We start from the raw sequence: 72089 nt of genomic DNA, 5'->3' as shown, positions 1-72089 counted from the left end.
GACCTGTGAAGAATGACGTAAAGAAGTGTGCTGCTGAGCCTAGAGCAAAGCAAAGCAAAACAGGGAGACTATGGCAGTCTTAAATACCTGCAAAGAAGACTGCTGGGAATATATAAGATAGAGAATAACTTTTTCTCTGTGTCCATTTTGAATTAGACAAAAAGAATATGCCAATTTCTGGAAAGGGAGATTTAGGTTAAACATTAGAATGACTTTGTAATTGGAAGAATAGTGGAGCTTTAGAGAAAATCGTGTGAGGATGTAATGAAACCCTACCATGAAGTCTTAAAAATAGGCTAGACAAATGTCTGACAGGTATGGTTAGTCACACTGTGGGAAAAGGTGATGGACAAGACAACCTTTGAAGTTGCTGTCATCCTGTCTGACATAAGTTCAGAAGGGCTTCATTTTTATAAGGGCAAGTGACTTGGTACCCACTGAGATTTCTGAGGTCATAGAGAATTAGGAAATGGATATTGAATGGATAAAATGTTACCATTACTGTGATAAATCTTTAGGAACTGCCTTTACTTGTGATGAAGTCAGTGGGAGGCTTACCTGTTAATGAGAACAAGAAGGGCCCTTTGATTCAGTAAGAGTTTATATGTGCAAATGATCAAAAACTGATGAAACTGGCAAGTCCTAAAAGCAGTGATTGAAAAAGGAGAGGTACAAATGTTACTGTCCATCCACATGTTATTCTGGGGAAGTGAGAAGCTAAAGGCAACGCTCCTGACAACCCAAAGGAGTACATGGCAGGGTTTGGTGTGTTCATTCTGCCAGATTATGCTACGTTTCCACTTTCCAGTTTTAATTTTTTCTGATGCCTTCCTGTTATATAACTGCACTTTATGCATCCAAGACCTGAAGTTAATAATTCTTAAACAATCTCCACATGAACATTGCTGGGTATTTATTTATTTATAGTGTTGCTAGTCCCCTGTAGAGGCACAAACAGGAGAGAATATGTCAAGTAGGAGGTGGTGGAAGCAGAAGAAGAAGGATGCATTTATGAGTGAATTAAGCACTCTAAATTATTTACTTCAATATATGACCTGAATTCCTTTATCATGCTATTCATGACTGTCTGTAATTGTTGCCGTGGTGGTTGCGACTGGTGGTCTGAATCTTTGAAGGTGAAAACGTGAACTTAGCAACTTAAGCAGAAGACAAAGCCTGAAACCAACGTGTAAGGACAAGCAATTTCCATGGATAAGGCACAGAATGCATAACTGCATAACTGATGTGTATCTGGAACTGAGAAAATGATGGATGCCTCAGTGACTCAAACAAAAAGCCAGAAGGATGTTACACTAATATTAGAAGAATGAAATCTTGCCTAAAATGTACAGGAATTGCCTTTTTTTTTTTTTTTTTTTTTTAAATCTGAAACAGAATGTTTTGGTTTGTTTTAGATGTTCAATTATCTATTTTTTTATTTAATACGACATTTGTTAGTTGTAGCATGCTGTTTTAAAATGAAGGAATAAGTTTAATTGTGAAAATATCAGAATGACACAAACCAAACTGAAATTGTTTACTATTTCCATAGTACTTCACTGATATTACTCAGGAGAAAATAATTTATGGTCTAATTTTAAAACAGAAACAGATGATGTGCCTGAACAATAATTCTTCTTTTCCCTCCTGAAATTAAGTATTTTTAAAAGAATTGCTACAATTCTATGAGTTAAACATACTGGTTTATCTTATCAGGCTATACAGTGATTCAAACCATAATATCTAACATATAATTGCTCATCATTTATCACTGCCTAAAATGACTCATCATCTACTTATTTCATTCTTCACTCCACTGAATCTTTAATGTTGCATATTTTATTATTTATTGATGCTTATTTATTTTATGTCTCAGAGAAGCAGGGTGAAAGAGCCAGAGTCAGGTTGTCTCTAGTCCTTACAGAAGAACATTATATCATTCGGTGTAGGCGACATCACACGCAGTCTTAGCCTGCCTAAATCACTCAAAGATGGTCAGATCAGTAGAAAATAAGCTCAACACACTCTGGACTTTCCTCACAGTGAGCATGTAGCAAGAACTAAAAATGAGCCAGAGGAAAGTAAAACAGTCTGGAGGAGCTTTGAAAGTATTCCAGATAGCCAGACATCAGAGGAGCACAGAGCATGATAGCAGGAGAGTTGTACATTGTGTTTTCAGCAACTCTACTTTCTCTGCGTGCGTCCTGTGAACTGTATTCAGTGATGCTGTTCTGGTTGGGCAGTAGAGTGTTTCTCCTGTTTCTGTGACTGAGACTCATTACTGCAACTACTTCCATGTAGACTTTTTTTCCCCTATTTCTTTCCCAACAGTAACTGGCAGTTTGAGTATCCAAACTGAGTAACCGTAAGAACAGAAGAGCAACACCAAAGATCCACATTTTCTAACAATAGAACCACTCAATAGGGAAGTTATGAGGAGCGGAAAACAGAAAATTAGTCTGGTATGCCTGGAAAAGCTTGTTTAGCTATTAGATACTGTGATCACTGGCTTCTGGGTCAGGGTTTGAGGTTTGTGATGAAGCTCCACTCATGGTCCTTTGACGGGAAGCAAATACACAATCCTAATCTTATCTCGAAAGATCTGTAAGTATTAATACAGAATAACAGTTCTTAATAGCAGTTTTCCCTGGTTTTCTATATATTTCAGTGCACTTTGGAGTGCTAGCTACTCCAAAGAGAGATGAGAATTCAATTTAGTACATATGTGCATAAGAAAGTGCTCACTTGCAGATCAAGCAAAACAAAAGTTATACATATTTATGCCAGAAATAATTGGATAATAGACTTCAGAAATATGTGCCATTCAAGAAACATAGGGAAATTGCAAGTATTATAGAAATTGTAGCTATTACAGAGTTATACTAGCGCTGATAAAATTGTTAGGACTTATCAAGAGACAATGGAAGAATACATAGTCACATTATAAGAAAGGTTAGTGTCTACATTAAAATTGCTTATCTCTGTGTGTATTTGGATTGCAAATACAAGGAGAATAAAAACCTTTAAAATTTTTTATTGTTAAGTGAGAAGGCAGGCAAAAATAAAACATTTTTTTTCAGAAGATATTAGAATAATCTTCAAAATAAAGCAGCCAAATAGGCTAGTTCTGCCTGTGCAGTGTTAACTGGTGACTTGCAAATATATATTTAGAATTACTCAGGGGTTTGTCCTGAGGGTACAGTGCAGGCCACAGATTCACTGGGAGGTGATGAGTCACTTCAGAGCTTTGAATCCTGTAAGAAAATGAACAGAAACATAAAGTGCACATGTGTAGGAGCTACTGCCAATGCTACGCTGTCCACCAGGCACTGTGTGGGCCACCTGGCACCTTTCACATCTAGGTGTGAATATCTACCTTCCTAAATGACTCAAAGAATGAATGCCATTCCTGTGGGGCCAGCCATGCCAGGCTCCTACTGATCACTTCAGTGGTCTTGGGAAGGTGACTTATGGTGCTAAATTCACAACAGAGCATTGATCTCCAGGTAAATGTGAGCTCAATTTTCTCAGAAGAGCCAGAAGGGTTATCAGGTGGGCTCAGGCAGGTGGGAGAAAAATGCTTCTTCCAGAGCTCTGGTCTGCAACTAATTGGCTTTCTTACAATCATCAAGACCTTCTTGGCATGACAAATCAATAACCATCAGAAAATTATCCACCTTTTTGGCTGCACATACATATATTTGTATGTACAAATACACAAGTATTTGCATATCTAGAGAGAGATCTATACTTATGTATAATGTATGCAGCTTTTGAGAAGTTTCATCCATCACATGCAGGGCCCAGCTTAACAAAGCACAGGATGCAGTGTCAGAGGTGTGCAGCTTGCATTGATCCCACTGAGAAGGTTATCATGTAAGAGCAAATATATTTTCCTACAGTGCCAAGGCAGCCAATACCCCTGGGTAGGACTCTCACATGCTCTTTCTCATCGAGTGCATCTTACAGACCTCATTTATAGACTTGGGACTTTTCTCACCTTGTTTATTGAAGTGAAGTATCAATCCATATCAACAGTTTGTTGTTTTTTTTTTTTTTTCAGGGCACATGAATATAACATGTCCTGCTGAGAGAAGGAAAGTTGTATTTCAAAGTCTGGTCTGAAACTCCTGATTAGTGCTAAAGAAATCAATTTAACACAAGGAAACTTCATGAAAGTCTATTCACTCTGCAGAAAATAAGTCTGTTATTCCATGGGGAGGCAAATGAAAGAAGAAAGCATCTATCCAGGCAGCTTCTACAAGATTTTTCTTCCCTGAAGGGTCCTTCTGTGTGTAAATTAAACCACTGTGCTTGAAAATGGTTGGCTCGAAGAGAGAGTTCTTTGTTTTAAAAGGTGAATCTCTATTGTATGTATACCTCTGGGTCCTATGCTTTATAGGTTTATTTTATATAAGATGTATATAATATTTATTTAATTTATTACTTGAAAAGACAGGGAACCTACTGTAACATTACTGTTTGATTTTAAAAAAAGTTATGGATCTCTTGGAGAAAGTTTGAAAAACTCTAAATGGAAAAAATCAAAGAAATGGCAAGTCTTGAAAGAGCATAAAAACCTCATATATAATAAACAAACAAACAATTTATATATATATTATTTTTAAGGAAATACTTTGTTAACATCTAAACACCTGAGCACAGGTGTTTTTTTGTTTTGTTTTCAGCTTTTTTCCTTGGGTGATTTCATTTTTATATTTCATCATTTTTTACTTCTATCTTGGAAAATCTGCTGATTTGCCCCAGGGAAAATATAGATGCCTCATGCAATCATATATCCACCTTTCCTTGATTTTCAGGTGTTTTGTAAAACATAAGCAATCAAGAACAGCTTTGTTGCTGCCAGCAAGTTTTTCTTGGTGTCACCCTACACGGTATCATTCACTCAGCCACGTTTGTGTATTTGTTCTGCAGAGAAAGTGGTCAAATATTTGACACATGTTGGGCCAAGGAAGCAATATTAGAATCCACATTTGCACAGTCCAGATCTGAAAATCATTATATAATGAAATTTAGACTTTGATGTTAAGGTCTCTATTTTTCAAAATATCTATCCCTGTGTGCAGAATTAAGGCTGTGGCTTTGTCTTAAGCACCCACTTTCTTAAGCTGGTCTGACCCTAAATCTCATCCTCACACCCTTAAGTCAACAATTAGAAGGATTTCTAGATGGATATGACCCTGAGAACCAGAATCCAGCTTCAAAGTTGAATCTTACTTCAAAGCTGGCCCTCCTGCTCGAGGAGTTCTGGACCTGAAGGTCTCCAGGATTTCCTTCTGGACAACCATTCCAGAATTTCCCAGGGCATGTGGAGTGTAAAAAGGAGGCAAGAAAGGTGACCCTGTTGGCTTCAACCTACTATATAAAGACGTCCACCCCCAAGGGAAGTCTTTTAGGGTTGCATCCTGGAACTGATAGGATACTTAGAGGTGACTAATTGTAAAAAGACAAAAAAGCTAATGAAGTCCATGTCTAGTAGTTCCCAGACTGGCAGAGTGAAAGTTTGTGTGACTGTAATGATTAGCACTCCCAAGCTGTTGATGGATAAATAACTTCTTCCTTAGACTTTTCTGCCCATCCCTCTCATCACTTATCAGTCTCTTGTCCTGTCAGTTCTGGGTTTTGCTACAGAGGATTATGGAAATTCATGTCAATTAAAGCTACTTTTGCTTGAAATTAAACATTATTTATAATGCACACAAACTGCTAATTATGCAGTTAATTTTCAGATCAGTTGTTTACTAAACAAATTGTTTGACCTCTAGCAAAGAAATTTTCTGCAGGACCTGTCAAATAAAAACATTTTATTTAGCTAAGATATATAGTATGTGGTTTTCAACTTTGTGAGTTAAATTCTGCCATGATTTCTGACCAAATGTTCACTGTAGTCAGTGAATTTGAGTTCGCTATGGAATAGAGTTCAGTTTTGTGACATAGTTTGTAAATGAAAATTAAAATGAAAAGCCCAGCTCCAAACTCCAGGATTATTTGTAGCCTCACAACAATCAAACAGTAAAACTGACAACACAGAAACCAGTAGCATCTGATATCATAAAATCAGTGCTAAGTTTTTATTTTTACATTATCATTCCCATTTGATTTGAAAGCAAAACAGAAATAAACATCACAAAAGGGATCTACAGCAAACCAGTAGGGAAGGACGTTAAAATGCTCCTCATCAATCTGCCAGAGGGGCAAGACTGGACTGGAACAGTTACAACTCAACATTTTATTAAAAAATGAATTGCTGGAATTTTTCTCGAGAGAAGAGGAGAAACAGAAGCAGTTTACACATGCTACATGTACAATGACAGTGACTTAAAATTATATTTTTAGGAAAGGTAATCTTGAGGGTTAGTCCACCACTGACTCACCAGTGCAGTGACTGCCTTTTTCTGAGACATGGCCCTTCATGTAAATGAAAATTCAATTCCACATAGGTCAGTTCTCTGCAATACTTTAAAGGAATCATATTCATGCAAGCTCATTTCTTCTTACCTCTTCCAGTGGATTATAATCAAGCCTATTTTTTGGCTGTGTGAACAGTCATTAGCTGAAGCTTATTCTTTCTTCTACATCTGACAATCATCTTTTTGAAAGTACACAATGGGAAAGTTCCCAGGATGGCACTGTAATAAACAAAAGTCCTAAATGTGAAGTTCCTGTAATGAGTTACACCTCCAATGCTGAATGCACAGGGCTTACATTTTGTGTTTTCTTAGCAAAACGTAACAATGACAGATGCAGAAATAACAATCTTCTCTTCTTCTGATTGACACATGTTCATTTACAGCACAAAATGCATCAGGGTAACCATGCTACAATACCTTTTATCTCTTTATTCCTTGACTTTGTGCCTATTAACTCAGCATTTCAGTTTTGGAATTCAGCAGCGTGAGAAGAGACGGGTAGAAAACCAAAGTCAAATTAACTGCAAGCGAACAAGAAACACATCCCATAACCTCCTTTTTAGAGGCTTTTTTTTTCTTGCTTGTTTCCTTTTTAGAGCATATGCTATTTTACATCATAATAAAGATTCCGTGAGAATCAGGAAGGCCTTAAAAGGTGGACTCCTGGGCTGGGCACAGGTTTCATTTACCAAGTTTTTGCTGTGCAACTGTGTGGTAACAACTATTCTGAGCTACATGGCCTCACTGGTCACTGCTCGTGGAGTTTGCAGGGCATGTCTGCTGAAAGGGTAAGGAGTGACAAGAGCCATTTCCCACCATTCTTCCCCTCACTCCCTTGAAACGTTGCATTATGTAGTCCTTTTGCTTTTGTGGATTTTTGTCAGGCTGTGCTAGACTACTTGAGTACTGCTAAACTGTTGGCTAGCTGAAGGCAACTCAAGATGTGCCTGAGGCAAGATGTGCGTTGTCAGCCCTTCAGCAGGCAGGGTATGCGAAAGACACACACACTTCAAAGACAGAAACACTTCAGAAGATACCTACAAGCCCTTCAGTAAAATTAAAGATGGAATTTGCACACCAGTTTACACATATAGATATATTTTTAATAGGAAGCACTAGGCTTTCCTTTTTGTGTGTGCTTTCAGCTGTGCTAATTGTCCTGCTATTTCCTCTCTCAGTGAGCTGTATGAAGGATAGTGGTATTGTAATTTTCTGTCACAATTTCAAAATCACTGGTTTGGTTACAGTGGGTCTGGCTGACGGGAAAGGATTGTTTTTCAGAGATTATTGAGAAAAATAAAAGCATGAATGTAAATTCAGCATAAGTGTAAATTGAATGTAAAGCATACTTTGAGATTTACATTGAATATTTAAATACATACAAGGCCACATTGTGCCTTACAGAGGATGTGAGGAACAACTGAAAGGATTCAGTCTGACTGCAGAAATGTTAATGCTCTCAAGAAACAAGGTCCAAAGATCCTTGCTCAAAGATCTCAACATAGAAGCAGAATGAAATGAAGATAATAATGTAATTTAAAATAGCACCTATGGATTAATATTAAGGCCTCTCTTGGGCTCTGTATGCATGAACAAGACAGAAAAGGTGTCAAGTCTATGTTAACATTACATCTGAGGAGGACAGCTGTCCTCCAAAGCAATTTGAATACCTAGCATACGCTGGGTACCTGCCACCTCATGTCCATATTGACTGTATTAGCAATCACTGCACAGTTGGAATTTCAAAAGAATACAGATCCCAGCTATCTTTTCAGCCCTCACCACCATTTTTTTCTAGCAGGAAGGCACGAAAGACTGTCTTGTCCACCTGGAGTTGGTTACAGTACATCAGTACACAGATAGAGAGTATAGATAGAGGCTATTGGGCCAGACATAGAGTAAAAAACCTTTTTGGGTGTTTTCTACATGAAGAGTGTTTTCATGTGGACCAAAGGATGCTACTGAGTTAGATAAAGTGGATGAAGAACTTGGCCTTGATCTTGATAGTTTCCTAATCCAGAGATGTAGAAGTAGGTAGTGAGTCTTAGCCTAAGCTGAGGTCAAACTCTGAGACCTTCATATTTTTACCTGGAGGAGTAAGGGAGATAGCGAAGAGAGGAAAAACTGTTTTTCAAAACAGTTTTAAAAGAGTGGAAGTTCTTTATTTGGAGATAAAACTATTATCCTGAGCATCTAAAATTAGAGAAGCCAGATATTTCTAGCTGGTCTAGACTCATGAGTCTATATTGTATAATATTTATAAAAAGTATAAACTTCCTGGATGACTGTATCCCTGCCACTATTTAGCATTTGTCCTTGGCTTTTCATGATCCACCTTGCTGGTCTAGCCTTTGTGATGTTTCTTGATGACACCTGAGCAGTCAGCCATTCAGTTGACCTCCATCCCTACTCACTTGCAAAGTGGTTGTTAAATGCTGTGGGAAGTCTTCACACTGGTGGATGCAACTTGATGTGGGCAGATCAAATACTATATCTGTTGGTGTAAATATTCCCTTCTACATCCATGGCCTTTGTACAATTGTATAGAATGGACATACCAACAATGTTTATTAATGATTTCTCATTTCTTTCCTTTTCCAGAAGATTATGTTGCTCAACTGTATTTATACACATATTTAGAAGACCACATATGTAGCTTTATAAGCTGTAAATGTTCTTTCATTTTTTCTGGGGTTTTGTTTGTTTGTTTTTTTTACCTACTTAGAAATTGCAAACACACTGCAAGCAGACAGACCAAGGCATGAAAGATGAGGAAGGAAAAGATGTTTGCTCTGATGCAGCTGACAGTCGTGCAATTAAACTGCCAGGCTAAAAAAAAACAACATACTTTACTTGTCTAAAGAATGATTTCAAGCCAAGCACATTTTGTACTGCACATTCAAGGAAGTAATTAGCATATCTGGCATTGTAATAGCCTAGGTGATGGGCAACAAGATATTAGTCACTGCAAATAGCTGCAGTTTGTGACTAAAGTAAATTACATGGATGGTTGTTTGACACCATTTATTTGATGAGAAAGAGCACATAAATGCATCTAAATAAATTAGAATGTAAAATTCTGTTTCTCCCTTCCTTTTGAGAACAGGATTAAATTTATTGAAACAATTTTTTCATGCTTGCCTCACACTGGCTTGTGTATTTTTTTTAGACTAAATGGGCCAGGGACAGTGGGCAATCACAGATCTCTTAGCCCGTGCATTAACCCGTTGGCTCTAGGAGCAGCAGGGATGGGGATTGCTCTATCTGAGTCCATGCTTTGCAGTGATGATATAGACAAGTCCACTAATGTCTCATATAATTTTCTTCTTGTAGGACTCTATGTTCCTCAGGTGAATTAAGAAACAATTCATCTGAATCAGTTAACCATGAAGATATAGGTATAATACAAAATCCAGTGCACAGAAATGGCAGGGTAAGGAAATTGTTGCAAGGAACTGCATTTAGGTCTAAAATCTCAGTATCAGACAAGAGGCAAGTCAGCCATGGCACTCACACTGGATAGCCTGAGATCAAGGATAACCGCACAATATTTTTTTTTTTATAGAAACTAAACAAAAGTCAAACTGTAGAGAGGAAATTCTTGCTTGAGGTTCATACTTCTTTCCAAGTATTGCCTTCCATAAGATTTCCACTGAGTGTAGTTGTTTGAGTCTTCAAAAAGTCTGTTTGTCCCTGCATACTCCAGCATAGCACATGCTCACTGACACAGTGTGACTGGCAGATCTGATACGTACCAATAAGCATATGTCAGCTCAGACGTGACAGCAAGTTCAGAATTATCCAACAACACTCACTAGATGAGTCTTTATAAAAGTAAGGTCACAATTCTATAGCAGATCTCTGTGCCTTGGGGATACTAACAAAAGCTTATTGCCAAATTACACTGTTGATACAGATGCCTCGACATTGGTCCATGGCTGTAACACATGCATATCATCTTTAACAAGAGGCTTATCTTAGATAAAACTTGCTGTAGACTAAGTGACAGAAGAGACATAGCTAACAATTTCACATCTGGGAATGCAGAGGTTATTTGTTTCACCTAAAAAAAAAAAAAAGGTGATCTGATTTTAGGTTCCTAGTGAATGTCAGCTGTGATTATCAAGATTGCTACTGTAGGTAGGTACCTATAGGCAGGTATCCATAGGCTAATTGTAGAAAACAGATAAAGCAGCATATTACCTGCATCTACTATTGATTGCATGAGAAACTCTGGGTATATAAGAGACTCTGAAGAAGGGATCCAAGAGGAATATGTTTACTTTCCTTAAATATTTCAAAAGGCATCAAATCAGCTTAGCTGTTTGTCAGAGGGCTCATTTTCCTTTTATTGACCAAATCAAATTGAATGTCAGTAGTCTTAGATATAGTGTTCTTGGAGTAGTCATCTATTGGGAATCTGTCTGTATAGTACTTGTTGGCACAAATGTTAATATCTTTTGTGGAGAAACACAGATATAGAACTGAAGACTTACAGGTGGAATTACAGTCTATACATAAGGAGGAAGCACAGGGGAAATTTAATTCTCTTCAGGGGAAATATTCTCTTCAGAAGAGATTACATTCTCTTTTATTTCTCAAGAACTTCTTTCCTCCTGCTGCTTTTATTTTGATTCTTTCCTGGCTCTCTGCTGCAGTTTATGCTTTATAAATTGGCAGCGGGAGTACTGCATGCTTCCAAATTCTCACTGCTGCAAATGTTCTCCTTGTTCATTCAAGAATTAATCCTGCACCTGGAATACAGTTATACTCCTATTCCTAGCCCAGGTAGCCACTGTAAACTGAACTATTCAGCTTTTTATTATTGACATGGACAAAAGTAACATTATTACCTGATCTGAACATTAGGACATGTACAGCTATATACAGTCCTTGTGTTCAAGGTCTCTCCTGGAAGAGCATGACATGACTGGGAGATACACCAGATTGGGGTTGTTCAACAGAAATAATTGATTTGGGTGCTGTTAATGGAGTCTGTTCATATTCAAGCTGATTGCTCCACTGCTTTGTTCCAGTCCAGGGACATCATCCCTGGGCTGGTAGAAAATCTTTCCTTCTGCAGTCGGAGATGTGTGGGCATTTTGTACATTCACATGTCTGTACAAACTGCAATACCAGAGTGAGGCAAGCTGGAGGGGTTTTTTTGCTTTCTCAATTTTTTTAGCCTGTAGAATTGCTTTTAAACCTTTTCAAGTAATAAATGTGTAAATCTGAAAAAAATTTATTTGTCCTTTTGATGCCACATTGCCAAAATATATGTTATCTATGGCTAGTATTAAATTGTGCTGGTTTATTATTTTTTTTGTTTCTTCTGGGCCTTTTTTCTGGTTGAGCTGCCTAAGGAGATGATCTCATAATTTGTAATCTGCACTACTTCTACATGTAGTTCTTCTGGTAGAACTCAGCAAGTGAAATCGGACACCGCTGTTTGAATTGGTGGAGGCATCAGCAGGTATATTAGTCAGCAACTAGTTCCATAGTATGTATTGTTCACAGGATATCATATTTAAGCTAAACTTGAATTAAATATTTTTATTCTTTCTTTTCAGAATACTTGGGCAGTGAAAAATCTAGTGAAAACCAAAAAACTGGAAGAAGAAAAGTAGCAAGAGAAAGTGTTCAGAATGTGCTGAATGACTGGAGAATGCACATGAATATAGGAGTTAGCTTAAAATAAGCCTAGTTGACAACAATGTCAGTGTAAGTAGATGAGGTTTAATTAGAATCAGGTAGTAATTAGATGTAAGAATAGAATAACTTAGTCATAAAGAATCTTCTTCACTCAGAATGCCAAGGTGACAAGCAGATCATGAGCATCAATGGTGGCAGCCAGTTGTGGGGTGACAAGTCTGAGTCATCTAAGAATGAGGTGTCCTGCATCCCATCCTGTAGCACTCAATGCTTGGAGTCACTGTGGAAGAGACTGGTAGAAAGGCAGAAGAAAGGCCATGTCTGTAATATCCAGGTCTGCAATTTTCATGTCCAATCTCCTGAGATTTACTCTATAGGAAGCTCCAAAATCATTTTAATGCAAACAGATTGTTCTAAGCACGTATGTGTGAAATGAAGAAAAAAGTGATTGTTTATTAGCAATAAGCAGTTTGACAGTATGTTAAATGAGACAGTAAAAGAAGGAGTTTGAAAGAGTTTCTTCAGCTGTGGCATTTGTTCAAATTCAACAAAGTAAACAATCTTTTGAACTGCAAGAGGGCACAAAGAACACGAAATATAAATATCACAGGTTTAAAAATCAACATGTTATCAGGGTATAAGTACATGCAGAGGAAAACCCAATTGCTAGTTATGGTAATGATTTGATTTTACACAAATAGTCTCATAAAGAGCAGGAATGATTTCTTCATAATTACAGCATGACACAAGTTACCTTAATCTTCATATGCCTGTTCAGGGGACTTCAGTGCATGAAGAGACGTACCAGCCAGCCAGCCTTGTCATTGTAGTGTTTGGATACAAGGTAAGATGGAGCAAAGGGAAAGGGATATTTTTCCATTTTCTGTGACAAAAGAGAAAAATTCTACCTTTGTATTTATTAAATGAGTGCTCAGCAACTTGAGGAATATGAAGTTGATGCAGCTGAGGGAGGCAGAGGGAAACTGAGGGTGTTTGGAGGCTACCATTATAAGAAACAGTTTCACATTCTCAGGGATGAGCAGAACAGGAACTATTTGTCCATGCAGATGGGTAGGGCAGGGAATTAGTAAGTTAGCTTTGGCTCTGCTCACACTCTCTACAGCTCAGGAATGTTAATTGTGCCTTTCATAGAGAAGGAGCTAACCTGTAAGTTCTTGCACATAATCTCTTCAGTAATCCATCCAAAGAATCCTTAGCTTTAGTTGCCGTATTACTTCAGAAGTGATGGAAACTACAGACTTTTCATGAGTGTAAATGTAATGCTCCCAATCCCAATAGTCACAAATTCATAGGACTATTTAAAAATGCATGTGGTAGTGAATGTCAACATTTACATATTACCTGAATATGTAATCTTCCAGGTATGCTTCAGCTGCACATTCAAATTTATGGCACAATTATAATTTACTTTAATAAAGGCTTAAAACCTGAAAGCTTCATGTGGGGCCAAATGATGAAGTTTTGGGAAACAAAAAAATCCAAAACCCTCAGAACAAACACTGCAGTTGAGATACCTGGCAAATCCCTGTTCAAAAGGACTGGGTCTGTATTTTCATTTCCTTGTATTTTCATGTTCCTTGTACAGACAAAAGCCCTGTTCCAAGGTTAAAACAAAGGCTGTGGTAGTTTTGAAAGATAATAGTTAAATCTGCTTCTTTGAAAACCATTTACGGATTGTATACAGCAGTCAGTACACCAGTGTTCCTCAGAAACAAGAACTGAACCATGTTACCTTGGCCTTAATCATCATGGAGAGCAATGGGATTGTTCCGGAAGCAGGACTGTCAACTGCAATGAATCCACCTGTATATTCAGAAACTCTCCTTTGGACGCAGGGAGCAAGAACACTCTTTCTCCTGGGAAAAATATACCTCTGTATGCAGAGAGATGATATATCTCTCTGTATATCTCATTTGTTTCTCTGGAATGCACAGTTATATTTGAAACAAAATGCTTGCAATTTGAATGTACGTTCCAAAGTAAGATGTTTTATTGGTGTATTAAATCTAAATAATACAAAGTGACACTGAACACTCAAAGTAATTTGTCTGACTGCTGTCGCCAAGCATTGCTTCTGAAGATAGATGATAAAACTCCTTGAGTTTTTCTGTTTCCTAGGTAAACAGCTACAGGAAATGTATCTGTGTTCCTCTATTCTTGCCCTAGGGCATTTTGATTAATATTGACATCGTCAAGGCCTGTGCCAGCAGACCAAAAGAAAAATAACATATTCTGGTGACTAATCCAATAGGGACAGCAGCAAGCAGCCTGAATTCAACATAGAAAAATATTTTTAGTGGATTTCTCATGAGTCTAGGACTGAAGCCAGCACTTGGCAAGTGTCATCACTCTCCAGACAATCAGCTGGAACTTTGAAAGCTTTTGAAGATATGAAACAATATATTCTTACTCTTTAGCACCTCACCTTGCACAATCAGTTTAAAGATAGTTCTATTTTTAAATTCAACTTCTTCGGGCAAACCACTTATTTAGACATATCTGCCAGTCTGCACTCTTGAGCACACGAAGTTGTATAAACAAAACGAAGCAACACCAGCTGTGGTAACAGTTATAGAATCAAAATCACATGACTTTCACTAGAATTTAGTATGTTCCATTTCCTTCACTTTTCCTTCCTTTCCCCTCTCTTTTTCCCCCAACTCTGCATCTATCTAGTTGGGTTGGAAGTGTTTAACGAGAGCAGATACTGAAGTGCTAGGCAGACAGTAACCCTTGCAACTGAGAATTATATTGATAGGAAATGACGTGCTGATGGGACTCCACTTTTGCTGGGCATAGAGGAGTTGAGTGCAACTGGTTGCTTTGAGGACAGGACATACTCATTCAGAGGAGAGTGGAGTCAAGTTCTTCTTCTTCATACAGGTAGGGAAGTAGAGAAGATAGAAAAAGGGCTAAGCTCAACTTTTTCAAAGTATCATTTCAAACGGAAATTACCTCAACTGGTCAGATAATACCTTCTGCTTTCCTTCCCAAAGCAAAAAGAGAAGCCACAAAGACAGTGAAACGTCATTGAATACACTTTCCCAGGCTGATCCTGGATTTAGGAAGTTCTTCCTCTGGGGAGGGAAGTGAGGCTCAATCCAGTCACCTAAATATCAGCCGTGAAGCACGAAGGAAAGGAAACAGTTGAGGGGTGCAGAAGGCTTTTGGGTGACATGCCTGAAAGGTGACAAGACAATAGTTCCCTCCAGTACAATCCCACAGCTTGCTGTGGTAGGGTCTCTAGATGGAACAAAATGGGAGTTTATATTCATTGGTAAATGGGAAAGAATGCAGATGCGAGTGCCTTAGCCACATATACTGCTCTTGAGGTAGGAGGAAAAAAAAATAGACGCTTTAGAAGATTTTAATTTCGTAATATGCTTACACAGTCATTCATACAGCATGGACATTTAAAGCATTACTTGCAGATGTTCAATTAGTTTTCTGAAAGCTATGCTTGGTATCATTTTACTTGAGTATGCAGCCTGTGTTTGTCTGCCTAATAGACCTTAAATATCCAAATTCAATAAGAATTCAATGTAAATATTTAAATCTAATTATTACCAACAGGTAAGAGCACAGATAAATATTACCAGACAACAGTGTCAGTCAAAATTACACATAATTCAGTGCACTTGGAAGATAATCAGAGTTCATATTAGCTTGTGAGTTCTTTATGCAATAAAATGAATACCAAAATTAGCTTGTATTACCATGCTGTAGGCAGGTTATCACAATCCCCTAGCTAAGACCCCATGTGTCACCATGAATGGGTAGCATCAGACAGCTTTACTTCTCTCATTTGAAAGAATTATAAAACAAGCTCTACTTCTACTCAAATAGTTCTATATGCCTTACTGATATTTGCTTTTCTGCTTGAGATATTTATGTAAAGTCACTTTAAAATCAGGGCAAGGGAACTAATGAGAGTCAGCTGAGAGCAACCAAACATTGTGCAGTTTGACAATACATTTTTGTTTTCTTTTTCTTATCTCTCCTGGATTTCTTCCTTCTGTCTCACTCCAAAGGCTGCTTCTCTGAAACATCATGAATAGTGGTTGAATTTATGGTTATGCTGATCTCATTAAGAGCCTTTGTGCCACAGCTAAAGCATGAGAGCCAGTTTCTGCTGCCAATGAAAATATTTGTGAGACAACAAGAATGATCCCCTTTGTTATTGCAGTGGGTGGTTATTTTAAATATATAAGTAATTTCATGAAACTTGTGAAGAAGATAAGGAAATATTTTTTTCTAATGTTTGCCACTATTTTGTGGTTGTGTGACGGTTTCAGTTCCCAACCTTTAACCTCAGTGGATTGATTTCATCAAGCTTCAAGAACTGATCAACAGTTAAGAAATAAAATTTTATAAATAAAAAACAGGTATACATTTCCAGAAACACCTACTTTCAGTTTTTAGCGAACAGCCACAACTACAAAACAAAGCTTTGCTCCAACTCCCTCCTGCAAAACACAACTCCTTCTGATTGTACGCCCAGGAAAAAGTGACTGCCAATTCCCTGTGCCAGTGAGCTGCCTGAGGTGATGCTCTCCAGCCAGGAGAGCTTGCCCACCTTAGCTGTTAGAAGACTTGACATTGTCTAAATCACAGCACATTTAAGTGAGAAGCACAAGGTACAAAGGAAAATCAGCAAGGAATTGCTTGATGTTGTCTCTCTGGATACCTTCCAGGTCTGTGAGATTGGCTGCTGTGCTGCTCAGGGCTCTGGCCTTAAGGACCCGGGTACAGGTGCTTTTTTGTTTGGCTGTAATCTGTTAATGATGAGGAAGGTGGTGGGTGACTAAGATGCTTAACTACCTCATTTCAGACTGACTTGGTATCACAGGGATTTTAGCAGGACGCTTCCTTAAAAAAAGTTATTTAATGATCTTATACTTCAGGGATGTCCAAAACTAATAGCTGTGGCTTGGTTTTAACCAGTTAGATTTAACAAATATATCCTAAAGAACAAGGCTAAAGGACAGACAAACTTATTAGGGAGGTTTCTTTGTGGACTTAACGGACACAGAGCTCAGAAATGAAGAGCTGAAATGTCAAGAATTTCCAAATGTAAATTCTAAGTTAGGTTAAAACTAAGTATAAATGGGTCATACTTCCATATTTTGTTTCATCTATATTTAAATAAAAATCCATATTTTATATTTCAATACTTTATATCTCAATATTTTTAGGGATTTTTTTTCTGTGTTACTGAAAAAAATAATATTCAATGAGTGAAACACTATCAACTTTGCATAAAAGATGTCTACCCAATCACACTATTGCACAGATTTTACAAATAATTTTTTTTATATATAACATCACATATGGTATTTAATACATAAAGTCTTAGACATTGACTTGATTCCTGAATCTTGGTGAGTACTTCATAGCATTCAACCTTACAGAAAGTCTTCTTCAGTCAATCAAAAGAAAATTTTTAACCTGAAATGCTTCTCTGTGTTTGAAATTATATTAGAGCTGAGACAGACAACAATCTCTTGTCAATCTCACTCACTCTTTGGAACAAAGCAATTGTCTTCAACATTTTCCTTGAGAAACAGCATTAGACAAAAGAGAATTTATGTTGAAAAGCTATGAAAAAAATTAAAATGGGAAACTATGACTGGTCACCTTAACTGGAAATACACTATTCCATGGGGTGTATGACACAGACACAAAGAGAATTGTTATTTTATGAAGATGTGGAGTGTGAAGGCTGAGGGCATAAATATCTATGCTGGAGAAGGTAAAAAAGCACCTTAATGTGAGTCAGTATGCTCATCACTTCAGAAGAAGAGCTTAGGCTGTGATTGCTCTATTTTAAAATTCCAAAGGGGAGAGAAATAGACCAATTTAAGCACAGTGGGCATGTTAAGCAAAATCAATGCATTTGCAAATCAGAGCACTTGTACTGCTTCTAAAATGCCACCTTCGGAATGTGACAAATGATAAAGATTTTTGTCTTTTTAATGCCACAGACTTAAAGCTTTTAAAATTATCTGTTTTGTATTACTGTAACCAGCATTGTGATCAACTGAGCTGCGTACAAGCAGCACAGAGAAGGGAGTTCATGCAGGACTTTTTGTTCTGAAAACGCATATGTCTGTCATTTGACTTAAAAAACAGGTTCTGTTACCTACATCAGTAGCAGCAGGAGGGCTTTTATTCAAATCTCAGAACGACAGAATAGACAATATTGTGAGAAAATCGTATTTCTGTCTCCTTATCTGAACCAATGTATTTTAGCAGGATGAGAGGTTACTATTTATATTTTTTCTTAAAATCATTTTCTGTCTCCTTCTGCATCGTATCTTTTCCTTTGGGAGACTCTCTTGTACTCCATGCAGAGTACAAATCCATGTGGAGGAACGGTAGTTTTGAGGCTTAGAAGATGAGAGATCTGCATTCTCTTCTGATCCATGATTTTCTCTGCCTCACTTTTGTGTTAATAGTGTACACTGGCTAAACAATAGTGCTCTTCTGTGTGTGCAAGAATACTTAATAATTTGCAAAATTATGTCATGCATGTTTTTCACTGGGCTGAAGCGTAGAACAATATGGGTTTTCACAGGATCCATTATCCTCTCCTAAAGTCAATAGGATGTACCTCTCAGTGTATTTCTGAGCCAAGCTTGAAAAGGAGGCAAGAGCTGCCAAAAGTTTCCCTAAACTGTAAGGTTCTCCGAAAACAGGTGGAGGTCTGAAAAGAACATGTCATGGTGCACCATGAGCCCTTGCACTTGCAGGTGCTGGTGCAGGAGAGGGGTAGGGGCAAACCCTCCCACCACACAGCACGACTTGCACCCAGTGCTGGGCTGGTGGCACTGCAGAAGGTGGGCAGACACCGGCACCACCAGCCCGACACCCTCCCCGTGCAGCCTGCAGGGAGTTGAGGAGAAGCCACCTCAGTGCCCTGGACAGAGCCCATTTTTTGCTTCTTCGTTGGTGCAGAGCTAACAGGAAGGCTGAATCTCTCAGAGCTTTGTTTGCCTTCCTTTCCTATCCTCTTTTTTTTTTCTGGACAAATCGACTCCTGATTTCCCTTCTGGTTCTTGCACCATTTTAAGGCGCATGTTCTCTGGCTCCTTTGTGGGCTAGTAAATTTGATTGTTGTAAGGAATGCAGATATATTCAGGAATGCCTGAAATAGAAGGATTAGGACTTCAACTGGAAATCATATTTCCCAGACTGCAGCGAAATCTTAGTGGTGTTGTTTCTGTGCAAATTAAAGATAAATTTCCAAAACAAATTAATTACTATCAGAACCCATCCCTCTAATGAGAACTCATATTTTATATATGAAAGAGGGAATATTAAGATTAAAGACAATGGCAAACTGAAATGACATTCCCCTTGCTAGAGAAATACAAGCAGGTTTTCAAAGAAAACTGAAATCTTTCCATCACAGATGTGAGCCAAGTCCCTGGATTGAAGCCGAGAACTGAATTGTATTTAATACTTTTGCAAAAATTTGACTTGGGAGAGATTAATGTTCAGCCAGCAGAGATCAGAAACAGGATTGGAACCCAAATAATATATATCTAATTTCACTTCAGGAGAATTACAAAAGCCTGCCAAAGGGCAATTGCTTGTATGTTGAACTTGGCTACTATTTTTACCCAGACAATAATCTCCAGTGCTGCAGATAGACTAGAGTGGTGTTTTTTCCCCCAGTGTTTATGATAGGAATTAAGAATCTGGTAGAAGGGAAAAAGATCCCATCCAGCTGAAACAACACTTGCAGCTTAGTTTTCATCTTCAAATAGTACTGTCCTTGTAAGTGTCAACAAAGATCTGACATGCTTGAGCCTGTCCACCCTGGATCATCATTGCTTCATATGGTGTTGCCTATAACACCAGTTCAGTTTAAATATAAATTACTTCCTATTCAAATCTGGCTATTTTTTAATATTTATTGGTGATAAAGTTCTTGTCTGTTTGATCTATATGACTATGCAACTAGGAACAAGAAAGATGAAAATTAGGCTTGTGTCTCTAAAGTGAAATACTTCAATATTCTTAAATACTTTAATAATATTAAATTATAATTAATTAATTATTTAAAATATGGTCTAATGACTTTGAAGATCACAGTAAACATTATCATAGCAGGAAATGGAAGATAATGTGAAAAACATTACACAAAGTACTAGTTAAGAGTGGAGCTGCTTGATTTAATTGTTTTCATTCAAAGGCATTCCTGTCTTGCACCTTGCAAAGCTGGTGGCAAAAATGTCCTATACCTCCTCAAGGTGTGGAATTTTAAAGTAACAGTTTCATGAGAAGAAAACATCTTGTTGTGACACCTGGATATAGGCAGGGCTGCTCAGCTTGGGGCTGAAAGGTTAAGAAGGTGCCTCTTCTTCCCCATGGAGAATGAAAATTAATTGATTTTTGGTTTAGAGTTGATCTTAAGGACACAAGTCAGTGAAAATATGCTGTTGGTGCACAAGGAATTACAACATGGAGAAGTGAGAGAATAAATAGGAAAAGATAATCTCAGTAATTACAATCCACTGATCCTGATCTACTTTTGAACAGTTTGCTGTTGTAAGAAGGACAAAAAGAAAAAGAATAATTTTAATCACTTTATTTCTTGTTCAAAATACATATGAAACAATTAGAATAAAATTATTTCAAATGAGTTCTTTTATTTTTCTTGTAATTTTTTAAATATAAAATTATCACAAACTGTACACTTCATAACATCTTTTGAGGTTTCATTGTTACATATTTTTTTTCAGAACTGACAAATAGATTCACACTTTCCAGAGAATACATTGTAAAAATACTGAAATGTGTTACAGCTCTCAAAGGCTAGTGCAAAAAAACCAATTTATTATCAGTAGTACAATTTATGTCGTCAAGTTTCACAAATGGCCATTTAGCGCATACAAAAAGCCAGTAACACAAGTTCAAAAAGTTTTGTTTTCTTGTCTCTATAACGCAGAAGCCAAGGATATTGACTTGAACAATGTCTAGGTATCAAATCACAGACTTCATTTAAAAAGTCACGTCATGAACACTGAATAAAGGGTACTAAAACAGTCAGGTATTTAATATTAGATCTTGGTCAGCCAACACCACATAGCAAGAAGAGACAAAATCTTAGAAGAACTCTGCAGTTCTTTGTAAGCTACATAGACTTGGCAACATTTCGGATCTAATCATAAAGATTATTTTAAAGGTAGGGAGTTAGATTAGAGTTTGGGCCAGTTAGGGCCTAATCCAGAACCTCTCATTGTCACAGCAAATATGCTTATTTTGACAGACATTGTGTTGGATGCTTTCTTTTAATATTTCAAACTATAAAGTGTTTAAATATTGAGTGGGAGTTTTTTTAGCTGTCGATATTTCCTATGGCCAGGAACTCCATTTTAACTTCCTACCTTTTGAAGCATACACTCTGGAGAATGCCTTCCCCACAAACAAGCATATACTAGAGAAACATAATGTTCTGTGCTGAAGAAAAGATGTGGCTAATTTCTATTCTACTTTCCCTGCTTCAATTTTCATGAGGAGCACACTGAAGTCAGTCAGCTTGAATGTAGCATGGACTACAAGCTCATGAGAAGAAAGGAGAAACATTTTTGGACTCCCCTTTCAGTGGCTAGAGGAGCACCTGGAGGGCTCAGAGGAACCAGTGTTGCAGTCCTGCTGCCTAAGGTGGTGAGGAATGGGCAGAGCAGGACAATGAAGAGGTGCAATTTAGCTTTGCCCACTCTCATCCTGGCTAGCAGGGCTAGTCTAGTGTGGAGGGTGCTGAGATGTGCTTTTAGCATAGACTGCCTGTGAGACTTCCCACATCGTTCCAATTCCAGCCAGCAAAGCACCTGAGTGGCTGCTCTGCTCATTGTGTGCACCCAAGACACCGTGAATTCACAGGGACTTGATTAGCAGGTCATAGTTGAAAAATATTTCACACTGTTTGCTGGAAAAAGGCCCTTGTGATTTCCACAAGAAAGTGGAGAAAGTACAAGTCAGAAGTGCATCTCCAACTCAGGATGCCAACAGTGACTATTCTAGGGGAGAGAACTAGCCAAATCCCATCCTTAGACATGTGCATTTAAGTCCAGCATATCTCACTGAAACTACTCACCTAAATACAGAAGAACAGAAAGAATGTAGACCCACACTTGGAAGAGAGAGAAACAAGGAACAATATTAAATATATATCTATATTTTTTCCTTCTCTGGAGAAATAGTTTTCTATTTATTTAGCAAAAGTAAATTTCGTTCAATATTTTTCCATAGAAATATAGACTGAAAAGAAGTGCTTTATATCTAATGTGCAACAGGACTATCTAAAAGTTACATATGAAAGGTTTAGTCTATACAGACACCCTCTGAGCTTCAAAAGCAAGATGGCATTATGTGGAAAACTGTAGGCCACCGTTAAAAAGGAAAAATCCTGTAAAAATATGTTACCTCCATGCCTGACTACATAGACTAGACATTTTTGTTTTCCAAATCAGGCAGCTGAGGCTCATATTTCTTACTAGTATTAGTAAAACCAGCATTTGCAATAATAGTTCATACCTTAGAGATGCACTGAAGACTTCTAATGTAGTCTGAATTGTCAGTGACAAAAGTGACAAAAATCCATGGTGGGTGTAAGAGAAATAATTCTATTTGCCTTGAGACTCCTTACAGGGTTCATTTCATAAGATGCTATGATATATCACCACATGCAACCTGATGCAAAGTGAACCGAAATCAACAGCAGTGGTCCTGATGGATTTCAGTGATGGGGTGGACAAGTACATAATGCTGTGCTTTGAAATGAAATCACATATTAAAAAGACCTACAGAGTGATTTTGGTGGATGTATCTAATGGTCTATTGCCATGATATTAAAAAAAAAATAATTTCCATTTTAACTAACACAAGAAAAATTTCCCTATAAAGTAGCAAGTGAAAGACCTAAAAGAAAGATCCTTTTGAAAGTAAGCCATAATTTTTGTATATTGGAAATAAGGTCATGAATAGATTTTGGTAAGCTTTTGTAGCAATGTAAAATATATAAATGTGTATTGTTAATACTACACCTTACGAGGCTGAATTGAATCCCTTTTATGTGCTATATTAGTTTAATAAATATTAAAACTAAATTAAATACATTTACCATTTTGTGTTTTTCTTGAGATAGTCCAAAATCGGAGGTGAAGTATTCTAATTCTATTAAGAAAAAGTCACATAAAAAGCAAAATGTCTTTGTGTCAGCATCGTTATGTTTTGTTGCCATGGATATTTTTGCTAAAAGGCTTTTTAATTTTTTTGCATCAATATTATATTCAGTGCATGAGTAGATTGGTACTTTAGTACCACTTTTTGCCCTGACAGAGATTAAATTATAAAGTTCTGTCCTAAGAAAAAAATCCATTTTTAACAACAGTACATAAAACAAAGCAAAAAAAAAATCTAAAAGATGTGTTGGTATAATTTGAATAAAATCTCTTTTCTCAGCACAGATTGCTCATCATCAAGCCCTCTTTGGGTAGGACTGCTCTTTGACTTCATAGGCTGCCCTGTGTCTGGAGATCATGCAGAACCAGACCCAGGATTTTAGGGGTTAATCCTCAGAGCTTCTCTGAAACCTGGCTATGACCTACAATTGTTTGTCTGCTACTGGCAAGTAGCTAAAGTGCAATAGTGCCAGGCTCCCTTCCAGAGTAATACAGAAAAAGCCCAGCTGTGCAGATTCAGTTGCTGGCTAAGATAAAGCTATACATTTTTGTTAGAGGTTTTGATTTTCTAGCCCAAAGTTACCTTCTTGGCTAAGAACTGAAAAGGTCATAGGTTTAAACAAATGAATCGGGTTCTTGTGCTATAAGGATAATTAAGATCATTAAACACTTATAGTACATAAAGGCTGAAAGGAATAAATGTAACAGTGGGAAGTGCTCTTGGGAGAGTCCACAAAATTTCCTATTTCCTTCTCTGAGTAGCCAAACCTCCATTTAAATAAAGGAGAAAGATACACACATACCCATTTGACAAAAATAATTACGGCTGGCAATTCTCTGTCTTGTTCAGCTATGCAGACATTTCCCTCGCAACTATTATTACACAGTTAAGCCTCAGATATCTGTGGTGAGGGAAGTAATGGTCCTCTATTGGTCACTGTGATTTTCACTAAGAGGCAGCCACTCCCAGGACAAAACATTCACAGTACACCCAGTACTATGTGACAATTTAGGACAAAGGAATAAGAATTCATGATTCAGCTGAACCTCCATGAATAGGAAGAACAGGAGGAGATGTGATTTGTCTGAGACATCAGTTCCAGGACTCCATTCATACACAACGCCCCGTGGGGTATTAGGTGAAAAATAGACCATAATTATGACTTCAGTTTTTTGAGTCACCAGAGAATTAGCACCTGCAAGAGCCCAGCGACTCTTCCATCATTGTGTGGCATTAGTTTAGGCTTGACTTGAAAACAAAGCCAGTACCTTGTGTACCTCAGCTGCATTTCCAGAGGTGTTTTTTATTGGTAATTCAAGTACGGATTGTCAGAAGTTTCAATAACGTGAAGAGGTGACATTATATACAAAAACGATTTTTCACCTTTTGGAGATTTTCCAACCTATGCCAGGTGCAAAAGAAAAGGAGGCCATTACAGCATCTAGAGAGGAATGTGTTTTAGTGCATGCTAACAGTGTCCCTTTTTTGACTCAATTATGCTGAAAGAAAAAGACCAGGGGGGAAGGATGTGCCATGAGCAGCTACCAGTCCTCTTTGCACTGTGAATCCTCTGTGATCATGATCTGTGGTGTGGGGGGGCTGTTTTAATTTTAATAACTGACTCATGTTCTACAATATGGCTCCCACTGACCTTGTGAGCTTGCAAATGGCTGTACAAGATATAAAGTAGGAGAATTACGTAAAAAATCCCCTTTTTTTTGAAATGTTTGCTACACATATATGTTTGTCTTCGAAAAGACTCCCTATTCAACCCCTTTTAATATTTTCCATTTTTCTTTTTAACAGGGTTTTGATTTTTTTTTCTAAAGGGCTCTTTACATATTCAGTAGGCTTTTCCCTCTCTCTCCTGTTTATGACTCAGTTGTCACAAAAGGTTTTAAATATCTTCAGTCATCTTCACTTCTGAAGCTATTATCAGTCTCAACTCACAGCATATTGAGAAGAGCAACTCCACTCTTTATCTCTGTCCTCTTGCAGACAGTATTTATGGAAATGTATCTGCTTCACAAGAACAGCTACCAACCTACAATCTCTCGTCCCCTGAAATTAACCTAGAAACTGTCCCAAAAAACCAGATTCCTTTCAGGCGGTGCTAATCTTAAGTGCCTCAAATGCCTGTCTGTTGTGCTGACAAGCACTTGACAGAACATTTCTGATATTCAAAGTCACACAGGGGCAGGCAACTAGGAATCCTATACCTGACAGAAAATATTGCTTTATGATTGGAAACACAGTCTTTCTTTTTTCAGCCTAAGAGGTCTCAAGATATCAGATCTTAAATCTATACCATTATTCTACACTGGAAAGCAACTTTCAGCATGTTCTAGAGCTTTATTAATTTTACAGAAAGTTTTGATCTCCTGCTCTTTTTTTTGGTTGTTTTTCGTGGGGAGGTGCACGGATAGATTTGTTTTACTTCAAAGGTTTGAATTTCTAAGGTGTGAAAAGATCCTGAGCTACTTAAAAGGAATGTCTCAAAAACACTTATATGCTTGTATTTTGAGGGAGAGAAAAACTGCACAAAGGGTATGCTGCTGCCATGAAGACCTGCTTTTGACACTCTTGCTATGCTCTGTCTAATAAATGACTATGTGAACCCTGAAGTTGTCATGAAATAGCTGTTCCCTCATCCTTTCCTTGGTCTGTCCTCAGTTCTCTTTTTCTGCCAGTCTTCCTGACGTCACCTCTCCAGGGGAGAGGTAGGATTTCTCAATTCTCTTTTCATTTTGCTGTGTCTCTCGTAACTGTGCCAGCCCAGGAGTCTGAATGGATTTGCAACTTCTCTTTTAGGGAGTCTGTGAATACTCCACTTCATTAAAAATAGAATGGTATTTAAATATTTAAGCTTAAATATGCAAACTTAAATATTTCAAACAAATGGATTTGAAAATGACAATCCATATGCATATCTGTCCTGACTCAAGCTTTCCTATCCACTAAAGGGAGAACAACCAAGCTTATTTTCTCTATAAACGACAGCAACAGCTTGCATTCCCAGCCTGCTCAGTCAATTAATCTTGTCCTTCATCAATCAGATCTCTTGATCTTTCCTATGCTTTTTTTTCTATGCCTTGGGATTTCAACATTTCAGTTGAGATGCACTTTTCAGACTGGTTATATCATTAGTAGATTCTCCCAGTACCTATTAAGATGAGCACTAAGATGGACATTAACATTTTGTCAAGTTCACTTTCTTTTGAGAGGCTGTCCCCTTATCAAAGATTTGCTGCCTGTTCTGTTTTTCTCTAAAGTCTACTTTTTGAACTCACTTAATTCAAGACCAATAGCCAAGGCAACATATTGTATTCATAAATTATTACAGAGCAGCTCCACTTTCATCACAGCAGTTATGTGACTTCCCACAGATCCAACTTCCAGAACACACTGTCTTATGTTTCAAGGAGTAATCATGCCTTTCCCACAGGAGAGAGCTCTGGTAACCTATATCACTTGTATTTATATGTATTAGTTACATTTTGACAATGTTGATACAGCAACACAGGCTTAGCCATAGCAGAGTGCTGTGAGAAATGTCCTCCCTTGGAACAGTAAGGCACCAACACTTGTCCTTTGTATCAGCAAAGTGAGTAGTCCTCATGATGACACAGTGCCAAACTTTAATTGACTTTTCCTGTTCTGCAAATTTAACATGCTTTTTGCCCTTCCAGGGGACTGAGTCACATGTAACATAAGAGTTACAGTCTATAGTTGTGAGGAAAAAATTTACATAGCAATACCAGAGGCATTCTCCTCTCTGCACTAGTAAAGAGGTTTCCTGGCAACAGCAACATTGTAGAGGTACTATGAGATAAAACATAAAATCACAGCCCTGAGCACCTGCTATCATCAAGCATCCCCTAGCACTCAGCACAAGACTGAAGGTGTTAGTTCCATTTCCCTGACCAGATTCCCCTGTGATATTTTAAAACCCACCTGCAGCTTCACTTTCTCTTAGATTTCTAGCTCTTGGTTTCCTGCACGCTGTTAAAATTTGCCAGTTTCCAGCTGTGGTTAAGGAAAAGGGGAATTGTGCTGGGAGATGTTTATTCATCTGGATGAGTAAACAAAAGATACTTTTTGAACTGAAGTTATTATCTGCCTTGGAAGTGGCAAATGGCTGTGATCAGCACCTCAGTTAGCTCCCATGCCTGATGCCGATGCTTTTTTCAGCGACACGCTTGTTTTGTCCTGTTTTACAGTACAGAAAGAAAGGACAAATTATATGACCATTGTAATTATTATGTTTCCAAAGGAAGGTTTCCATTTCAGAGCATTGGCAGTTGCATCGAATAGCTTTGTGCCTACTGCCACATTTTCCTTTGTCTTTGTTAGCTCTGGGGTCTGTTCTGTGCCACGATTTAGCTCTTTTCAGACACCAAACAGCTCACTATAGACTGGCAAGCCTCAGAAGCTACATGAAAGTGAACCTCAAGCAAAGGGTTAAACTAAATCTCTATTGGTGTGAATAAGAGAGAAAATTTCCCATCAAAAGATGCATTAATATTCCTGTCATATATACTACATTTTATCCATATTTTGGATGGTCTAACACCTACTACATGAGCTCAGTCCAAAAGTCACCTCATTGTCTGATTAACACATAAGTCATATTAGAACACTTACAGAATTTTCAAGCATATCCTACATATTTGTAGAAATAATGTTATATGAACTTTTCAGGTCAAGGAACTATCACAGTACAGATTTGTCAAGTATTTATCATGAATTGAAACATATTTCTGATTAGGTGTGGGTGTTCTGTTGTAAGAGAAGTGCTAAATAATAGTGATTGTACATTTAGCAAGTGCAAATACTTGTATGTGCAAACCTAGGTTTTTGCATGCTCAAATAAGGTTGTTTTCAAATTTTGCAGGCACATTTATGGATCTCTGAAAAATTTTACATTTTCAGTAGGGGAAGAACTCTATTACTGAGTTCTAAAATACCCTCCTTTTGAATGTTTACTGACTTAAAAAATACAGTCAAATGATTTCAGATGTATAAAGCTTGTTAAATTAATGGAGTATAATAAAAAGTTAGTACATATAAAAGTTTATAAAAAGACATAGCAAAATAATCTTAGAAGTAGATTATCATGTATATGTTTTGCATTATCATGTTAAAAATTTTTAAAAGGATTACAGCAAAGCCAAACAAAAAAAAAACAAAGAAAGAGGAGAAAAGGATGGATCAAATGTCTTTGTTTTCGAAACCTAAAGTTTTCTTAATATTGCTCCAAAAATGCATCCATAGAAAGAAATTAGGTAAGTAATTGTTTATCCCCTTGGAAAAAATCAACCCAATGAAAACATTTCCTGTTTGCTCGACATTTTCTTCAAAAATATTGAATGTGGTTGTGATTCTTTAAGAAAAATGTATAGTTTTGTCACTTAAACACAAGAAGTCCAAAGAATTCCCAATATTGAAGAAGAAATTTTGCAGGGGAACTTTCTGACCACTTTATCTGTCTCTGACCAATATACATATCCCTAATCAGGCAAAGTTGCTTATTTATGAATGTCTGATGCTCATAAAGGACTGTGGAGAGAGGAGGTTATTTCCCTGACAGCAATTTGTAGCATGAAAATGAGTGATGCAGCTATCCTTCACCTTTAGGTTTCGTATTACAACTTTTTTAAGGCCAGGAGTCAGTTTTGAGCACTGCAGACAAAAATAAGGGTCAGTTTTCTACTGCTTGAACAGAAGCTCAATATAGACAAGAGATGGTGGGGAAAGATGCTGGGAGAGTGAGGGAAAGGGCCACATCAGCAGAAGTGTGACAATGCTGTCATCTGAAGCTGAGGTCATGGAGTGCAATAAGTGACTGACACCTTACTGAGCATCACCCGTGCAGAGTGAAAGTATAAAAAAGCTATGCCGTGCAAAATACAATTCTTGTTAAGTACTCTTGCTGCTATCAGTAAACTGCTTCAATAAAAATAATTCAGGCTTTTAGGAAAGTAAGCTTTTCAAACTGTTGTAAAATTACTACAATATATTTTACACCAAACATTTGCCAGATTTGATTTTTCACAAATTAGGCTGATGTAGAAGATATGGCAGAAATGTGGATAACCAACAACAACTACAACAAAAAAGAATTCAGAGTGGGAGCAGGGAATTTACAACTTCTCCAAATTAAAATATTTTAAATTTCTTAATAAAGATATACATAAAGCAACATATTTCTTAGCTTAAACTGTGCTAAGCTTTTCCTCAAGGCTTCTGTGATTACACTCAGAGCAACTTATGAACCAGGCTCTAAAGACAATAGACTGGTTATACTGAGCATATACTCTATCTTTTGAGATAACTAAGAAAACAGTGGGGAAAAAATATCTTTTGCATTATTTCTATTAATCACTGTTAAGGGACTAAATATAATTAATTAGGGCATCATTTTTGAAGTTAGGTGTCCCAATAATTTTGCTGCCTGATTTTTCCTAGATGCAGGGCACCCATCAGTCAAGTTTAGACACAGAAGTCATTCACTATCGTTATTAACGATATCAGAAATAACACAACAAGAGGGGACAAACTGAGCCTTTGGTATTTGACAACAATTAAAATTTAAGAAAAAGAATTTTGAAATACCTTACTACCTATGATGAAACATACAGAATACTCATAAAGAACAATGAAATAGTTAAAAATATGTTGCTGATTGCTGAACACTTATGCTACATTTGATTGTGAAATCCTTAGCTTTTTGGATATTAGGTGCAAAAAAGTGCAAAGAATATTTAGTTAACTGTTACAGTACCACATTACAAAAAGTATTTTCTAGGCCACAAAGGCCACTGCTAATATAATTTATATTAAGGTAAATGTATACACAAAATAATTTTCAATCTCCATATATATATATATCTGTTTCTATATCAACCTTGCAGAATCATGTTGAAAATTAACTAGACCACAGAATTTCAGCGTGATAACAATGATGGGAGGAAAAACCTCACAGAGGAGAGCTTGTTCTCCTATTAAAAAAATTACTCACGCAGGGCAAATGAAGGAATGAAATTCTGCAAGGCCACTCTGTATTTATGGTGATGAAAATACAATCTTAAACAGGGAGGGTAAGTGTTCAGAACTACCAACCCTCTCTGGGAGAAACCATTTCTACCTAGAGGCCATGAATAGCAACCTGAAACAGACATTCACAAACTTGGGCTGGAGCTTTTTCTTTTTTTCTAATTTTTTCTTTTTTTTTTCTTTTTTTTTTTAGTCTTTTAAATTTATTTGTAAAGACTGTCTGAAAGATTGATTTTTGTATTTATTTGCTTGTCTGCTGTGTTTGTAGTCACAGAAGGCAAGATGTAAAACCTGCCTCCTTTTTTGACTTAGAAACATCTGCAGTGTTAAGACCAGCCTTCCCAACTTTTCTGGAGCAGTTAAGACACTTTGAGGCATGATTGACTGTCTTAGAGATTAGTTAGTGGAATGGAGGGACTGGATTGTCATAAACATTTTCTGTGTCAACCAGGCTAAACCAACCCAAAATGGTTCTTCAGAAGTTTGTCAAAACTACCTTTTCCCTTCATATCTGGATTAATTCTCAAAATTTCTTTCATTATCTTAAACCAATCTCCCATTGGCAATTTTTTTCATTTATGACACCTTTTACCTGTAAAAATGCTGTTTTGGAAAACACTGTCTTCTGTTTTCTTTATATATTGCAAAGATACAAAAAGTACCACTACCTCAACTTTTTTCTAGTTACAGTTCAGCTTCGAAAATCTCAGACCAAATTGTGCAGTCTTTGCCATGCTCTTCACAGAAAGAAAAAAGAAAAAAGGAAATAGCTATGTGATTTATCCAATTGAGGTAAACTGCAGTGTTTGAAAGAGAGAAATTCATAAAATAATATGTAGTTCTCTTCTAGTTTTTAAATCATCTGACTACAGCCAATGTTTTTTTGCATTTGCTGTCCTGTGTATTCTGATAAATAGCTACATTTCAATTTTTCTCTCCATACACTGACAGAAAACATATCTAAATATCTCAAATTCATATTTAGTATATAATTCTAGAGGCATCCAGCTGGTGACCAGAAACTATTCCACGTGTGCTATGCATGCAGTCAAAATAACTTCAAAGTAATCTCCATCTGTCACATTAAACCAAGAATCTGAAAAACATTCTGGGTAACTGCAGCATTTGCTCAATTTTCTGAGCAGATAAAATACATTAAATCAATTCCTTTACTTCAGAGCATTCTCTCCTAGTTTACACTAGTTTGACTTGTGTAAACATCAGGCAAGGACTGCATGATGCCAGCAACAAACGGGCTGTTTTGATGGGCTGGATGCACCTCATCAGGAGACACCTACATCCCTGTGGAGCTGCATCCACTTCCACACCCCTCATTGCAGAAACATTCATTTTCCACAGCGATACCTGTACAGGCACTGTCAGTGCCATGCAGAGACATCCCAGACAGCTCTTTGTCAGCCACTGGGCAGCTGAAGCAAACCATCTTCCAGTGCCTGGGGGCCCGTGCCTGGCTGCTTTGCTGGACAGGAGAATAGGGGCAGCTGGCACTGTGATTGCTGGAAGATTATAACTGCATAGATCCAGTTCTGATGCCTGTTCCATAAGGGTTGACCTAAAACCCAGCAAAGCCAGTAGATCCTTGTCATTGGCTTTGGTGGACTTTTGATCAGCCCTTCCTCCCCGCCCAAGGAATGAGCTGATTTTACACTCAAAACATGACAACATTTATTTTTTTTGTCATGCAACATTCGGTTTGGAGTGCTATCTTGCAAAGTCTCTCAGGATTTAGTGCAATTTAGAAGAAATTTATGACATGAGATACATATATTTATACTATTTGCTCTCCCTCAAAAGAATTAGGCCTTAAAAGCTGCAGTAGTTTTGAATTGTTTAAGGGATTTTTTTTTTTCCTCTGTTTTCTTTGTCTATGCAAAGATACAGGTCATATCAAAACACTGCTTGGATATGACACTGGATACATGCCAGTGATAAAACAGGTGAATGAATTTGCATGAGGAAGGGTTATATTAGACTGGAGTCAACTTCATTCATACATTAAGAAATTATTATAAACTGTATAATAAGACTTAGAATAGGAAAAATGTATTTTAATAAAAAAATATGGATACAGTTCATCTGTGGATGCCAAACCTTCTGTATATGTAGATGGGAGGGAGCTTTGGACACTGAACACGATGAATCCACTCTTGTTCCTTAGGGTGTAAGCGGAGGTTTTGGTGATGAACAAGATCCCTGGCTATCAAAACTGGTTGCTCGGCCAGGTAGCTGCAAAAAAAGTGTTACGTTTACAAATGTCATCAGATCTGTCTGTGCACCACACTCATTTCAGAAGATGAGAGACTCTCTCAAAAAAGAACTCAAATCACACCCAGACCCTTTCTAGCCTCTGGATCAAAGTCTCTGGCATCAAAGTCTCCAGCAGAACTAATAATGGAAAGAAAATTTTTTAAGTGACCTAAAAATGCCTCTGACTTTTTTCACATAAGTGGCTTCATTTCACCAGTCAGGGGTGGTACCTCTGTCTCCAAACCTAGATAGGTTCTTAAGGCTTCCACATGCATCTTTCTGAATTCAAACCTGAGAGCATTTTGTATACAGAACACCAGCAATATGTGGCCACAGCAGGCTGAAGTAGGAGTTCAAGTCCAGGGACTTACAGATATAACGACCCATGCATTCGAACAAGCTTCCAATAAGTGTCTGCTGAACAGCTCTGGAGGGAGCTGCTGGTATGTTCCTTGAATTTAGCATAATTTGCTGGCCAATTTCAGATTAGTGTTTTGGCAACAACTCTTCCTGTTAAACATTTTTGAATAGAACATGATACCTTTTGAAATTCTTGCAAATGATCTGTAAGTAGATGTAAGTTCCTTATCATAAATTCTAGAAATTTTTATTGTCTTAATGTAATTTTGCAGTGCCATTAGAGCATCATGGAAACTTTTGAAGTGGTCCCTTTAAACAATCAATAAACCCATGCAACTAGATTTAGGTTGTGCTAAGAATCTTGCAGCTGACATTTAGATGCTGCACTGATTTTGTTGTTCTCAGAAGCACATAAGTGTGAGAGGCAAAAACATCCAATATCCTGAGAATGAGAAAATCTTGCTAGTTCTTACCTCCAGTAGTGGATGCCAGTGAGTTATTGGTTTACGTGGGTAAGCCAACATTTCATTCCAATGATCTCTTCCAAGCCCTTCAGCATCAATGCCTGTCCGACATACCCCAATGACCTCATTGTGCCCTACTCTGAGAATTGTAGAGAGACAGAATTTGTTTTTAATAAAAATAGTTTTAATAACATCTGATGTACAATTCTGTTTACTGGTTTAGTGTGGCACAGAGTACATGACCAAAGTTTTCACATCATTTATTACAGATATTAGTTTTGATGGTAGTATAGTAATATTAAGTTCTGTATTGGTTACATCAAAAACCTACAGCCACTATCAGAGTGCTTCTGGCAGCTATAAAAATAGCAATGAAGACATAACCTTTACCATTAAAAGGTTACAACCCAAAAGACAAAAGGACAGAAAAGGATCATAATACACAAAATTATCTAGAAAGAAAACATGCTTGAATTTTGTGGGAGAGGAAGGTAAAAATGATGGGGTATACATTTCATGCTACAAATCCTTCAGACATCATTTCATAAACTTATTCCCAGCTCTAGCTGTTGTGATCTTTGGAAGTTCAGTCAAAAAAGTGAAAGGTAAGCATCACAGTTGTAATAGGTTATACCTTAATACTTCATACTCCTAGCAGTGCCATAGACTTGCTGAGGGACTCCAGAAAGTAATTTTCTGTACCTTGACTTTATGTACCTTACCATAATGCTTTCTAATTTCCTCTTAGCAAATGCTGGGAAAGGAGCAGCTGAGGAGGACTGCAAGTGTGCAAGTTGCTGTGAAACTAACAGCACCACAGTGCCTCTTTCACATCTGACAGAGAAAGTCTTACTGACAGAAATTGGAGGACAACCAGAAATCTGATGGCAAGGAAAAACAGTCTGAAGGGTGATGTTACTAAATTGGACTTTCAGCACTTATTTGCCCTGCAATCTCAAGAGCTCATTACTAATAGCACTTGAATGAAACAGACTTGGCTCAGGCAGGATTCTGTCAGTCACTGTCTAGTTCAACCTGCAGTCCTTGAGTCACTCTAAGCAGGAGTCTCTTCCTGTCAGTTCTGGGGGAAGGACACAGATAACTGAGGCTTAAATATGTTGTCAGTGAGGACTAAACCCAAAGGTTACGTATTCAAAGGTTACTTTATTGAATCAACCAAATAATTAATTATTACTTAATTCAATGTGCCAATTAGCATCTAGTTCTTTCTCAGTCATTCAAATTTTCTTTGGTTTCAAATACCTGCCATTTAAATAGAAATAAGAGGTGTGAGGGATTTTTTTAAACTGGAAGGTATATCTGATTTACAAAGCTTTTACACAGTCCAGCCACCAGATGTGTACAGGAATGTTTGCCAATGCTAGTGGTCCATAGGAAGACTGAGCCATATTTCTCCCTCATCACAGTTATTTATGACACAGATAAAAGGTTAAAAAGTGTGGAAGCTTTAAACCTCTTCAGGAAAAAAACCCAAGGCTTTATCTTTTGTGCCACTGAAGCTGCTTATTAGTTCAAAGAGCTAGAAAGCAGTGACTTGCAATGATCAGGTATTGTCTCACTGACGATTAATGGTCAGAAAGAAAACTGTGCTTACCGATCATAATCCATCACTGCAATGGAGAGGCTGACCTGGTCCACGTTCTCTGGAGGGATGTCAAAGATGATGGCCTCGTTATAAATGGGATTGAGGGTGTTCTTCTTCGTGGTGGTTTTCCGTTTTTTCAGTCTTCGTCCCTCACACATCAGGGACACTTTGACATACGGATCTGAGGGACAGAAAATCAGTCGCAGACATTTGGACACAAAGTCATTCAAATGTGTAGCATAAGGACAATATTAGTTGCAGAAATGTAATATTGATAAGATAGAAAATTGTGAAGATTTTAGTGACCCTGGGAAGCATTGCTTTCAACATGCTGTAAATGCAAAGGAAAGGTATGGGGTCTATATCCATTCTCCTGCTATTTCCATCCCACAACCACATTAAACACAGAAAACCCAAGGAGTTCTTATTCATCCCCTTCTTGAAGAAACCCTCCCTTGTTATTTAAAAAAAAAAAAAAGTAGATTCACCTGATGCTCCAGTTATATCCATTGCTTTGAGATTCCTACATTTGATGACTGTCAATGTCATTCTCCCAGCAGTAGGCAAATAACAAAGGGAAAACATGATCTCACCCAAATCTATGCTTTCCTGAAAAAGAAAAGCAGTGATTAGAAGTCTGATCATACTGCCAACAATTCAGTACAGATCATGCAAAACTTTGGAATTTCTCTTCTAACATGGAGAGAGGCTTCTTTTGCAGCCTCAGATGCATTTTGAAGGGGTCATAAGCAATTTTAAAAAATTATTTCTATAAAGTACAGAAAGAGTAACAACAGGGTAATAACTTAGGGACAGGATGTACAATTAATAAACTGAGAAATTAAAACAAAATCAGAACCAAAACTTTCAGGATTCCTGACACGCTTGTGTTGAATTCACACAAATGAAAAGGTGCTGAATGTAGAATGTCAAGTTCTGCTCTTGAAAAAACTCATACTCCATCAACAACACTGGAATTTATGTAGGAGATTTATTTCTAGACACCTGTATGTGAATGAAAAGCTAATCCTGTCAAAAAAGACAATACTTGTTAAAGTTGCTGTATTTACTGCTTTTAATGTGCTTTGAGGGGTTGTTCTGTTTTAGAAGAAAAGCAAAGTAAAGGAGTAGCATCTACAGCTTTCTGGGCTCAACAACAACTTTTTGGAGGATTATATACTCAGAAAGATTGATAAAGCCCATATGGATCTTAATAATCCTCACAAAGAGACAGTTGCTATACTTTGACAATGTGCTGTAAATATATGCAATATGATATTGCTATACAGTTCTACAATACTTGAGAAATGTAACCTAAGGAAGAGAGTTTCCACCAGTTCTTATTTTTTTTTCTTTTTCACAGTTATATAATTGTCCTAGTACTGTAAAAGTTTATTTCTTGAAATGTTAGTTATGTTCTAAATTGTTCTTGTTCTGTATTTTAACATCCCCTCCCAAACTCCCCCCTCCCTCCCAAAAAAAAGACCAAAAGAAAATTGCATATTAAGAACTCATGATATGAGCTTGTAAGGAGCATGAAAGGAAGCCACTTCTGTAAGGCTGCCACTCTCAAGCAAGCTCATGTGATCTCAAAGGACCTTTTTTTTGACTACTACTAAAAAGCTTATTTTTAACAGCTCAGCTTCAATATTTTATCTGTCAAAGCTACAGAGTTACCCTGAGAGTACAGATTCTCTTGAGAGCTGCTGGATTTATCCTACAGCTGTTCTGGCTTCAGAAGGCAAGCATGATATATGTTTAAATGGAACATATTAAAATAATGATTGCTGTGTAGATGACAAATACATTGTTTATAGTTATGAGGCAAGACTGTGGGTTCTTGTTAACGTTCTTCAGCTGCTTATGTGAAGAGTTTTATTGGCTTCCTTTGGGTTAATACTCTGTCTAAATTGAAATAGGTGCTTCACATCTTTCTTGAGTTAAGACAGACTTAATCACATGCTTCAGGGTTTAGGTTTTGGTTTGGTTTTCTTTTTTTTTTCCCCTGCATTGCAGACTTCAGACTGAAGAATGCAGTTTTGGAATAGCTTTAAATTCTCTGCTGCGCTGGTAATAAAGTATTGACTTTTGTGTAGGTTGGTCAATTCACATGTTCAGTCGTTTTGCTGAGATTCTGTTCTGAGAATTAACAGATTGATAAGCATGTGAACATGCACTATGGGAAAATTTTATGCTTGTCAGTATTTCAGATTTCTCAGGATTTCAAAATGATTTAACTAGTTCAGTCCACATAGCACAAATACAGCTATCTGACATCTCCTTAGGCCAACCCCTTTCCTTGACAGGAAGAGTACAGAATTTTGTGGCACAGGGTAAATTACCAAACTCACTTTTCTATTTCAGAAGACAAAAATAAAACTTGAACAAATAAGTGTAATTATTTTCACTCATTTGTTAAAGTGGCAAGTGCTTTCTTATATTTTACAGTTTTTGTTATATATGAAAACTCCTTAAAGCACAGCTTCTGTTACAAGCATTACTTTCTGAATTCAGAGTCTGATTGTTGTTCTTCATATCCATATGTCAAACAGATCTCACTATTTTGTTTGAAAAGAATAGTTCCCCCACTTTCAGTGCTTTGAAGTTTAAGGTCTATGTTGAGAGAGGTGATGAAGGCAGGTTGGATATGAAACAACATTGGCAGCTCATAAAAAAGCCCAATTTTTCCTTCTTCAGAGAGATGACTTGTAGGTGAACAGAAAAAAAATCACTTTTGAAGACAGGAACATGAACTTGAGTATTCTATTATTTATATGAGAGAAATTGGATAGACACTTGAAAGTTTGGGTGAGCTCAACTGATAGAGAAGAAGACTGACAGGGTAATGTACTATGACTTAAATACTTTTAAAAAGGCATTGCTCAAAATACTTGCAAAACTCCATGCGGTGGTTACTCTACAGTACTTTTTGAAGAGCAGAGAAAAGCATCAGTGCTTAATAAAATGGTAACCATAAGAGTCTCATGCCCAGTTCTTTTTCTTTCCTTTCTGAACAGCATGTACTGAAGGTATATTGAAAGAGCTTGGAAAATGCCCTGCAATCACACACAGTGCTTTTGACCATTCGATGTATAAGGAAGCTGCCTTAATGCAAAAAAAATGCTCATAAAACCAGTGAGGGGGATCTTTTCACTCTACACAGCAGATCGTCCAAAACGCAGATACTGAAGTTACTGGAGCTCTTTAACTTCTGTGCTAACTGCTCAGTCTGAAGTGGTAAGGGATGGTTTTAAGATTGGGAAAAGGCTCCCTATCACTCCACTGTTTATGCAGGAATTTTCTGACACCTATGCTCTATATCTGGAAAAAAATGTGGCTTGTGCTGCCCTGAAAGGTCTGACTCTTACTATGGAACAACACTCATGTTTCAATAGATAAATTCTGCAGCAAACTAGAATAGATAATATTTCACATAAATGCTTGTCAGTATCAAAGACATTTATGAGTCAGACATAGTAAGATCAAAGGAGCTGGAAACAAAATCAGTGGTTACCCTGCACTAGTCCATAAACTACACTTAACTCTCCTCCTGGTGGAGAGAACTGGCTGTCACAGATTGCCACTACAGACCAGGACTTCCCATGGTCCCCAGATTGAGTTAAAATACAATTTCTTTCAGAATCTTTTACACAACTGGGATGATTTTATCTTCTTAATTTCATTTGGTACTATTTGTGACATCTGTTGTTTGCTGACAGTTTTGTAGACTGTGTCTTTTTGATCAGTAAGGAACAGGAAATCCTAGGACTTTTACTCAGTTTCTACTCTGAGTATCTGCCAAGAATGGTGCTCTTTCTTCATACATGAGTGTGAAGCTGACTATATTTTCTTAGGACCTCTACAAGTCCCCTGGAGATTAAGAAATTAAAAAGAATCATTAAAATAACTATGCTTTGGAAATCAATCAGAGTGTGAAGCACAAGACTCTGAACTTTTAAATGTTCTTTTGAAGATTTAAGATTAAAATTCTGCATATATATATATGATAGCATCAGAGACTCAGTATTTGATGAAATGTCTGGGATATTCCCTTTCCCCCCCCACACACTTTTATTGTTCACTTGAACTCTAGAGTTTTATGAATTTGGAGCTGCAAACACAGATTCAGATCTAGATAACAAACAAAATAAGGCTTTGTGTTTCTTTAAACTTCTTATGACAGTCTTTGTCTATCACATTGATTATCATGAGTAACATTTTTAAATTCCCTGGATCCTTAAGCATTATTGATTTTAGTTGAGACTTAAAAGTAGGATGCAAATTGCTTTGGAATCTCAGTGCTCTAGAAAATCCATATTTTTCTCACTTTATAATACACTGGATAATTAAGTTCACTCAAGTAATCTGACTGGAACCCTTCAGTACAAGCAAATCTGGGGAAGCTAAGGCACAGACTGCCTGCAACAATCATGTCTGCATTAAAGTTCACCTCAAACAAAACACAACTCAGAAGGTACAATCCTGAACTCAGTAGTTGCCAGTCATGCAAATTTTTAGCTATGCCTCAAATTGTCTTACATGTATCCTATATTTACTGAGACTTGCACATTACTTACATTACTCCCATGAAATTTTATCTCTTTCCTAGACCTATTTTGAGGTTTTGTTTTTTTGTGGTTTTTGGCTTTTTTTTGTTTGTTTTTTTTTTGTTTGTTTTCTTCCTAGAACTAAAGTTACATTTCAATTAACAGCTAGCTTTACAGACATTTGTAATGAGTGCTTCCCATCCACTTCCAGTAACAGGTACAGACAAACCAGCATTAAGCACAGTTGCACTAATGCAAATGGAAGCATTTCTTGCTACTTCATATCTCTTATTTCCCTTTTGTGTTCACAAGTCGTCACACAGTATTAAGGAACTGGAGCAGTGGCAAAAGCTACACCATCCTCAGTTGTTTTTATAGCTACCATTTTACTTCTATCCAATCCATTTTCTGGTATGGTGATGGTAGAACAAAAAATAAAAAACCAGAAAACAATGATCTCATGTGTGCATGTCAGTTATTCAGATAAGCTTCATTTTTTTTTTTTATCTGCAGAATACAGACTTTTTTAAATAGCGTAATTTTCACCCCACACAACCCACTATGTGCTAAAATTTTTTTCCATTAGTTCCATTAGGAGAGATCCATTAAGATCTGTCTGCATTCCCTGCTTTACGGGCTCTTGGGAAATCGGTCCAGAAGTTGGCAAAGTCAGATGAAAAAGGCTCCTTATTGTATTATATTTGTTACCATACCCAATGGACAGCAGTGCCCTCATTTTCACCCTTATGCCTGTAGAATTAGCAGGATTTCTACTGAGGCTGTGCTCCCCACTCATAATACAGATAAACAGTGGAAGGGTCTGAGGAGGAGTTTGGAGAACTTGTAGGGGAGCATCAATTAAACTGATCGAGTTTTTAGAACTGCTGTTGCTTGAAAAAGCTTTGCTGTCACTTACTCCAATTAATTTTCCCAGTTGTTTCCACTAAATTCAATAGGAGAGACAACCTTGATTAGCAACCTCCACAAATTCAGTGGGGAAGTTAGGTACAGGTCCTTCCACAGTCAGGGTAGTTTCTACTCACATATCAACACCCATAATCCTGAACTGAACAGGAAAAAGTATTTTTTGACTATCCTGTCAGAGTAACAACTTTTGTAGTCTCCCTTCTATTTGCCAACATCTTAACTGGTTTTCTATGCTAGCAGGTGTGAAAAACTTGTAGGGAGCTGATATGTAAAATAAGGTGTCATTTTTGAATCACAAATGAACTCCAGGCCACTTTTTCACTGATGTTAGTTTCTTCTTCTTTTCCCCTAGCTTTTCAAGTTTTGAAATTCAAACGAAGTCTTAAAAGAGCAACTTGCTATGGATTCTTACCAAGGACTATGTAAATGTTACTGGAACTAAAAAATTTATATGCTTTTATTTTTTGCTAGTCTGTCATTAACTTCCATGGTTAAAATAACAAGCATTTGCATAATTAATAGTGCATTAGAAATTGAATTCCCTCAGAAACTTGGTTATTGTTACTTTCATTATCATTCATATTATCGTAACCCACAGTAATAATTTTAATTCTTAATCTCAATTTTAATATCCAGAACTACTTTCTTACTAATTGTAATTTAAATGATATTTTAAAGATTGCATGTAAGAGCAGCATAGCAAAAATACAAAGGGTAGCATGAATTCCCTTTGGACTTAATTCCTAAACAAGCAATTTGCAAATTTTTTTTCTTTTTCTGTTGTATTTTGAGGAAGCATCTGTAATAAATAATAATAATAGCAATTTTCTATCTATCTAAGAAGTTATTCAGGTATTTCTGTTACTAGACTTTTTGCTGCTTCCTTTAGTCACACTGAAAATTGTTTTTCATTACATTATGCAAAATTAAAGAAAAATGCACTGGCAGAACTAAACCTTTGGATTACTTGAATACTGCAGGAAGATAATTCCCCCAAAGGAATTCTCCCTTTCTTGTTCTATTTAGAATCATGTTATATATATTGGCTTTCCAGTAAAATCTACTGACATCAAGCTTCAAGAATCAGGAATAAAGTAAAACAAAATGACAAATGTTGGGAGTTGAATGGAAAAAAAAGAGGAAGGATGTCTTACCCCTCGGCTTAGCTAAGAACATATTAAGATATTTCTGGTTTTGAGATATAGATCAACAGTTAAAAGAGTGATAGCAAAGAGCAGAACAAAAATCTACCAGTCTGTTTTCTCATTTATGCATTCAGAACCTGATGGTAGCCATGCTATCACAGAAATTGTTAAAAGTTGCATGAAACTCGAACTGGAGACCTAATTCTACCACCTCTCCAGGGGATTTTACTTTGGAAACGTTGTCCCCACCCCTAATATTTATTTTTGTCTCCAGTTATTCTTTGCATATCGAATTCAGCTCTTTTTTCCCCTCTCAGCACCAGTTACTGGTTGAGCTGCTGTCCTGGGAAATGAACCAATTAAGTTTGTGTTTGTTCTTGCCTCTGTGGAAGACCATATGGAAGCAGTGGGGCCTGCTGCTGTGTGATGACTGTGCCTTCTGCTTGTGGAGGCCTAATGCTTGTTTTAGCCTTGCACCCTGATTGCTCTGGGTAAGCACTGCTGCTGATTGCAGTCCTGATTGCGGAGGGAGGACTCCCTGTTATTGCACGCAGGGTCCAGCAGGCTGAACGCTCTCACAGCACCCTGCCAAGACTCCTGGGTGCTTCTTGTGTCACCCCCTCTGTACGTCACCATCTGTCTTGTGCACTGGGTGGATAATTACATCTTGCCACGCAGCCAGGAAAACCATTCCTGCTTCAGAACAGAGGTACTTCTGTGAACTAAGCGTGGCATCTACTGACACTCGAAGGAGCCAAATTGTATATGGCTTCCCATATAAGGATGCTCTTCTGAAGCCACAATGCATTGTCTGCAATGACATTATTTGCACTGAGAAACTCAGAGAGCACTTAGGGCATAGCAGGTCAGACAAGCCATGCACCTTAGCATAGCTGCCACATCTGTCTGGATGCAGAGATATTAAAATCCTTTGAGGAAACCACGTTCTTTGTTCATCTAGTATTTATTACTTTGAAGGTAGACTGAAAGTGGTAGTTTGCCTCTAGCAAATCAGAATATTCAAATAATACGTCATTTCCAATGAAAAGAAACATTGAATAATAATAGAAACCTTCCCTGCCTTCAGTAACTGGATGGAAACATCCCCTTTCTCCATTGTTTTTTCCAGTTATTTGGGACCTTAAGCAGTCCCAAACATAAATGAAAAACCTCAAAATGTTTCCTCTTAAGACTGATCTAGAGCATTTCTCAACTGCTCAGCAGCGGCACTGGTCATGTGTATCCTTTTTATCATCGGCCCCAAGTAGAAATGACTAGTGCCAGCAATTCTTGGCTTAGAAGGGGCTGTTCCCATTGTAGAGATGATAAATGCTTCTACACTGACAAGCCTTTACTCTTTCACACCTGTTTAACATTCCGGTAGTTTTTAGGTGCATTCCCAGAAACACTAATAGTATATCTTCATCAGCTTTCTACCACCAGTGCCGCCTTTTTGTCCATTTACAAAGCAGCACACGATGGAGAAAACTAAGAAAATATAGTGCCTGCAATTGCTCTGGGTGAGCTTCAGAGATGGGCTTCATTCTTGTTTTAACAGGAAGGCAGAAGAATCTCTTTCCATAACAGGAGCCAACAACCAGTAGGATTGCCTGTGTGATATCCTACTCTGGCCAGTGGTCAGTAGAAATGAACTGAGACAAATGTCAAAAAAATATATTTAAGCACTTCTGTCTTTCCCAGTGACACCACTTACTTACATTTCAATTGCTTTAGCAACAGCAATCATACACCATGGACATCACATGAAGACTATGTCCTTACAAAACCTTCTTTTATATTCCACTTCACAAATGAGAAAACTGCAGCACTGAAATGCCTGGTGTTGGAGAACTAAATAATAATCAAGTTCCATCTGTCTACATGAGATAATTCAAGACGATACAAGTTTGATTGATGGCTAAGATCCCCAGGAGACCACCACTGTGCTGGAAATGGCTTTTATCTAAATTCTGAGCTCTATTTTTTTTTCCCAATTGCATAGTTTCCTATAATTGGTTACTCTAACAGACTTCACAGAATACCTTCAGAAAAAAAGTGTTTCTGACAGTCACTTGCCAATTTTTTTAGACAATGACATTAGAGGCAGAGATTTCCAAAGAAATCAATCATTTTAAAAAGTATGAAAGGAAGTTAATAAACCTTTACATTCAGAAATTTTCGGATCACAAGAGGTGGACTTTTTGCCTAGACAATTTTAAGACACTGAGTATTAGGAGTTAAGTGCTTGTTAGTAGTTCCAGTAAATGAGTCTTCTTTATTTTTAGAGTATGTTGTATATTTTCGATAGTACCAAAACCTCAGATATGTATGGAAAATTTACAAGCACTTCACAAAATATATGTTGATTAAACAATCCATTTGATATTATTTGGTTGCCTCTGATGTTATGAATTAATTTCCTAAAGCATATTAAGAATTACAATATTCCAGTATACTGAACAACCTTCACAGGTGGTCCCAAGCTGCCTCTTGATTTTTTTCTCTTTTTTTTAAAATTAATTGAGTGAACAGAAGCAAATGATAGAGTACTTATTAAAAATTCAATCATCCATCTATCAGCAAAATTTGGAGATATTAATATCATCAGATATCTGAGATATATCTCTTCCACAACTGATTTTACACCAAATTTACCTTGATAATCTATCATGAAGAAATGAAAATACCTTAACACTTACAAGAGGAACATGCTATATATTATGCAATGTTATAGGTTTTCAACACAACATATTTATTTGAATACATATCAGCAATTGAAAACCATAAGAATAAAAATGAGTGTGTATGCCCCATTCTGAACTTCTATAGAATAGTTTCAAATTATTATTATGAGCAAAAAAATGTATTAAAACTGCAGATTCCCACAGAGCCATTGGTTTTACCACAAAAAGGACTCAGTGCAACCGTCTAGTCTGATCTTTCCCAGACTGTATTTCCTGCACCAAATAATAACTTTTTATGGATGTGCAAGCAAATCTTTTAAAAATTATGTTAGCTACCGAAAAGGAGCCTTTGCATAACCGAGAATCTCCTGATTTCCTGCATTAATTTCCTTCACTGGTAAAATGCTGCAACTAATTTTCTTTGTAAATCTGTCTAGCGGTGTTCAAGACTGCAGTCTTGTGTCATAAAAATAGGTTCCTTTCAAGCAGGTGATAGAATTTTCTGAATAGAAAATTCTTGAATATGGGTGTAAAAGACTCATAGCTCAGCCCAGCTACTTCCGCTGTGTCCTTTAAGTGTTGGACTAATACTTTGATCTATCACTTCTATCTATTTTCCACCATCTATCATTTAGCAACAGCATGAGCAGACCACTGGGTGTAGGAAATGCGTCTAAGCAAAGGGATGAAAAACTTCACAGAACATACAACAAAACAGAACTAAGGTGAAGAAGAAAAAAGCATGAGAGAAATATATTTCCAGAATGGCATCTTGGTTCCTGGGCTCTACTGTGTAAGTATGGCCTTTTCCACTGAGACAGCCTGTTTGATTTTCAAAGGTTCTTTATGAACATCAAAGCATGTTTGTTTGCAGTAGAGGTTTTTTTTCACCAATTGTAAAACTAGCTGCATCTTGCTTTTTCAATGCTTAATCAAAGTTCAGTTGACTCTGTCAAGCACTAATTAGTTATTTAATTGTTAGTTAACGACTTTGATAAACTTTAGATCTGGTGCCTAAGACTGTAAGTCCCCACTGATTAACACCTCATGCAGTGTTTATTCCTGTGCAGGTTTGGTTCTCTCAGCTTACAGTTTCTGAAATGCCAGAATTAAAACCCTGCATTATTAGCCAATTTTAATCTACATGAAACAGCTCAAGTGAAACACAGGGCAGCACACTGCACTTATAGGAACAGGACATCTTATAGGAGGGTTTAATTTTTCAGGAAAAAATCAATTCAATCAGTTTCTTACATAATTTTCTGAGAATACAGTAGGGCTTATGAAAGCTAATGAGGTCACCCAATACTAGAAGATATCTCAATTCTATGTACTTATTGTTAATGGTTTAAATAGAGACAACTTTTTCATTCATGTGCAGTACTGTAAACTATACTGGCTGAAAGGCTGAAGTCCAAGAACTTTATGCTTTCTTTCAAGTTTCATACAGATCAAACAGCAGCAGAATGAATTAAGCACTGTAATTTCATGCACTAACACTTAGCAAGGAAGAAACTTGAATTAGTATTCAGTGCCAAGTTTAGCAAGCCTTTTCATCCAGATGTATATTAGTATCTATCCCAACTGCATAATTTGGTTATGGCATTTCAATATGCTCAAAACCAGTGATGAACAGTCCAGAGATTCTAATTTTCTGAAACCATTCTAGTTATCAGCTAAAAAATCTCACACAGATGCCTGCTGCAAAGGACCAGTGAGCATTTAAGTCATTACTAAAGTATTAAAGATAATATCAAAACTAGAAGAAATTTTTAAAAATGGTTACTAGACTATTATTCCAAGACCTTAAACACAGATTCAATTTTAAGCTTGAGAACACAATTCTTAAATTTACCTGAAATCTGAGCTAGATCAAAGTAAGCACACACAGATTTGTTTTGTTTTTTTTTTTTTTTTTCAGGTGTGCTGAAGGTTGTTCAGACCAGTTTGGTAGACCCAGCAATTAAAATAAATAGCTGCTGCTGTAAATTCACATTCAAAAACTGCCTCCACTATGCTACACTTCCCAGTGTTTCTCCTTTCTTAAGAAACACAGGGCTAATGCTCAGTCTGGTGAGGATATGCCAGTCCTCTTTGTCTTTCTAACCATGCAGACTTAGACTTCACTGTCTAGCAGGTACTAACATCATGAAAACATTTGGTAAAAAAGGCATGTGGAGCATCCAGCTCTAATGAAGGGATGGTGTGAAGCTCCTGTCACTGGAGCAATGTCTAGTACTGGTCTGCCCTCTGTTCATCCCCAAATGGAAGTCTAGCTTGTGCTCAGTCAGTCATGAGTAAGACTGTTTAGAATATACCTACAGAGCAAGGGATGGGAAAACTTCTATATAAATAGCATAGTTAAAAAGAAACCAAGACCAAAACAAACATCCTACATCTCAACATTTTAAATGCTTTTTTTCCCTTCAAATTCCAGCTAGGGAGGATGAGTTTGGATTTCACGGTTAATAAAGACAACATTTGGAGATTGTTGTTCTTCTCTCTGGTAGTGTGCCATCCATCCTTTCATCTGTACACAGGCCTCCTTTTCTTGCTTGCAACAGTAAACAAATTAATTTCTATTTCCTAATTCTACTTGCTTTTGTCTCTTGAGTTTTGCTAGTAACCAGCAGCAATGCATTTGCGTCTACTGAGGACCCTAAGCACAGGTCAGTCAGCAAAGAACATTTTAGACTTCAAGTTTAGCCTCTTTTTCTTCCAAAGACTCCTAACCTAAGAAAATCTGCTAACAAGAGCAGGATGGGATGGGCCCTTTTCCTTAATAGGTGGTCATTTTGCAGGACTGGGTGTTTTGCTAACAGGAGAATGTTAATAGTTCTTGCTAGGCAGTGACTTTCACGATGCAGTATTTAATTAATAAACGTAATTTATATATACACAGTGAGACATAAAGATGACAATATGTTCCCAGAAGATTTTTTAGTAATTTAATTTTATAGCTTCCCAAGCATCTTAATTTTCTGTGCTCAAAAGAAAATATTGGCAACTTTTTTAAATTTTTTTTTTCTTTATTCTACACTCTGCTGATAAACAGGATACACTGCCACAAACTACAAAAGAGAAATGAAAATATCATATCAATGCTTTTGGAACACACTACTTACTGTGGTGGCACAGTGGATGTCTTTCCATACATTGGCTTCCCTGGAGAGATCTGAGACTTCAAAAAGGTTATCAAGAATAACTTCCCCAATCATGTCATGTCTAGAAAATCTGTCAAAATCATAAACACTGAAATGCAATTTCCTGTTGCTGAGTTGATCATAGGCTACAGGAAACTGAAAGGTTTCATCAAAGACAGGATTTAATGTCTTTCTGTGAACTCGTGTCTGAAACTTCTTTTTCCTATCTGGAAGCAGATAAATCTTAACGTAGGGGTCGGATGTTCCTGTGAAGTCTTTAGCTGGCAGATCTAAGGCTTTGACAATTGTGACAGCCAGAAGTTCATTTTCATAATCATACCGGAGAGTGAAGTTAAGTTTTCCACATGTTTTCACATCTTCTTGTTGCCCGTCAGAATCCACAGACTTCTGTTTGTAGAGTTCTGGTTTTATTCTCCCAATGCTGGTTGTCGTCTCTCCCCTTTGCAAAATCGGATCTGTCCCCATGTTAAAATCAACACTGGACACTTGCATCTGCCTTGGCAAGTGCCTCCTGAAAGAATTGTGCCTGCACACACATACACACATACACACACACACACAAAACAAGCCATGGTTATCTCTGAGAAAAGACCATTGCTAAACAGCAAATACAAGAAGACCACATTAATAAGGGTTCCTACCTTAAATATTATTTTTAAAATAATCCCCCCTCAATTATTTGCAAGTGTTAAAACATCTTTGAGAGACATAAGCATTCAGAATTAATTTCCTGACCTGAGAGACACCCAGTGTCTGGGAAATACATATATTTATAACCTTGCTTTCAGACTATGCAGCTGAAACTGAATTCATGTTCTTTCACAGAACAAGTTGACAGTTCCAGCATTGCTTGATCCTACTGTGCTAGGGCCCAAGTAAAGTACAGTCAGGCAGGAAAAAAAAAAAAAAAGCACTTGCAGAATTGTCATCAGTACTCCCTGATTTTTGGAGGCATTCCATGGTGGTTTTCCAATTAAATATTTACCAAGCTTCAAAGTGATGACTGTGAAAGGCGCCTGAGAGGGACAGCTATGTCTAGAGCTTTTTCACCACAGTGTCTTGCCATCCTACAACATTTTATATACACCTGCTTGGTATTTGCTACACTGAGGTACAATCTGCCTTCTCCAGTCCTTCTGGATTTTGTTCTGGCTGCAGTACATTTCAAAATTTTGGTCAACATTTTTCTGTGACAGCTTTTTTTTGCCTTCTGTTCTCATTGTCTGCTGTGCAGTGTATTGAAAGCTGATCCCTGTACTAACATACAATATGGTAAAATCCGTGTAATTCTGAATACAGTGTTGCATAAGCATATGTATTTATGGGCTTAACTTGGCTCATGAACATAAATGGAAATCTGTGCCATTCCTGCTATGTCTGAAATCAAACCCCTGGCATACCATACAGCCTTACAGTAATATAAAAACACTGGTCAAAAAGCTTCACAGCATTTATCAGCAGCAGATTCTATTACAACTACACTATCCAGTGTATGTTCTGGACATTTTCACATTTTCTTGCTACTTCACTACCCCAGCAATCAGCGCTGCAAAAGCTCACTACATCCTCCTGTGAGCACACTTAGTTGCCATTACAGAGCAATCCGATTGTCAGAATTTCCTCTGCTGTTTGCAATCAATTGCTTATTAATGCCAAATGTAGCCTTGCCTTATTGCTTGGTTTCCCTGTGGTGTTGTGTTCTGAAAACAAGAGGTGTCACAGCTGTGTGTTTCTTTCTTTAAATCAGAAATGCAAATTGTCCATTTGAAAGCAACCAGGAGTCATTTCATAGATATTATTTGTATTTTTGCTGTAAGTGAAGGGTTTGCAGAAGGCACGAGGCACAAAACTACCGCAGTTCTGCTGAGCAGAGATACAAGAGGGTAATCTGCAGCTCTTAAATAATAGAGAAGAACACTTCCCCCTTCAGCTGTTTCAGTACTACGAGGTGCTGGGAGCAGTCCTAGCACAACACAAGAACAGGGGAGGGAGAACTTCATAGTCTAGATTTGAAGTAGCTCCAAAAAATCCAGGTGTGATCTCAAATTTAGATGAACTATACAAGCCTCTTGTAACACATTCTGCCTTTCTTTCTTCACAGACAGACAAGTTGAAAGATTTCCTTTTTTCTTAAATGTTAGAAGTCCCTGAATTCATAGTAGATGATGTCTACATTGGAATGGAATGAGTAATGAAAAGGCCCCAATTAGTCAGAAAAGTACAATATTGTCCCCAGGGAGTTTCACAGTCTTTGTCCTCTGAGAGTCCAAACTCATAGGTCTGCCAAACACAGGGAAGGAACTGAGCTCCACCCAAAATGTAGTGCAATAAATGCTTGGGCAGGCAGCAATTCAGGCACCATCTCTCTAGTATCTTTGACTCATAATGAGGTCCATGAAGACCTGTGTTACTGCTGCTTCTATCACTGCTAAGGATACTTGTGCAGATAGGCCTTCCTGAGTGCTCCTCATACCTGCAGCTGTGGTACTGAGATGCCCAGATAATCGTAGAATCATAGAATGGTTCAAGTGGGAAGGGACCTTAAAGATCCCAATCCTTCTGCCATGGGGATATCATGTTTAAAGCCTGATGTACAGAAGCAGTGGATGTACATGTGCAGGGGAAATAGTGAAGCTGATTGTATGACATTTCCAGTTTGAGTGAAAACAGGTAGATGACAAATTCCCTTTTCTTCAACTTCTCTTGCATTTATGAAGATCTGGCTTAAAGCGTGTAAAAGTGTAAGACACCAAATCTGTGATATTTAAGGTACCAATCTTTCAAATTTTGAAGCTTTAGGCACACCAGATCCTCTAGTGAATGTAGTTGTTGCAAGAAGTCACTATGTAAAACAGTGCAGCTGTATGGCTGCACCCTGTGGGAACCAGAACCACTTTTGCTCTAGTAAGCCACAGCCCTAATTACATAGTGCCAAGTATCTGTTCTGAGTCACAGCATTTCACCAAGACAGCTAATTGGTCTGTTAATTATTAAGATGTTTCACTGTTGCCATGGCAACATATTTATCTTCCTTTGTTCTGCAATAACAAAGGGATTAATGACTGTGATAATGAAGTACAAGGATGTCAGACAACCAGGTTGTGAAAATGTGGCAAAGCTTCTAACGTGCAAATCCAAGTACTCCAACCTCTACTGACTCCTATGATAGACTTGCCTTCCATAGCATAGAATAGATGTATTTTGAGTGACAATAAATCTGTATGTCAATCTCTAATGTAAAACTAGGAATAGTGATAGTGTGAAGCTGATTTCTAGCTCAGTAAGATGCCATATGTATGAAAAAAGAGAGGGATAGGATGCTGATTTATGACATGACTCTGAGATTTATGATGGGTGACTCTGGTCTAGCTTTCCTAGATGGCATTAGAGCAATCTTTTGGACCAAATCCAGGAAAGAACATGTTCACTTGTGGTATTTAGACAGAATGGAGACTACTGTCTCTTCCTTGCTAACAGTAAGGTCAACACATATACCCATTTTTCTTTAACCTTAACATTCCCAGGCACCTCCCTTTTGTCCTTGTGCCTCTTGGGAACTGACTGACTCAACATGCTGTGCCAATGCTAGAGAGCCAAAAGTATGGTCTTTGAAAATACAGGTGAACCTTTGAAGAAGCAATAAACTGTGTTAGAGAATAGTTTCACAAAGTACTGGAAATAGTGGTGCACAATAACACATAGAAGAAATAAACACCAAAGGCAGTGTTGTAAATGAACATCACTGCTGCAGTTCTTCTATCATAGTGTATTGGTCAATTGGGATCAAAGACTAAAGAGTTTTTAACAAGAAGGTCTTTTCATATTATTGGGAAGTATAAAAAGGATAGAATTCTATCCAAGCAGAAATGTATCATTTTGCTACACTAACATGTCTCTGTGTTAAATGTACAGTCTAAAAATTGTGATCAGGTGCATTTTATTGTTGCTCTCAGTGGCTTATTAAAATCTTTGTGCTCAATTAAAATGACTTAATATGATTTTATTTTTTTTTATTAAGAAGTTGATGGCTGTTTGAACCTATCATAAGACTGGTTACAAGTGTTTTATTTGCCCCAGCTCAGGTGAGATCAGTGTAGAAAAGACAATCCAGACAGCTGAGGCTACATCACAATCAGGAATAATGCAGAAAGCTGGTCTAAATGTCCAGCCTTCTTCTCATACATGATATTCTTGGCAGCAATAATTAATATGAGCTGTCAGAAAGTTAAGACTCCCTTAAGGCAGGCAGCGGTATAAATAAAATGCATTTACAAACACACAGATTACTATATCTGGGTAATTTTTAAGACACATCTAATTCTAAACATTTTTTGTGGTGAGGATGTAGAGTTTTTCAGCAAACTGTAAAAGAAGGTGATATATCCAAACACCCTGCTATTAACTGGCTATGGTGCAACAATCAGGGTTTACTCAAAGCAAAGGAACTGTCTCTTTCAGGAAAGATTTAACCCTGATAATCCAGATAGGATAAAAAGAAAACTCCCTTACAAGGTTACCAACATATGCAGAAAGAGTAGGATTGATAGCAGGTTTTAATTTTGTAAAACTGTCCTTGGTGTCACAGATATTTCATAGGCATTTAGATCCCAGTCCAAATCACTCTGGAGGTCTGTGAGAATATTTTCACAGCCTGAAACAGCTCTAGATTATGTTCCTGGAACTTCTTTTTTCTCCTATAGTACCACAGGGACTACTCAAATCCTTTGCCAGCCAGCAATTTCTTCTATCTATTCAGGATGTCAGACAGTCTGATTACCTGGATTTACCTGTTGGTAAATGATGGATAAAACTCCTCCAATTAATATCCAGTTAGGTAATAGTGAGTTGAGTAACAGCCTTGTCACACTAAACTGTACCAGTTTTGGTCCCTCTGTGTTTAGTATAACAGTTACAATTTCAAAATTATCAACCCAGTAGCGTGGGAAATGTTCCTCAGAACGACTTGGATGCTGTGCTCCCTCTCTGAGCAGACAGATACAGTAGCTTGAGCCAGGTATAGCCAGGGTAATGTGGCTTAAAGCCATCTGTACAGTCTCATAATTCAGGAGATGATTCAGCTGCTGAAGTCAGTCAGACCTCCCCTGGCTGGAGTGCTCTCATTTTTGGGAGCCTCCTGTGGCTGCCTGTTGGCTGTTTCATGATGTTGGGATAGCTGGGAAAAAGCACTTGGTCACTCACCACCAAAATGAGCACACTCAACTGGCAAAACACTATCTTAGGGGCTCACAGAAGGCCAGCGCAGTATGTGCCACTAAAAGTAAAGCATGTGTCTTCTCCAATCTCGTGTCCTCTAATGATTCCTGTGAACATAGGCTTTTTGTTTGTTTGGTTTTTTGTTTGTTTGTTTTGTTTTGGTAACAGTGTGTTTCCTTAGCAAATGGTTTATTAAGAGAAAACTACTTCCTACATAGTATTCTAACTTATGGCATTACACAGTACTTCAGGTGCCTTCTCTAGCCTTAATTTCTCCATTAGTTTGTCAAACGTTTCCTTTTTCAATGTAGAAAGTGATCTTTGCAGTTCACTGTTTGTTTTCCATGCATTACATTTGCTGACAGTATCTGAAGAAAATCCTATTTGAAACTATAGGTCCCTGTACATCTTCACTACTTTACTACTACCTAATACAAAATAAAAGTTTGTTTCCTCCACTTTAATACCAAAGAAACCATTTCAGGAATGCTGCATGCATGTATTTTATTTAAAGACCTATACAGAATCTGTATTGCTTTAAGATCTGTCAATAAGGACGTATATATTTAGACTGGGGTTTTAATTCCTTTATAATAGACACCAAAATTGGCAAACCATGTCTTAAAGAAATGTGCCATCAACAGTTAATCTATAATTTATTTATAGGAGAGGGAAAGTTTCTTCTGCAAAAGCAGCAGATATATCTAAATAAACACCTCTGTCAAAAGATGTTGCAGTACTTTAAAAAACAACACTGAAGTCAGTCTTCCTACAATCAAAACCCAACAGGGAAATGATTAAAGTAGCAACATATGTATATACACAGTAATAGATTTTGTTTTCATATGTTAAAATAACCGTGTTAAGTGAAGGTACGCTACATGCTTCAGAATATTCTGTTCAAAGAACAGTGAAGTTTTACCTTCATATGACTACTGTTTCACCCATAACTGTGAAGAAACCTGTGAATTAGGATTTCAAGGATCCTGGAAATTTACAGCAGAGCATTCCCGTCTACCTGTTCATGGGAAAGGTGCCACAAACTCGAGTGCCTCTGACTTACCTTGACGACGACGTGGGCTCAGTGATCTGCCTCTGCATGCGAGCATGTCTGATCAGATGCTCTTTCAGTGCGTTCTGGACCTCTGCTGGTATATCTGGTGAAGTGTGGCTAATTTTCAGTGCAGCTTCAAGTACCTTTGTTGTAGGTTTCCCATTTTCTTTAACTTCCTTTTTCTCACTGGTCTCCAAAACCTCTGTAGGAGCACTGGAGTTGCTCTGTGGGACATTACTGGCATTGGAATTGAGAGGTTTGCTCCTCCAGCAGGGCCAACACAACTTCCAAAAGACAAAAAGTGAGACCACCAGCAGGGCGAGCCCACAGAAGCTGACAACTACCGCTAACAGACTGACTGAGACATCTGCAAAGAATTAGAAACAAAAATCATCATGACAGACAAACATGAAGAGAAAAATATAGTTAAAAATTACACAGGCAAGGGCATAGAAGCATTTTCATCATTATTTTTGCATAGAGTTTAAAAATCCATTTAAGGTTTTTGTTTTGTTTGTTTTGTTTTTTCCTTTTGGCTATCTAAGCCTGTACTTAAATATGTTATTATTTTCTAATATCTCCTTCACAAACCCTCAATTAACTGCTGTTCAGACCAAGGGCCAGTATATAGCCACGCACTCAGATGTACTTCTCAGGAAGTAAGAGACTACTGAAATAGTCCCCAAAACTCCTGGCTGTTGTTGCCAAAGGATTTAGAAATCAGTAGGCAAAAGAAATATTGCCCAGGGCTAAAGCAAAGTTATTATACTCAAACAACAAACGTCCTCACTAAGATTTAAATCAAACACATGAGATTCTGTTCCCAGAGTTAGATTTCCAAATTTAATAATAAGCACCTATATGGATAGCCTTCTCCTCATAAGCAACGTATACATCTCTTTGCTTACTGACTTTGGGTGGAGGACAGATAGCTCCCGAAAACATCAACAACTTAGATTTCAGTGAAGGGTTATGGATGCTTAATCCTTTAGAACTCCTATTTAGAACAGCAAGAACACATCTTGATGAAAAAGTTAAATCGCCTTCAACATTTTATATCAGTGCACTTGAGGGTAGACCAGATCTAAACTGCCAGGCTGATACACAGATTTCTTCAGGACTCGCCAAACTTTTGACTCTCTATGCCAACTACTTCAGTAACATTTGAAAACCCAATATTTAAGTGGTGTAAATAAGGACAGGATAAAGTTTGTCACAAATAAGAAATTTTTAGGGTTAAATCTTCAACTCTAGATCAAGTCTTCTTTAAACCAAGATAGCACATATACATCTGAATGTAAAATTCTGCTGTGAAAATGCAGCTGGTTTCACAGAACACTATCCAGATGCCCTGAGTTCTAAAGAGATCATACTGTACATTGAACTACCCTTCTGCCCTGTATTTGACTTTTGCTTGACACAATTGCTTATGATATCCAATAGCCTGGCCAAAAATAGAATAGATTTCGAAACAACAAAATTCTGTGAACACACTTGCATTTTAGGGGATGGTGGATCACCAGCACTGCCAGTTGAGCCCTAATTAGGAGTTTTATTCTATGTGACATGTTTCAGTTTGATTTTTCCAGTTTCATGTAATACTATAACTAAAAAATCCCTTTCCTTTTCAAAGGAGTCATTTGTAAGCTTTAAAAGTATTCACTAAATCGTGCTTAAATATCCCTCAAGTAATGACTGCTTCTGCTTGTTACAACAAGTTTTGACAGTTTAACAGCTAATATTTTGTATCCATAACTCCAGGCTACAGGCCACTAAACTGAATCAGTAGGAAAAGTGCAAAGAGGGTTTGAGCATATTTTTTCTAGATTTTCACAGGAAGAAAAGCAGTATGTATTGGGTCCACGAGACAGTATAAACCTCACCAGTCCCTTTGAGAGCAAAGAAAGAAAGATGAAGTAGAAAGACGCAAATAGAAAGATGAAGATGAAGGCTAGAAAGGTGAAGTAGAAAATTTGGGAATGTTTTCTTTATTAATGCATAATATCCAGGTACATCTCAGTTACAAATACTGAACTTAAGGCCCATTCATCATGAAAATGCACGAGAAAAGCAAAAGCAAATGTTGAAGTCTGGAGATTTGAAAGATACGGTTCTGTTCAGACTTACTTCACCTTTTGTCCTGGCCAGTGTCATTGGGTAATTGCAGATGTGCTCCTGGATTTAAGGAGTTTGCCCTGCCCTGAACAGAGGTATGTCTCCTTGACCATTTCCTGCCAGCCCCGAGAAAGGTGCCCCCCTTTTCTACCTGCAGATAAATGCCAAAACATAGCCCTTGGAATAAGCACGTCACCTTAGTGAGAAATTCATATAGCAAATTTTGGAAGATGCTTCCTTCCGTAAAATGAATGGATATGTAATTATATCAAATAATAATGTAACACAAGAAGCAAATGATAGTTTTACATATGATTTTTCTAGATAATTTATACCCAGTAGGGATTAATAATCTATTTGGTTAATCCAATATTTACCCTGATATTTTTTCCAGAGCCCACTAACTTTCACTTGCCTTGTGCATGTTCTGCAGGAGACTGTCCTATCTTGACATGTCAAATTAATAGATACTGAGTTTACAGCTTCTTTCAAAGGTTAATCACTTTGTTGCAAATTTGTATTTCTGATTTGTATTTTTGTAGTTCTAATTTACAGCCATTGCATCTTTCATGTTTTTGCATGAGAGATTAAAAGATATGCTACGCTTCATGAGACATGCCTATACAAAATGAAAATAAAATAAACTGTGCCAGGAAACAAACCCAGGAATCAAAACTCACTTGCCTATATCACTCCCTGGAATGATTTTAAAGTGGGCTGGTTTATACTCTCCCAGCCAATTCCTAGACATGGATCAGGTGTTAGAATAGGACAATGATCATTCTTAGTAGGTGACTTTGATGTGGTGCTTCTGTTTCAGCAGATGACAGACAGTAATAGATTGGAGAGAAGTTCTTGCATGTGAATTGATCTCAGTGCCAGGAACAGTCTGTGGTGGGTTGACTGATGGGTGCCAGGCGCCTGCCAGAGCTGCTCTATCACTCCCCTCCTCAGATGGACAGGGGAAAGAAAATATAAAAAAACTTGTGGGTTGAGATAAGGACAGGGAGAGATCATTCAGCAATTACTGTTATGGGCAAAAAAGACTCAGCTTGGGGAAATTAATTTATTACCAATCAAATCAGTGTAAAATGATGACAAATAAAATCAAATCACAGAACACCTTTCACCTGATCCTCACTTCTTCCTGGGCTCAATTTCACTCCTGATTTCTCTACCTCCTCCTGCCAGCAGCACAGGGGGAGAGGGAATGGGGCTACAGTCAGTTCATCACACATTGTCTCTGCTGTTCCTTCCCCTTTAAGGGCAGGACTCATCACACTCTTCCCCTGCTCCTCTTGTCTGTCCCTCCCACATGAGACATTCCTCCACAACTCCAGCATGAGCCTTTCCCACATTGTTCCAGTGCGGGTCCCTTCCCCTGGCTGTAGAACTTTAGGAGAAGATTGACCACGGGTTCACAAGTCATACCAGCAAACCTGCTCCAGTATGGGCTCCTCTCTCTCTCTGTGGGTTCACAGGCCCTCCCAGGAGTCTGCTCCAGCATGGACTTCCCACAGGGTCACAGCCTCATTCATGAAGTCACCTGCTCTGGCACGGGTCCTGCAGGAGCTGCAGGTCAGTTATCTGCTCCATGAGCTGCCTTACCATGGTCTTCACCACAGGCTGCAGGGGGATCTCTGCTCCGGTGTCTGGAGCACCTCCTCCTCTCCTTCTTCACTGACCTCTGTGTCTGCAGAGTTGTTCTGCTCACACACTTTCCCTCTTCCAGTTGCTGTTGCACAGATTTTTGTCCCCTTAAAAACATTATCCCAGAGGTGCTACCACTGCTGCTGGTGCACTCAGCGTTGAGCTGCAGTGGGTTTGTCTTAGAGCTGGCTGGTGTTGGCTCTATCAGACATGGTGTAAACTTCTAGCAGCTTCTCAGAGAAGCTGCCCTGTAGCCCCCCACTACCAAAACCTGGCCACACAACCCCCTTCCATCGTCAAAAATTAATTTAATTCATTGATACAGAGGTATGCCCCACAGAAGGAACTTTCCTGATAAACTGAACAAGCTGAATTTTCAGGCAGGCTGGCCAATTTTTTTTTCCCATTCTCAAAGTGACAAAAAGTAGAACTCTTGAAAAATGTTGATGATCTACCAGAAATGAAAATAAAAAACAAAATTAAAAACAAACAAACAAACAAACACCACCCCCTCTAAACCTCCTGCCCCCCAAATGAAAAACAAACAAAAAACCAAACCAAACCAACCAACCAAGCAAAACCCAAAAAACCAAAGAAGCAATTCAATTTTGGGTAATTTGCAATATTCCCAGCTCAGTTTAGAAATGGTTGGCATAATTAGGTTACATTTTGTGAGGAAGGCTTCTAGAAATGAAAATTGTAGGTTTTTTTTTCATTTAGAAAATGTTGAAACAGGATGTTTTAACAACTTTGAAACTGCTGGAAACATTTCAAAACCAGATATATGAAAATTGATCCCTTCCAGCAGAGTTTCAATTTGATGAATAGATACTATCAGCTGGAAAACATTCCATCAAAGCATTTCTACCCAATTCTAATTTAAGTTTTTCAATGCAAGACATTTTTCAAGCCTTCAAATAACTTGGTGTCTCCTTTCAACACCTACTGCTGTACTTCAGCTTTCTCTAAGCTGTTTTTCTGTATTTCTACTAAAATGTTCAAAATTTGAAGTTGCTTCCAAAATCTTTACAAAAAATACATGTTTCATAGCCCTAAAATAATCACATGAAATATCTGAAGTCTGAAGAGCAGAGACAAGGAGCTAGTTCTACCAACAGTTGTAGCCTCCATTTTTGCTATTTTACTAATAAATTAGAATCCCTCATATTGTATTTCATAATGCAACAGATACTTAAAGCGAAGCAAAATATTTTAATTGGAAAAAAACTGAGTAAAACCAGTTCACTACAAGGAAGTGTTTATTACATTTACATCCACAATTGCTAAAAAGCAATCAGTGTGCCATACAAATTGACATAAAAAGCATACTGCCTAATTTCCTTACTTCTGTCAGTCACTCTATTGAGCAATTGCAAGAGATTTGTTGTTACATGAAGACTGAAATCATCTCAAGAACAGTCGAATGGAGCTTCCCAAAGCCTTTGTGTGTTAGACTGGGTATTTCTCTTATGTTACCTTTTTCTAGGAGGTTTGGTTAAAGAATATAAAACACTAAGAGAGTTCTGCAGACTAGGAGCTTCTTCATGTCCCCGCCACAGATACCTGGTTAGGAAGGAAAACGGGTACTGAAGGATGGATATGTCACCAGACAAGGGTTGTACTTCATGTACAAAATATTATTCAGAGGAGTAGAACAAGTGACAAATTCAAAGACTGTCTAAGTTTTTATGGGCAGAAGGAGATATACTAATTCTGCTGGCGACAACATTAATTGTCAACATTGTGAACAATGTTCTCACTGGTCACTGGTAAGAAAGAAAAGAAAAACTGTCTCAAACAGCAACCAATTTTTTGACAACTCTTCTTCTGAGCTGGTAATTGCAGCTTGTCTTCAATGGTAAAGATTTGCCCAGGACAGGACATTTTTCTGAGTATTCGTCTCTAGATAAAAAGCTTTTCCCATTATTGTTCTCATGCTGGGTATACTCAATAATGTGAAGAAAATCTTTTTTTCTCACAACACCCCTTTCTGATCAGTGGGAGATCTTCCAGTGATTTCAGTGGAGTTACCATTTCACTTCTGGTTAACTTGCTTTACTGACCTCTGTCCTTAAAATCATCTTCACAGTCTCGATAAAATTTCATAATTGAAAGTACCCTGTTTCCTCATGGTTTTATATTTAAAACTACTCTGTCAAGATATGGAATTTTGGACAATTTCATATTTCTAATTTGAAACAGGCATGTCTATCTGAGAAGCTTTGAAACCCCTCTGCATTTTTAGAAACATTCTCAGAGACATTTCTCCCATAAAAGACTCCTTGATAGCCAATCTTTTGGCTTTTACACAAGTACTTCAGAAACATGTACCATGGCTTCTAAAAATTTCTTGTTTGGGACTTGAGTCAGGAAAGTTCTGCCCATGAATCCATTTGCAAACATGCACATTGGCAGACTTCCATTTCCAAACCAATTAAGGTCACTTATGTTTTAGACAGTGCCCAGACAACATATGCCTCCTGAGGCTTGACTTTGGAAAAACATACTCCACAAACCCATGATTTTGAAGAGAGAGAGAGAGAGACCACATAGTGCTGTGATGCAGCTGCCCATGTGTATGAGGGTCAGGCACATGTCTGATGCAAACCATACTAAAAAGAATGTATTCTTGCCAACAAAGGAACAGGTGGAAAAGGAACACATGGAAAAAAAAATGTGTGGGGGGTATGTTCTCTTTTGACCCACTTCTTTGTCTATATCAGATCCTGGTTCTTTTACATATTTAAAGAAAAATGTCTGTAACCTTTTTTCAAACATATTTTTCTTTACTCTTCTTCTCTTATTCATCAGCCATAAGGAATTTCACCCTTTCCAAAACAAGGGAACTCTTGTGTCTGTAATACCACAAGTCAGCTCAATCAGATAAATTAACATCTCTAATTTTCCAAGATTTGAAGGGAAGCAGAAGCCTTATAAATTATAAAAGGTCTGGGGTCAATAAATCTCCCTTATTCCCATGTATATGAACTAGTTGGTCCAACTCATCATTTCTGTTGTTCAGTTTTCCTTGGGGAAATTTTAAGCACCTAAAAGTTTGCTGGTGTTCTTACTCTGCCTTAGCAGATCTTCCACAATTACTTGTCCCATCCAAATCCCTTCAGATGAGGATATGATGCTTTAGCATGCCTCAGAAAGTGGCAGGGTGCAGAGTCTCCATTTTTTTCTCGTAACCTGAACCTGTCAAAACACCCAACTTACATTTCAAATGGCAAAAATAGCCTTTCACTTAAAAGTGTAGGTATGACCACCTCTACTGTTCTCATGGAGAAGCATGCTTTGAAGATCTTCCCCAAACCTTTTTACCTTTGTGAATGTGTTTGCTCCTAGGCTGTTAATTCATTCAACACAACCATCACCATCTACCTGCTGGTATGTCACTTCTTAATGCTAACAGAGCTCTATGGTGGCATATTTGCTGACAGTAAGGGAACCAAATGAAGTCAGGTATCACTGTGATTAACTACACTGTGATTACAGCACATAGAATTATTAATCTTTTGTCAACATCAATTTATCTAAGTTATATTAGAGAAGATGGTTCTCACTTTTGCCTGACTGGGTCGGATTTTCTTTTGCCTGCAGTATAGGAAGAAAAAGATATTGCACATTGTCCTCTCATCTGTAACACACTAAATGTAAACTGTTGGTCTTCACTCACAAGGCTTTTTGTAGCCTACCTGCTTTTCTACTTGTTGACTCTCACTTAATCTCAATAGGAAGGAACTCTCTGCTTGACCCAGATCTGCCCACCTAGCTTTCCATTAAACAAAAACCCCAGCTTTGGGCTTGGTCCCATGATGCTCTCACACGTGTGAGGATGTCTCTGTGTCTGCAAGAAACCCTCATTACCCTCTTTCAGATGAGAAAAGGAAATGAAAACACATCATAAGCTCACTGGACTGCCGTTCATCATAAGCATACCACAGCTGTAACGAGGTTCATGCAGCTCAAGTGTCATTTTTGAATTGTCATGGTTATGGTTATTCTCACCCAGCATTATATAACAAACTTCTCAGACATATAACAGGACACAGGAAAACACTATGTCTCTTCATTATTACGGATTTGTCTTCCAGATGCTATAAATGTTCCAGCATTTTTCATCTGTATTTCTTTACAAAATGAGTATAGAGAAAGATTCTGTTGTAAAGCTCTTGTTTTTACTGTGTGTCACTGCTGTCTGCATGTTAAGCACTTCTGTGTTGTTGTGACTGCCTTCACATTTGCCGTAAATAAATCTGGCCTCAGTGGTGTATTTACCCCTCTGTTTTGCCTTTACACTGCTGAATTAGATGCATTTCTGATTTTCACAGCTTGTTAACACTGATTTGATAATTATATTTTTCAGTAACCCTGCACTTTTTTTCCCACCAGGTCATTTATCTCTAGTAGTAACATTGCTCTAACCAGGTGCTGAACTACGTGGTAATTAATTTGGTCAGTCTGCTAACTGTTAAAATGTTTATTACTTAATTTTACCCCACTTCCCTGTAGCAGAGATGCTCAGCTTCCTTTCTCTGTAACAGAATGCCTAATTGTGTCACACAACTGCTACTTCCTCATGAAGAAAAATGTTGCTTTCCTGTATGACGTTGTCCTACATTCCTTTCCTGTCCTACATTGGTAGCAGTAGTCTTCACATTTGTTCAGTCTATTTCTTGTCCCCTTCATGCTAACGTTGGCACAGCTGAGAAGAACTTAGAAGCACTCTACGGAGCAAAACTGTTCCTCCTCCCCTAAACATATCCAGACAGTGTAAGCATACCTACAGCTTAAATCTCTTTGTGCACTGTGTGGATGAGCTCATGCATGGACCAGGAGGAACCAGAACTAAATGTAAACCATCAGATGCCATCTAGGAGGTTGAGGGTTGTCAGAGAAGCATCTGACAACCAATGGGAAACTCATGCCAGCTACAGCAGGATGACACAAGACATTGATCCTCATGGAGGAATGAGACTATGTTACAGAATGGCCATATGTAGGTGGTTCCAGTGTTTTCTTACTCCCTCTATACTTCTGTAGTAAACTGTCAATCAGGGATGGGGTTAAAAACTTGGCAGGTTAAACTTTTATGTTAATAAAATAACTGTGAGTAGAATATTAAGAAGAAGAACAAATGATCCTGTAGAAGCTGATGCTTTTTGTATCATCAACTTTAAAAAGTCAATTGTCTGACAAGCAAAAGAGCAAGAGTGAACATCATTCTCTAGATACTCTCTACCCACTCCAGTGGGCTAAAATATGCCATTACTGGTAGGGAAGCAGCTGGGTTCCCAGCTTTGCAATAAACATTGGTCACCCATGAGAACGGATAATGAGATAGTAAAGTTTTGCATGACCAGCAGGCCTAAAAAAGGCGAAGACAGCAGAAAGTAACCACTATTTGCAGAGGATATAAAATGAATTTTAAACATGTGTCCCTAGAGCAGAATGCCCAAACTCCTCTCATTATGCTGTATGCAATTTGCTTAATCTTCAGAAATGCTCACAACTGGAACCTTTGATGTGCTGGGTTCCATTGAAAATGAGAAGGTATGCCTAACTGGAAAAAATGAATTAGAGTCCTTTATTAGTCAGATATCTTGAGCTAAAATACAGGTATAACCACACTGCATATATGTATTTTGGAGACTTATAGAACTAAATAATTTACCAGGTTCAGATATAAATTGTGTTGGGTGCAATCCTGCACACCCACCTCCCATTTATTTTCCACCTAAACTCTTACAACTGACATCTTAACCATTTTACTCAAATGTTCTGGAGGTGTAAAATAAAAACAAAACAGCTGCACATGTAATTGAGCATTTTGCCAAAAATGTTATTACTTTGAGAAGAAAGCTCACATAGTAATCTAATCATATAAAGGTACCATAAACATAAACAGCTTCCTAATCTTTTCACTTGAGCATCCCCCTGAGATGAGAATGAATAGCTCTTGTAATTACCAGGGAAGACAATATAACAACAGATGTCTATCTTCACTAATTGTCTAAAGTTCCTGGAAATTTACAAAATTATTTATCTCACTAAGATTCTTTGCTATGAGTTTTATAGATTAATTATCCATCACACTAAATATGATTATCCCCTCCTGACCCAGGCATTGAGTAGTAATTGAGGGTCCTAAGGTGGTGGTACTGTCACTGAAAGCAAAAAACCTATCGAATAATCAGTCATTTCTTTCACGTAATCCTGTTTGCTCACAAAGACTGTACAAACTCTTATTTCTCTGGTTGGCAGCAAACCAATATCTCTCCTTTCTGCTTTGTTACTTCATTTTATTATACTCTGCCTTCCTAGAGCCATATACTCACCATTTTTATTCTGTGTCGCTGGCTTCCTCTTCTTTGTGTTTGATTCTGTTATCTTTGTCATGCCTTTTTCTCCTATCTAGACACCTGTACTATCAAAAAAATCAGTACCCAGCCTCTCTGCTTCCCTGTGAAACTTCTTGGGTCACGAGGTTGACACTGTCTCATATTTTGCTTTGATTTGCTGTGATCGGATGGTGCATATTCTGCCTCAAGTAGCTGTTTCCTTTGAGAAACCTGGCTGCTTTTCATGGTCTAGCTGAACAGAAAGCAATCGCTACACTCACTAACACAGCTATATCAATGTAGTTCTTGCTGTATTTTAATATATTTTCAACTTTTAGAACATGTTTTTATTCTCATATTAAATAGAAATAGTCTGCTTTCCTTCTCATCATCTACCCTTTTACTTTCTGAAAGGTTCCTTGCACTATTCTTTCCTTTCCAAATATGAGTCTCCTCATCATTTACAAAATCACAGAATATTTTGATTTGGAAGGGACCCACAAGCATCATCAAGTCCAGCTTCTGGCCCTGCACAGAACATCGCAAATAATCACATCATGTTCCTGAGAGCACTGTCCAAATACTTCTTGAACTTTGTCAGGCTTAGTGAAGGTTAGAGTTCTTTCTTTCAGTGAAAGCTTAGTAGTGACTTTTACCTATGCCATCTCTGTGACACTCCTAGGTATCTTTTTGAGATGAGGGAAACTGAATGAACCCATCATTTAAAGAGAGAACATGCTATCCCTATATAGCCATTGATTATTTCTTTCCTCTCCTTCTCTAGGGCTATTTGTTTTTTGGATTTCCACTGAAAGCTGAAAGTTTAGCTGTGATTATATAACATAACAACATATAATAATAAGCCATTATTCTGTAATAAACATCTCAGAGTCTTTTATCTTCCCCACATATTCCAGAAGCCACAGAATCACAGAATATGCTGAGTTGGAAGGGACCTACAAGGATCATCGAGTCCAACTCTTAGCCCTGCACAAGTCCTCCTTACAACTCAATTATCTTCTTACTACAGTGTTTTGGTTTTTTTTTCTTCCACACACTTCAGTGCTTGTTGCAGGAATTAATTCCCAGCACTCCAGCTATAGCTGGAGCCCCAGAGAGCAGATAGCTGAACAGAATCCATGATGCGCATCTCCCAGAGTGGGCATACACTGGGAAAGTGCTTCCCACAGCACCATTTGGGACATACAGCAAAACTGATAGGGTTAAATTAGCCATTCCTCGAGGCTCTCTACCACACAGTTACAGCTGCATGAGAACAGAACTGTGCAGAATTTACTCAAGCAAGAAGGACATGGCTACATGATGTGGACTCTCACACCAAATGCTTCCGCCCTATGTATGAGGCACAGATTCAGACAAACACAAATATTTATTACTTACATTCTCAGAACAGTTATGAAGAACACTTGACTTTTCTACCTTTAATGAACAGGAACTATGGATGCTCAGCACTCTGGACAACATTAGTTTTATCCATAGAGATGATAAGGAACTCTATGTGCATTTGAAGAGCAGAAGAGATATGGCATGGCTCACCTTTCAATAACAACATTTCTCTCAGCTTGAACTGTATTTAGAATATTTCTGTTCATAAAATTAATGCAAGAGATATTTCTATCTTGTCTATCCAAGTGTTTACATATTAAAATATTGTCAATTATCAACAATGACAGTGTGTCTGTTCCTCCTCTGGAGGCAGAAAGTATTAATATACATTCATTAGCAGTGTTATTAATGAGACAATGCTCAATGTAATGTGCATGTCAATAAACCTGACATTCATCATCTAATGATGGTTTCTTTTTAGAGAGAAAAAAGTGAGATTTGGGAGTTCACGTGAGATGTGGGACCCAGTTGGTCAACCCCTTGTCTGTTAATTATAATTCCTTTTCCTAATCCAACAATGGCAAGGTATAGGGTTTACAAAAGAAAGACCAACAAGATCATTGACTTTCAAGCAATGTTTATAAAGAAGCTCCGGTTACTGTCCACAATGCAATATCAAACCTAATGTTGAAGACTCATATTTTCTAAACAGCAGATCTTGGTCTACCTCATGGGATGTTTTGTATTCTTCATATCCCACCCGTTCATACAACAACTTTGTTTTTATATGACACCTAATACTGACTCCCTCTAAAAATCAGTTCAACTCTTTTCAGAGACCAAGTTTCCAGGCTCCATAGGGTACTGTTATTTTCATTCACTCTTTTAACATTTGGACCGTGATGACTAACACAGTGCATGATTGCCCAGAACATATTAAGTATTTGGTATTTGTAAATTTATCACAATAAATTTATGATCCATGCTGGGGTAAGCAGGCTGCGACCCCTGCGCCTGCCTGCCCTGCCCCGGCCGTGGGGTCGGCGGGGGAAGGGGCACCCCGGGGAAATCGAGACCCTCTGGGTCGGCCGAGCTGGGTCAGGCAGGATCAGACAACAGGTTTTGTTTGATCTGAGATATTACAAATAACCCTGGATTTTGCAGTAAAAACAGTGAGTATTAGAAGAGAATAAAAAATAAAAATATCAGCTGTGGCGGCAGTGAGAGTGCAGCCGGGGCACACGCTGAGAGTCTGCTGCTTTACATGACCTGGTGTTAATTTATTTAATTTGCACTGTACACTTGGCATTTGCTGGCCACAACGCAAGCTGTACATTTGCATTTATGGGCAGACAAAAGAGATTATCAACTTCTCCCGGTAGAAATCAAGTACAGAACTTCGACTCATTTTCAAGCCCCATCCTAAAAAAGAGTGTCAAGGAAAGCAAGGTGTCCAGAGAGTACTGCACAGGATAATGCAAGAGTCAGTTCCGAAAGATACAGAAAATCCAGAAATCGGGGACCAAAGACACCACTTTTAGGATTCAAAATCTTGGTTTCGATACCGACAATTTTTCTGGCTTCGGAATGCTTGAATTAATCCGAATTCCCTCCTTCCACCCTCCCCAAATTTTTCTGGATGAGTCCCGGACCAGAGTGCTGCCCTGACTTCACAGGTTCCCACCGACCGTCAGACAGCTCTCCTGCCGCCCTCAGCGATTAGCGGAGAGCGTGTGAAATGCCTCACACCCGCTCAGAAGGGGGATACTGCGAGCAGCGAACTGGCGAGCTGCGCCCCGAGACAAAGATGCTCCCGAGCTCAGGCTGAGCCCCGAGCCCAGGCTGAGCCCCGAGCCGTGCCTGCTGCCCGTCCTCCCGCCGCCTCCCCGCCACGCAACCTGTTGCCGGGGCCGCCAGCGCGACCCGCCAAACGCAGAAGGACGGCCGGGGAGAAGAGAGAGGCCGAGCGGGCTCAGCCCACGCGTGGCGCGACCGTCGCACGGAACCAGTGCCCAGCCCGTGGCAAGAACATCAGACGCAGCCCCTCTGCCCCTCTCCCCCACGCACGGCCCCGCAAATACACGCAGCAGCTCGGGTCCGAGCTTAGCCTAAGGAGAAACTCCAGCCGCGGAGAAAACCTTGCCGGAGCGGAGCTGCGAGGGGCAAACGAGGGAGCTGCGAGGGTACGGGGCCGTCTCCGGCAGCGGGGCTCCAGCTGGCGGCGAGGCTCGCACGCCGGCTGCGATTTCTCTCCCCTCGGCATCTCTCGGCGCTCCCGTGCCACGCCCGCACCCTCGCCCGCTGCCCCGCGTTTTCCCCCGGAGCGCTGTCCCCCACCCCGGCGGTCCCGGCGCTTCCCTCGCTGCTTCTCGGGAGCCTCCGCGGGCTGCGAGAGGGAGAGGATTTTAAAGCGGGCTGCGTGCCTGCCCCCCTTCCGCCCCCTCCGCACGCAGGGAAAGCAAAGGAAAAAGTTGCGCTCTCCGGCCGCCCACGCCGTCGCTGTCCGCCCCGCGGCGGCGGCAGGACGAGCCCGGTGGCGGGTCCGGTGTATCGGTACCTGTGCCACCGATGCCTTGCCGGGCCGTCTCCAGGGGGAAGATGCCAGCGCACTTCTCCCGCTCCACCTGCCCGCCCAGGCACAGCTCCGAGATGATCTGCAGAGCCTTGTGGCAGAGGCTGCCCACGCCGTCCTCCGCCTGGAAACTCATCTTCTGCACCGGCCGGCCGCCCGCTTAGGCCATGGCCGGAGCGGGACGGCTCCGCGCCCGACCCGCGCTGCCTCCCGCGGGGAGCGGAGCGGGGCGGAGCGGCGGCGGCGGCGGCGGGAGCGGCGCGAGTGAACCGAAGAAGTAGTGAAGGAAGGGGCGAGGGGGGGGAGACACACAAAAAAAAAAGGGGGAGGGAAAAATAAAAAGGGGGGGGGAAATAAACATCCACTTAGCAACGCCTTTTGTGGCTCCGGGCTCTGGCAGGAGGCTCGGCCAATGGCAGCCCGGTGCGGGGGGCGGGGGGCCCTCGCATCCCCCGGGAAACTTTTCCTTCCCCCGCCCTACGGCTCCGGTCGGGGCGCGGCGCGGTGCGGTGGGCGGTGACCTCGGTCAGGGGCTGTGCGGGCACGGGCGGTGCGGGGCGGTGCGGGGGCTGCGCTGGGGCCGGCGGGCGGAACCCCGTCCCCTTCCCCGCGACAGGACCCCTCGTTCTTCCCCTAACGCTGTTTCTGAGGTGACCTGGGCAGTGCGATCTTCAACACGGTCTGTCGAGCCACGTCAGATAACTTCATTAACCAAATCGCCACCTCCATTCCGCTTCCCTAGCAGCAGACTTACCGAACAGTTGACTTCGGCTATTTCTTTAACTTATCAAGGAGTTAGAGGAACCTTGCGGTTGTCTTGTCTATTTCCTCAACAAGTTCTGTAAAGTTGGATTATTTTATAGATAAAAAGTTCTGGCGTGTACCTGAACATACTTCTGAAAATCAGCACAGCATATGCCGCTAGTGGCTGTTTCAGTTATTGTCTGTGGAGCTGTCTGACTTTAGCTGTCAATTTGTTGATATACTTACTGAAATTCTGATACATTTTTATATTTGTGAAGGAAAATTCTTCTAGTTCGATGGCATACATATGCCTTGCAATACGTAAGTCTAATTAGGCATAGTTGAAGGACGTCTACTAGCAGTTTACTTAGCAGCTAAGTAAACTACTACTGCCTGTAGTCTACTGCTTGAGTGTCTTGGTTTCATAAAAATGAGTAGTTGTGTGCTGTTGTGTTTTGGTTTTCCCCTCTGGATTTTGATTTTTTTTTCCCGTTACCTGTAAATTAACAAATTTAACAAACTGTAAAGTTTAACAGTCAAAAGCTTTATAACCATCTTTAAATAACTGTAAATTATTAAATGATACAATAAATGATCATTCCAGTTTTAATTCTGGAATTCTGCACTTAATGTAGTATAGACACTTGTTAAAAACACAAGATGATACTTCTCAAAAACAGGCTTTTGGCATTTTGAAGGTTCATGCATTTATGCATATGAATTCATACACATGCATTTTTCAGACTCTTAGGAAAGTAATAGACTGTGTTGTATACAAACTGTAACATCTGTTCCATAGAGCTTTTTCACAGATACAAAATGTATTTCAGAAATATCAGATGCTACTAAAGAAATCATTCCCTGAGACTGGCATTGTCAAAACCCTGTGTTAAAGCTGCAGAATGTTCTGACAAATCTTAGAATGTTTAGACTGTAATTAGTTAGGGCACAGAACTGTGTAGGTTTATTTGAAGACTCCTTTAACCCTCATAGGGACTTAGATCTGTATAATTATCTCATTAAAGTAAGTTTGCTAGCAATAAAAAGGTATCTGCATATTTTCATTACAGTGAAGGCAAGTGATGCCTACATCCAAACTTCAAAATATGAACATATTTACTGTCTGTGTGACATTTACAGTCCTGTCCTCAAAATTCTGTCACGCATCACCAACTAATAATTAAGCAGTCTGTTTATCATTGAGGCATACCCAGAACTCTAGCAAAAGCTAGCAGGAGATGCATGCACAGACTGATGACGAAAGGGTCTTAAACAGAGATTGGTTTTAATGAGAGTAAGGGCTGCATCTAAAGGCTGGGAGCTAAGCTCTTCCACTTCTAAACTTTCCTATAGACTGTGTCCATGGATGTATCACACAGTCCATGAATGAAATTTTCTGTCTCTGAAGTTACTGGCAGTTTTGCCACTGATTATAGTAGAGTCAAAGTTTTGCACATGGATCACTTTGCTACCCTACGTGTTTATTTAAGCAGCAAGGCTTTGGTGCATTCTTATATTGTTCATCTTTGCACACAAGAACTTCATTTCAGTGAAGATCATACCACCTTACTACTATTGGTAGTATTGATAAGTAGATAGATACAGAAAAGCACAAGCAGGAATATCCTACATAGGTAAAATAAAATTAAAACAAACAAACAAACAAACCAACCCCCAAAATCCAAACCAGCATTTAAAGACTGAGATTTGCAGATAGATAGCTGGAGACTGGTACCGCACTCTTATCTCTCTTAAATGTCCTAAGTATTTTAAAAAATGCTTTTAGGTATATAGAAAATACCAGCTACACTAAGCAGTATCACTGTATCTTTATCAAAGGCATCACTGTCTAAACCCCATTCTTCAGTAAGGAGCATGGACATAAGCTTAAATTCATCAGCAAAATAGTTTTTCTCAGTCTAAGTGTTATGACATTACTTTCTCTAGGAGATTAATGATTCTGCTGGTGAGATATGCTCACAAACTTGTCCTAAACCAGTTCCAGACAAAATTTTTGTTGTTGGAGTCAAGTTATTGATGAAGGAAATGCTTCACTTTTCTATTGAGGAGGGTAGTCTGAAATGTGAATTCAGATTAGGAATCATGGAATTTTTCTCCAATCTGTTCTTTCAGTGGAAAACTACTTTTTCTGCATGTGAAAGGATATAACAGCTTGTTTTCTAGCTTCAACTCCCACTGTTCTGATTTTCAATAGCATTGCAGTTTTTAAATGAATATGCAGTTGCATTGTGTGCGCTCGTATGCACAAAGACCATTAATTTCCCCCTTGGAAGTGCTCTCAAGTCTGTGTCACCACACATGATGTTTTAGGACACAGTGAACTCATGCCTCATAGCTTCTGGTCAGTGGGATCAGACCAGACTGTATCAACCCTTGCTGTATTGGTTGATGGTCATTACCATTCAAACTAGCTTGACTGCTTTTTGTTGATTGATGTTGATTAAGGAAGAAGATTTCCCTTCTTTCAAATTAGTTGGATTGTATCCACATCTTCACACTGTCCATGCAATATTCAACTAGGGATTAGGGTACTGTGCTTTGGACATGGCACAAATACCCAGTTTTGTAAGATGTATCCTTGAACAAACACTGTGTTGGGAGTTTTGGAAGTTTAGTCAATATAGGTGGCCTAAAGGCAGATAAGGTTCGGAAGTCTTTCAGAGTTAAGCTGCACTACTAAACATAAGGCTACAAATTACCTGGTGTAAATGAGTGGAGGGCTAGTAATTTCCAAAGGAAGAATAGATTGGTCTGGTGAGTACTGAATCAAAAGTACTTTTTCTTCTGCAGATGATGATAAGCAGGTGTAAGAGTAGCCACAGCAGTGGTACACTCTGCAGTTCATAGCTCTTGGCCACTTTCTGAAGTGAATTTCTGTCTGACATTCAGCTAGAGTGCCAGTGTACCATGCCAGAAATGTCAACACCACACAGTAGTCTCTGACTGCATTCGTAGCCATGCCTGCAAGCAGAGGCTGGCTCTGAGGGCACTGCTGGGCATGGCCAAATGGAAGCTTTGTAGAATTACCAAGGGAGAACCATGATTTGTTCTTCAGTCTTCAACAGCTCCCTGCTGTGCTTCTCGTGCATCATGCTTGTTCATTTTTGCATAAGAACTTGCTCTGTAGTTCTAATAAGAGAACAGCCTGGTCTTACTTGGAACCTTCAAGTGTTTCTTTTTACCTCAGATTAGATTTTGGCCTTGGTCTCTTAATTTGGAATTTAATAAGGATACCAAAAAAAGCATCCGGGCGTGGGGAAAAGGAACATTTCAACAATCAGCTTTTAAGAAGCTATGAGTAAAAGAAAAAAATGAAAACATTGATTACAAGCACAGTTTGTCTTGCAACATTTACAAATACTTTTTTTTATACTGTGATAGTATCTCCATCATTTTAAATCCCTTATAAACAGTAAAATAAACCCTGAAACCTTAAAGATTGCTTTACTCTATATACATATTTTTAACCCTTTAATTTTGAGTAAGAAGTGAAAACGAAAAAGAAAAAAA

General features: G+C 38.4%; 1 protein-coding gene across 1 annotated transcript; it reads right to left on the bottom strand.

The window, feature by feature from the left end:
• Positions 1 to 28447: 28447 nt before the first annotated feature.
• SYT10 (synaptotagmin 10) lies at positions 28448 to 67950 on the bottom strand. The gene is made up of 7 exons (XM_050324814.1): positions 67800 to 67950; positions 53796 to 54153; positions 47480 to 48044; positions 35540 to 35660; positions 35061 to 35232; positions 33455 to 33584; positions 28448 to 32600 (listed from the first exon to the last, which is right to left on the bottom strand). The coding sequence occupies exons 1-7, from the start codon at positions 67948 to 67950 to the stop codon at positions 32529 to 32531; spliced, it is 1569 nt and encodes a 522-aa protein (XP_050180771.1). The 3' UTR covers positions 28448 to 32528.
• Between the last annotated feature and the right edge of the window lie 4139 nt (positions 67951 to 72089).

This window comes from Myiozetetes cayanensis, unplaced genomic scaffold, assembly GCF_022539395.1.
Source record: "Myiozetetes cayanensis isolate MyiCay16 unplaced genomic scaffold, myiCay2020 scf3, whole genome shotgun sequence".
Classification (NCBI taxonomy): Eukaryota; Metazoa; Chordata; class Aves; order Passeriformes; family Tyrannidae; genus Myiozetetes; species Myiozetetes cayanensis.
The sequence above is the reverse complement of the archived record's forward strand: the minus strand, read 5'-3'. Positions and strand labels throughout refer to the sequence as shown.

What these genes read in the sequence shown, in the direction of transcription:
- SYT10 (XM_050324814.1), bottom strand. Translation starts at nt 67,950, where the DNA reads ATGAGTTTCCAGGCGGAGGACGGCGTGGGCAGCCTCTGCCACAAGGCT. An exon ending in GGATATAACTGGAGCATCAG is followed by an intron (nt 35,233 to 35,539) that starts GTGAATCTACTT and finishes TCTGTCCCTCAG; the next exon opens with ATCCGTATGTCAAAGTGTCC. An exon ending in ACTGGCATCCACTACTGGAG is followed by an intron (nt 32,601 to 33,454) that starts GTAAGAACTAGC and finishes CTTTTTTTGCAG; the next exon opens with CTACCTGGCCGAGCAACCAG.